General features: G+C 41.1%; 3 protein-coding genes and 1 long non-coding RNA gene across 4 annotated transcripts; 2 read left to right on the forward strand and 2 right to left on the reverse strand.

The window, feature by feature from the left end:
• Positions 1-12,486: 12,486 nt before the first annotated feature.
• Positions 12,487-16,309, forward strand: LOC118719957 (PRAME family member 8). Its single transcript, XM_036439842.2, has 3 exons — positions 12,487-12,804; positions 13,512-14,261; positions 15,458-16,309. Exons 1-3 carry the CDS (start codon positions 12,515-12,517, stop codon positions 15,999-16,001), a joined length of 1,584 nt encoding a protein of 527 aa, XP_036295735.1. The 5' UTR covers positions 12,487-12,514; the 3' UTR covers positions 16,002-16,309.
• A 9,938-nt stretch (positions 16,310-26,247) lies between these two features.
• Positions 26,248-27,155, reverse strand: LOC118719964 (adenosine 5'-monophosphoramidase HINT3-like). The gene has a single exon (XM_036439851.2). It carries the CDS (start codon positions 27,153-27,155, stop codon positions 26,640-26,642), a length of 516 nt encoding a protein of 171 aa, XP_036295744.1. The 3' UTR covers positions 26,248-26,639.
• Positions 27,156-44,423: 17,268 nt separating this feature from the next.
• Positions 44,424-45,716, reverse strand: TENT5D (terminal nucleotidyltransferase 5D). The gene has a single exon (XM_036439837.2). It carries the CDS (start codon positions 45,644-45,646, stop codon positions 44,471-44,473), a length of 1,176 nt encoding a protein of 391 aa, XP_036295730.1. The 5' UTR covers positions 45,647-45,716; the 3' UTR covers positions 44,424-44,470.
• Positions 45,717-59,189: 13,473 nt separating this feature from the next.
• LOC123652437 lies at positions 59,190-70,382 on the forward strand. Its single transcript, XR_006741788.1, has 3 exons — positions 59,190-59,312; positions 67,203-67,205; positions 70,335-70,382. It is a non-coding gene; the product is annotated as an uncharacterized LOC123652437 (long non-coding RNA).
• Positions 70,383-72,089: the final 1,707 nt, after the last annotated feature.

Genomic DNA, 72,089 nt, shown 5'->3' on the forward strand with positions numbered 1-72,089 from the left:
AAGAGTGTAGGGGTTCGGCAGTGCTGAATGCAGGGTTATGACAGCCTCATTAACAGCCCATAGGTCCCATAGTAGTTACTCCCACGCTTTAGGCAGGCAAGAGAGGTGTGTTCCATGGACAACTGCATGGTTTAACAAGTCCCCATTGAAGCAGCTGGTCTAAGTGGACTTGGATTCTTAGGTGTGCTTCCCTTGTAATTGGATATTGGAGGATTTTAACAGGCTGTGCTCTAGGCTTTAACTCAATTATTGCACCGAAGCCTGGTCCTTAGCCAGGACTGGAGGATTCCTTTCTGCCCAGACCAGTGGGAATTCCTTCTCTAATTCAGGTTCTAATGGTGAGGCCTTTGTTTGAGGGGTATAAAGTCTCCACTCTTCCTCTCTCGGCACCGCTAAGGACAGGATCATTGGAGAGGCCTCCTCACCTAGGCTAGGCTTTGATGAGCCATCTGGGACAAAAGTGATTTCTGCCCCCATTTTGGCTAAAAGCTCTCTACCCATTAGGCACTGGCCAGTCTGGAAAGTACAGGAATTAGTGAATTACTTGATGACTGCCTAGTTGGCATCAGCGAGGGCGGCAGAATGGCTGATGGGTCTGGTCCCCAGTAGCTCCAATAATGGTGACCCCCTTTCCTGAGAGAGGTGCTACTTTCTGAGTGACTACTGAGTGCTTAGCTCCAGTATTAACCATAAAGTCCGCAGTCTTTTCATTCTGACCATGGGCTTGTAGCTGGAATGAGACCGGTCTGTCCTAGTTGGAATCAGCCATTGCTAGCCCAGTAAGATCTGCTTCAGGTGGCTCTGATTGATAGCCACTGGATGGAAAAGGGGGCCCAGTCTTTTTACTTTGCCGTTTGGGACATTCATTCTTCCAGTGTCCTGTTTCCTTACAATAGGCACACTGGTCTCATCTCAGGCTCGCTCTTCCTTTGCCCCCTGTCTGTATCCTTGCTGATCTGTCAGGGAGCCTGAGCCTCTAAAAGCCATAGCTAGTATATTGGCCCTTGTTGGTATTCTCATTTCTTCCTCCTTCCTTGCTGTACTGTGTCCATTAATGAAAACTTTGTTAGCTATCTCTAGCAGTTCAGTAGCATTCTTTTCTGCAAACCCTTCCAGTTTCTGTAGTTTTTTTTCCTGATGTCAGGCTAGGTTTGGCATATAAAAACGGCATTTACCATGATTTGATTGTCTGTGTGCTCAGGTCAAAGGGGGTATAGATTGGTATGCCTCCCATAGTATCTCACAGAAAGCTGCTGGACTTTCATCAGGCTTCTGGAAAACCTAGAGATTTTAGCCATTTTGGTGGACTTCTTGGTTCCTACCCTGACCCCATGGAGGAAGGCCAGATGATGTCTTTCTAGCCTGGTACTTCCATCTTCTGAGTTTGGGTTCCAATGGGGTTTCTCATCTGGGAAGGCCTTCCTGGCCCATCTGTCTGTATCTAATATTTCTGCTGGGGGACTGGGTCTGGAGTCACTTCCGAGCCTCTGTTACTGTTCTCCTGTGCTCTTCAGTGTCAAAGAACGTTAAAAGGAGCTGTTGCAGTCCATCTTTGTGGGCTTCTGGGTCTGAAAGATCATTTCTAGGTCTATCATGGCCTGAGGCTTTTCAGAATAAGCTGGGGTGTGATGTTTCCAATTCAACATGTCACTGGTGGTAAAGGGCTGATAATAATAGACTGGCCCTCCCTCCTGCAAGGTCCCATCTCTACCAACTACTTTGGCACCCGAATCTCTTTTAGAGGCATCTTAAGTGCTGGTTGTGACCTGGGCCCTTGATCGGCTTAACACAAGCGCTGCCCAACTGGCTCTGGAGACCCTGGTTGAGGAGAAACGGAAGGGGGCAGTGTTTCTGGACTTCTCAGACCAGCTGGGGAAGCACTTGGTGCTGCCTGTGGCACATATGGAGATGGCAAAACTTGCGGGACTTCCTCAGGGGATCCTGGCAGAACAAGGGGTTGGGTTCCCTTCTGAGAGACCTGTTTCTTTTCTCCTATTACTGAACCCTTACAGAACTGGACCCAAGCCAGCAAGGTGTGAGCAATTTCTAACCAGCTGTCTATGTGAGGGAACGGATCTGGTTTTCCGGGCTCTGTCATGACTGCATTCCAGACTGCCCTGACTAGTCCTACATCTAAAGAGCCTTCCGGGGGCCAGCCGACCCCAAAGGCTGGCCATTCTAATTCACAGAATTTCCTTAGTGTTTTGGGGTTCATTTTAATACCAAAGTCCTCAATAAAACTCTTCAAAATTTTCCAACATGCAATTTAGAACAGTGGGTTTACTTTGTCCCAACCCCAAGATGATCAGTGGTGACAGACAGACAAAGGTGCAGGGAGATTTATTAAAAGCCTGGAGGGTCTCCTTAAAGAAAAGGTCCTTAATCAGCACAGGCAGGGGCAGAAAAGTAAAATCTCTCTACCCTGCGGAGCTGTGAGCCCCACCACAGAAAGTCCCAGCCAGCCAAAAGAGACAAGAAAAGGTGCAAATACCTTTAAATCTACCCCAGAATCCCAAAATTTCAACCTAACACAACAAAAATCTCAGACCAAACCAAAGCCCTTATTGCACAAACATAGACAGACATTTTTATCAACTATCCCTCCATGATGGAGAGCAAACGTCTCTGAGAAACCTAACTCAACAGCGCAGCTTGAGACATTTGCAGACCATAGGGGTCCAGACTTCAGTAACGAAATGTTTTAATCAGATCAGCAAACAGAAAATCAAAGTAGCTTTTGCTTTCACACAGACCAGTTAATCAGCAGATAATTATGTCAAGTCAGACAACCACTTGTACTCACATTATCTCAGTAGACTAGCCCAAACTAGAGCTGAGCAGATAATACTCAACTCCCCAGATGGACATGGGGTACTCCCAGCACCCATGCCACAGAACAGAATTTTCTATCGAAATCTCACGAAGAACCTACTGGAGGAGTTAAGACTGCATCCAGCCCCCGTTCTCCGTGGTAAATTGGCTAATCACACACACAAACAAACAGAAGAGTAAACCCACAATTCCTTAATCTAATCTGAATTCCCTCACCTCTGGAGTCCTGATTCTTGATTTATCTGAGGACGTCCTATGACTTCCGGGCAGGTAATCAAGCTCCCCCTTCCACTCACTTGGACTGGGCCTGACTTACAGGTCCAGAGGTGTCCCTCCATTTTCTCCAGATTCAAGCAGGGTCCTGGGCTAAGATCCAAGGTCCGAGAGTGCCTGGAATTCCCCCCAACCCCCCTCCTCCCACCCTGGTTCAATTCTGCTAAAATCGGTGCCAGGTGCCTTCAGGAGGCCTGTCCCGCACCCCTGGGCCCCAAACATTGTCCACTCACCGGAAGCAAGAGACAAACGCAGTTAGTTTCCTGGTTCAGGGAACCAAATGTTGCAGAAGACCAAAGAAAAACCAAGCACGCTTCCTAGAGAAAGGGAGGGGTCCGTTTATTAACACTAACAGACTCCGGGAATGATTTCCAAGTCACAGTGAAGAGACAGGCAGACCTTCTGGGGTCTTTTTCTTGCAGATATGGTTCTGCCCACTTTTGTGGTTTTACAAGAAGGCCCCAAGGTGTTGGGGGTCCCCAGACCATATCCCATGATCTGTCCTGGGGCCAGCGGTAACAACTCTTGCCCCTACCCAGTTTTTATGGCCTGACTGGGCTTGCAAGACCCACATTCTCCTCATCTGTGCACGTGTAAAGAGAAAAGCTAGCTTAAAACAAAATGCGCACATGGTCCGATTTTGGGTATTACTTACTTGAGCTGGAATCTCTTGATAAAAGCTGCATAAATGAAAAAACCAGAACTGGTTTTGTCCCTAAGAAAAATGGCACATTTGACCCAGGGAAAAAATTCAGGCTAGGTTCTAGCAGGGAGATTGGCATTTTCATAATAGTAGAGTTTTTGAAATGCTAATGAAGCATGTTAGAAAGTTAACCTTAAAACCTTCAAATCAAATTGGCAGAAATTATATAATTGTGATAATTAAATGCCTGAAGTATAAAAATTTATTTTTGAAGAAAATAAAATGTTGTGTTTTCTCTATTAATTAGGAATTCAAAATATGTTACTTCTTGGTCTAATTAAATAAGAAGGATTAATTCTGTGATTCCCAATTGACATTTTTATTTTTTTTTTTATTTTTTTTTTTTTAAATAAGTTTTTATTGTTCATATTATTACAAATGTTCCTTTCCCCCCACCCACCATTGCTCTCCTCCACCAGGTTCCCATCCCACCCTCTGCCCTTTCCCCTCTCCCCATTGTCCTCATCCATAGGTGCACAGTTTATGTTCAGTCTCTTCCCACGCCCCCCTCTCCCCTTTACCCCAAGAATCGTCGGTTCACTCCCCTTCCATACCTCTGATTCTATTATATTCAACAGTTAATATTGTTCATCAGATTTTTTTTAATTTCCTTGGTTTTTAGATTCACTTGTTGATAGTTATGTATTTGTTGTTCATAATTTTTATCTTTGTTTACTTTCTCTTCTGAAAGAACCCCCTTCAGCAATTCATATAATTCTGGTTTGGTGGTGATGAACTCCTTTAGCTTTTTTTTATTAGTGAAGCTCTTTATCTGGCCTTCGATTCTGAGTGATAGCTTTGCTGGGTAGATTATTTTTGGCTGTAGGTTCTTGCTATTCATCACCTTGAATATTTCTTGCCATTCCCTTCTGGCCTGCATGGTTTCTGTTGAGAAGTCAGCTGACAATCGTATAGGTGCTCCTTTGTAGGTTACTACCTTCTTTGCTCTTGCTTCTTTTAATATTCTCTCTTTGTCTTTTGCTCTTGGAATTTTAATAATGATGTGTCTCGGTGTGGTCCTCTTTGGATTCCTTTTGTTTGGAGTTCTGTGCGCTTCCTGGACTTGTAAGTCTAATTCTTTCACCAGGTAGGGGAAGTTTTCTGTCACTATTTCTTTCAGTATGTTTTCCATATCTTGCTCTCTCTCATCTTCTGGGACCCCCATAATTCTGATGTTGGTTCGCTTGAAGTTGTCCCAGAGGTTTCTTACATTATCTTCAATTTTCTGGATTCTCTTGCCTTCTAGCTTCTGTGGAGGAGTGTCTTCTGGCTCTTTATGTTCCAAATCTTTGACTTGATTCTTGCGATCTTCCCTTCTGTTTTTAGGACTCAGTAAAATATTTTTTATTTCAGACAATGTATTCTTTATTTCTTGTTGATCCCTTATCATTTCTTGTTGACTCCTTATTAATTCTAGTTGATCTCTTTTCATATCCTCGTAGCCCTTATCCATCTTTTCTAAGAAATTCTTGAAAAAACTTATAAGCGTAGATTTGAACTCTATATCCAGACGCTTTTTGTCCTCCATTTCTTTCGTTTGTGATCTATTTTGTTGTCGCATTTCGCAGTTACAGATGGGGCGGGGTTTCAGGGTGGAGCCTGCAGCTTTGGCTTCTGTCAGCCCCGCCCTATGCGGGTCCTTCAGTGCTCGCTGCTGCCAGCGCCTCTGAGAGAAAGGTGCCCTCGATTTTCGCCTGCTGCCAAACAGTCTATGCTCTCCCACAATGAGCCCGGTATTGGGGTTCAGTTCAGTTGGAAATGGAGTTGGAGGTGGCGTTCAGAGCAGTCTGGAGCCCCAGTCTCCTTCCCGTCAGGGCAATCCCGCGGCACAGCCGACCGTCCCTTCTCTGCGCGCCGTGTGCGCGCCTCCGGGACCTCCTTTCGCCTCTCCCCGGGGTTCCGCCTTACAGCCCGGCTCCCTATGGCTGAGCCTGAGTCCCCGGGGTCTGGCCCAGAACCGGGGTTCAGAGCAGTTGGGGGCCCAGCACAGTCGGAGTTTCTCTCTCCTTTCCGCTCAGGAACGCCCGCCAGGCACTCGGCCTCCCTCCTCTCCGGCTCCGTCCTCTCCGCGCGCCGCGTCTCCGTACCTTGGGCTTTTCCAGCTCCTCCGCGCCTCCTTCTGGTTTTCTCCTTGCTTCTCGCTGTAGAATTTCCAGTCAGTCAACCTTCCTGTAGTTCTGGGCAATGTCCGTTTTATATTTTAGTTGTATTTTATTGAAATTGTTGTGTGCGGCTGCGGCTAGGTGTTCACCTGGGCGCAGCCATCTTGGATCTCTCCCAATTGACATTTTTAATACTAAAACCAGTTTAAATGTAATTGATATCTTAAGATAATTATAAAAAGTATTATAATCTTTAAATTATTCATATATATTTTATGGGTTTTTTTTTTTTCAAGTTAAAATTTCAAAGCTATTACCAAGGAATAATTTTAGGACATTTCACAGGCCCTGAAATGTTTTCAAGAATTTATTCTGCCGAAACCGGTTTGGCTCAATGGATAGAGCGTCGGTTTGGGGACTGAAAGGTCCCGGGTTCGATTCCTGTCAAGGGCATGTACCTTGGTTGTGGGCATATCCCCAGTACGGGGTGTGCAGGAGGCAGCTGATCGATGACTCTCTCACATTGATGTTTCTAACTATCTCTCTCCCTTCCTCTCTGTACAAAAAAATCAATAAAATATATATTTTAAATAAATAAATAATTTTTTAAAAAAGAATTTATTCTCTCTTCTTAATGGAAATATTTTTGAAATTTAACTGATCTTAAATACTTGAAATTGCATGGAAAGCTTTAGCAAATAAAAATTAATAAGTATATTTCATCTAAAATGTTATGAAGGTTTTGGCCTTTAAGGAGGGCAAAATACTTTTTAAAATCCAACAGCAAAATTTCAAGAGGAAATTTAAAAGACAAGCACCTCTAGCCATCTGCATTTTTAATTAGATTGGAGCTGGGGTGACCTTTGTGCCTTGTGAATCAGTTGTAAACATTCAATAAATTTGCTCTGCTTTGCCTTTTCAATAAAAGATACTTACTTAAATTACTTAATAAATTACATTTTTAATTTATAACCAAGGTTTCATATAATTTCAGCTAAATGAAAAGGCAATGTTTTTATAAACAATTAAACTCTAATAAAGCCACCAGAAAAAGCAAGTGAGATTTCTGTTTGTCTGCAATGTAATTTGATTGTCTATCTTTTTGGTTTGCTCTTTCCTTGTTTACTGTGAGAATAAACATCTTTTCTGTCAAAGAACAGTTTAGACGGCCACCATATTGGACTGTCTGACTTGGCAGCCATCATATTGGCCCCATGGCTTGCCACTCCCCTGGGGGCCACCATCTTGGAACAACAAAGGTCAACTCCTGATTAAGTCCTCTGAACCAGTAGACCTCCCATGATCCCTCTATATATGCAAATAAGTCAAAGGTTGTACTCTTTGAAAATATAATTCTAAATTTAATAGAAAGAAGAAATGTGAAAAATTTGAAATCTCTTCTCTGGGTATTTGCAATGTAAACTGAAGATTGCTAAAGTATTAAATCTGACAGTAAAATAGTAGTCACCCTTACTGTAAAGTGACTTGTAATATGACAGTAAAATAGTAGTCACCCTTACTGTAAAGTGACTTGTAATATAGCTAGCTCAAGCAACAAGCTTATAGGCTGCTTGGTATAAAATAAGACAAAGGTTCTTAAGTGAAACTCTGTAGCCTGAAAATTGTTCTGGAAGGAAATAAGAGAAAAGTTTTCTTCAAATATCTGAAGAACTGTAATTGAGAAGTCCATATATTTGTCTCATAAACTGAGGTAATTTGAGTTTTTTCTCCCTGACAAAGTCTATGTTAAGTTGCTTATATATTTTTTTAAATCAATCTTTATTGTTCATATTGTTACAAAGGTTCCTCATTTCTTCCCCCCTCCACCAGGTTCCCCCCCCCCCCCCCCCCCCCCTCCCCATCCCCCATTGTCCTCATCCATAGGTGCAGTTTATGTTCAGTCTCTTCCTCCCTCCCTTTCCCCATAGTAAATCCCTTTTCAGATAGTAAATCAGTTACTTAGCATTTTCTCATATCAATAATACCACCACATGCCCAATGATACATTTCACACAAAAGACATTTCCAAATAGGTCAACCAGCCTCATCCAGGCCCCACCCAAGGCACTCACAGATCAACACCCCAGCCCTATACTAACTCAACACATCCAGATCTAAGCCTTCATCACTTGATTCAGCAGACCCTCAAGTTCCCACAAAAGTTTCCAGCCATGTCTGAGAGGCACCCGTGGGGCAGGGGCAGGTGAGAAGCGAGCTGTTCCGGGCCTGGCTGTTCCGGGCCTGGCCTCTCTTGCTCTGGTTCGTTCCACAACCAGCTGCTCCGGGTCTGGTCACCGCCGCTCCCGACCTAGTTGCTCTGGACCTGGCTGCTGCTGCTCCGGGCCTGGCCGCACAAGACCCGGCTGCTCCGGGCCTGGCCGCTCCCAGCCTGGCAGCCGCTGCTTCGGGCCTGGCCGCACCAGACCAAGTTGCTTATATTTCTATGCAAAATATTAAAATTGAAAGTTATTAAGACTGCATTGTAAAATTTTAAAAGTGTCCTAATATTTAAGTTTAAAGGGGTGGGGGGCTAGTAGAGTATTATCCTGTAGGTAAATTACATCCAGAAATTTTTACTTTGAAAATGATTTTTCATTTGTAATGCTAATAGCAAGACAACCATTAAAAAAAATCACATGGTATCATAATAAGCCAAAGGTAAATTGGGCAAAAACCGAAAAAGGATACCAACTCACATTTATAGAAAATATTCCTTTATTAATCTTTGGTTGAGAATGTGTTTGTATATTTAAAAAACCAAAAAACTCTTAAGTTTATGAGGATTTCTGCAACAATGGAACCCAGAGAGGAAATGACAGGACTGTTACAGCCACAGAAATAGTAATGGCACCCAAGAAAAGAGGAGGAACAGTCCAGAAATGAAGATGGCGAAGATGCCACCACCATGTCTGATAGGAACCCAGGGCAGAGTTCTCCATGTCACTGCCATTCACAGAGGAGGAAACAGACCCTGGAGAGTGAATGGTCTGAGCTCACACTGTGAATGAGTCTCCCAGCTGAGATTTGAACCCAAGCAGGGTGGACTGTGGACACGCTGGCTCACACTTGTGCAAACTGCCTCTCCCTTCAAGGAAATGCCAGCAGAACCCCAGCTCATTTTTCACAGGGCACGTCTGGATCTAGTGTGTGCTTGGCTCATGTGCCCACATGCGTTTGCTTGGCAGTGATTTCATACTGCAGACAAATTCCATGATGCCTAGTGGAGGCAGCCTGGGCTTGTGCTGGCCCTTTTCAGGGCACCCCCTGACTCCAGGCATCAGCACTCCCTCTGGGACTTCCATTCACTCTTCCCTATTGTCTTCCCCTTGTGACTCAGAGTTCCCCAGAGTCAGAGCCTGGCCCACACACTGGATGCTCATGAATATCCATGGAAAGCGTGGTTGACAGTAGAAAGATGGGGCCCTAATGGAGGCACTGCAGGGTAAGAGTTCCACGTGGCAGCAGTTGGCTGGCCATAATTGGCCTCCCTCAGACCACCAAGAGCCATACATTCACTCCACACACATGGTCTAAGGAGCCATGATTATACCCTGGCCTCATAGAGCATTTTATCCAGCAGGCCATAGTGATGTTAGACAAGAATAGAACACAGATATTTGGGGATAGGCTTACTAAAGGGAGGATTTTAGGGGCTGGTTGTCATGAGGGAGGTCATTGGGGGTGTGGTGAAGTGAAAGGGTGCCATGAGGGCAGGATTGGGGACAATGGAGACAAGGGGCAGTGAGGGAAGGCACTTGCTATCTGGGAAGAGTTCTCTGTGGAAGAACCTCTTCCCTTTGATAAAGATCGCTTGGTGGCAGCTGCCATGATGTTGACAGGGTTACATGTTATTGGCCCACATTTATTTCTGTCCCTGTTTCAAACATCTCAAAGAGCCCACAACTTTGCCTTTAGTGCCCTTCAGGTTTGAAAAAGTATAACTCCCAGATTGGGCCACTCTCCCACTAATCACATTCTTACATTCAATTGTCTCCACCCAGTTCGCTGAGCTAATCCTATCTTCCCCAGAGCAGACACACCCTTTTCCACCTGGGCGGGACAGAAGATGGAATCCTCTCCCTTTGCCCTCTAGGATGGCACTGTCTTCCCTCCAACATGTCCCTTTTAGATCCTAAATCCACCCAGAGAAGAGTCCTTCCATCTCTCTTCTTTCCAAGAAAATCCCCCATCTTTTCCATGGCCCAGGGTCATTCACAGAGTCCCATTAGGATGGCCCAGCGCCACCCTGACCTGCCCTGACCCCTGCTTCTTATGGTCCTTGTGACCTGGCCTTTCTCAGAGAAGCCTTGTGGTCTGAAGGGCCACCCGCATCCTCAATCGCTCACTCCTTGCTCCCTGAGTAGCTAATGATCTGTTATGTCACCTGACAGAATACATGAGTGACAATACATGACACATTTTTTTCCTTCCGTGGGGATGCCACCATTGCCTTTTCGACTGTTTTCACTGTGGGTAATTTGGATTATTTTGAGGTGGCCAACGGCCTCCCAGCAGCCATGTTCTCAGGTTGTGTTCTTTGCTTTCTGAAGTCAGGAACCCATCTCACCCTTCACTGTCTCACACCCAGGATGACAACTGTGGGCCATCAGTCAAGCTCAGTGTGTGTGGAAGTAATCAATGATCCAAGCCACACCCTTCCCCTCTCGAACTTTCTCTTTCCTAATCCCATTTCTGGGTTAACCAAGTAATATGGAGAAAGCCAAAAATCCCATCAAGTTTGGGGATGGGGTGTAGCCCAGGGGTTCTGATTGGACGTTAGCAATTGGGAAGGTGTATAAAAACCTCCGGCATCAGAGGAGAGATTCAGTGTCCTTCAGCTCTGCAGTCAGTGCCCTGGTTCTCCACCAGGTCTGAGACCTGAGCCCCAGCCAACCCGGTCACAGCAGGTAAGGTGCCGACCTCAGCTAAGGAGTCAGCCTCATGGTGGCAGGAAGCCTGAACTCGCACAGATAGTTTTGCATATTCTTCCTCCCATCCTTTATTTTTTTAAATGTATTTAATTGATTTCAGAGAAGGGTGAGGGAGATTGAAACAGCACAATGAGAGACAATAATTGATCAGCTGCCTACTCAAGACCTCTACTGGAGATAGGGATCAAAATGCAGCCAATGTGCCCTTGACCAAAATAAAACCTGGGACCCTTCAGTCCACTGGCTGAACTGGTATAAACTGAGGCAAACCAGCTAGGGCTTTTTCTCTTTCCTTACAGACTAACAATTTGAAAGCCTTGATTTCGCCTCTAAGTGTAGCTATGCCTAAATTCCTACCATTTGCATCTGGGCTATAGTTTGTTTTTTAAGTATCTAAACAAACTGATTCCCTGACCCCCAACACCTCCTGGCCTGCCTCCCCAGTGAAAATATCTTAACTGTTAACTGTAGGGGGTTTTAGTTTTGGACATCTTAAATATTTAGTTGTGTCCTAGATTGATCTGAAACTTTTCTGCCCAATAAGTTGGGGGCCAGCTTTTAGGCTCCTGAGTACCCACTCTGTATTCAGACTGGGATGAAAGATGTGGGTGCTTCTGAGATGCTTGTCCTGGGCCTGCAGGGGAGAGCTGTGGCTCTGTGGCCACGGAATCCAGAATGAGACTTACTAAACCGAGGCTGTCACCATTGCCAGAAAGTGGCTTTAACCCTGAGGTGATTCCTCTGAGGCCCTGAAAGCATGGAAAGCAATGCCTAGGCTTGCCTTCAGCCACGTTGCAGGCGGAACCCCAGGAGGCCCCGAAGTGGACCTCGGTCTGGGTCCCCATGCGGAGAAATGGGGAGATTGGTTGGACAGCATTTGGGATTATTGGCCATTGACTGTATGCCTGGAGTTTCTAATATAAGCAAGAAGTTTTTATGAAAGGGAATGGCCTCATGTAAGCCACCCGTATCACGAGGAAGTCAGTCAACGTAGAAGTGCCAGTTTAAGGTTTAGATCCTGCCCGCCCTGTTCAGGTACAGAACCCAGCGGAAATGGAATGAGTATCGCTGACTGGGCTGGGAAACATGGATGCTTGAAGCATAGACTGCTGCTACCTGAGTACTACCTGGGAGCACAGGGGACCTAGGAAGCCCTTGGTGACGAATTTGAAAGCTTGATCTTCACAGGAGTTGCCCGGATTATTTCAAATTTTCAAGAGTCTGAATAAGGCAAAAACTATGTCCGGACAGTTCCTAAATACACATTTAACGACGCAATGGGGCTGTGAATAAATATTTTAATATGCTTCTTGGAGGTCTGTGTATTATGTGACAGCCAGAAAATAGCATTTAAAAAAAAAAAGGAAAATTCGAGGGTTTTTCTCTCCTCCCCCAGCAAGTTCAGAACTGTTACATGAACATTAATATTCGGTGCTACCAAGGGAAGGTTTATGTTGGGCCTGAAAAAAAAAAAAATAGAACAGAGCGATACAGGGGGACAGGCTTACCGAAATGGAGACTTTGGGGGTACAGGTCATAAGGGAGATTATTGGCCCTGAGTTCATTCCTCTGAGGGATGGGGACACAGACGATGGGTGTGCAAATGATTGGCCTGACAAGGATGTCTTGTTCCCTAGTCATTTCTGCAGGATTCCTTTCTGAGCACCTTGAAGATGAGCATGCAGACCCCGCCCACACTCCTGGAGCTGGCAGGAAAGCGCCTGCTGAGGGACCAGGCCTCTGCCATCACAGCTCTGGAGCACCTGCCCGCAGAGCTCTTCCCGCCTCTGTTCATCCTGGCCTTCCACAGTAGACAGCACCAGGAGTCCCTGAAGGCAATGGCCCAAGCCTGGCCCTACCCTGTCCTCCCTCTGGGGGGCCTGATGCAGCGGCCTCAGGTCAAGGTCTTAAAAGCCGTGTTGGATGGGCTTGACATTCTGCTTGCCCAGGAGATTCGCCCCAGGTAAGGCTGCTCCCGGTGCCTGGTAGGGTCCTGGGCATCCCGGAGAAAAAGGGGGTTAGGGCATCTGGAGGACCTTAGGGGGACCCGAGTTTTCTGAAGGTGCCAGTGAGGCACAGGGAGCCCTGGCACACTGCTGAGCTCACTGGAGAGCGGAGGACTGCTTACTGGGCAGAGGCACCTCCAAAATGTGTCCTGCCTCATCCCAGTGGTAGTTAAAGGTACATAAAGTGCTGAGCAGGAGGGATGGAAGGAGATGATCAAAGCAAAGCAGAGCAAAGAGGAGGGCAAGGGAGATGCTGACCCTGAGAATCAAAGTTAAGGTCAGTGTTTGGATAGAGTCTGGTTGTTGCCTCAACTCAGATCCTTAGTCTCATTCTGACCTGCCCTCCTTCTGTTGATCTTTCTAAAAAATATATTTTTTAATTAATTTCAGATTGGAAATGCTAGATAGACATAGAAACCTCAATGATGAGAGAGAATCATTGATCGGCTGTGTCCTGCGCGCGCACACACACACACACACACACACACACACACACAGAACATTGAGCCTGCAACCCAGGCACATATCCTGACTGGGGATTGAACTGTGATCTCCTGGTTCATAGATAGATGCTCAACCACTGAGACACACTGTTCATGAAGCATCTTAGCCAATGTCATGTTGACCTGAAAGAATCTAGTCTAATGGCCTGCTTTTCCCACAGGAGATGGAAACTGCGGGTGCTGGATTTAAGGAACCTGGGTGCAGACTTCTGGAGAAGGTGGTGTGGATACAGTACCCAGAAGCACTCACCGATGGTGCCAGTGGCTGTGCACAGGTCCAGCCCCAACACGGAGCACCCCTTAGCTCCCATGGAGGTGTTCCTAGACCTTAACTTCAATGAAAAGGACAGATATGCATTTTTCATGTACGTCATCCAATGGGCCCAGCAGAGGGAAGGGCTGGTACACCTGTGCTGCAAGATGCTGAGGATTGCTGAGGTGCCCTTCCAGCTCGTGAGGAAGGTCCTGGATGTGGTGAAGCTGGACTGTATCCAGGAGGTGGAAGTAAACTGCATTTGGAACCTGCCCACCCTGGGGAAGTTTGCTCTTTACCTGGGGCAGATGAGGAACCTGCAGAGACTCTCTCTCTCCCACATCCAAGTGTTGAGTGAGGAGGATGAGGATGAAAACGAGGAGGAGAATATGGAGGAGGAGGAAGAACTGGAGGAAGAGGATCAGGATATGGGAGAGGAAGACGAGTCAGAGGGGGAAGATCAGGAGCAAGAGGAAGAGGAACAGGAGTGGAATGAGGAAGAGGAGTGGCAGAGGGAGGAGCAGGAGGAGCAGGAGGAGCTAGAGGAACAGAGAGCCTTTTCTCAATTCCTCTCTCAGATGCTCAGGGTGCAGCACCTCTGTGAGCTCGACATGGATTCCCCCTCCTTCCTCCGAGGCCGTTTGGACCAGATGCTCAGGTGAGCTCTTTAGCAGTGGACATAGTCTTAGAATGTTAAGGGAGTGGTCTTGTTAGGTGCTTTGAAGAGTAGTATCCAGTGAACACCAAAAGGAAGCATGTTTTGAAATCAACCTGTCAGGATGGGTAACAGAATTGGCTCAATGAGGGACCCAGCAAGCCTGGGTGTGTGTATTCTGCCTTGGGGAGAGATGTCCAAGTGATGAGGCCTTAGGAAGAGGGTTGGGAGGAGGCAAAGCCACATCAGATGGAGCATTTTCAGACATAAGCTCTGTGCCCACCAGCCATGTGAACACACATGAGCCTCTCTCAGATTTTCCATCTGTCAGAGATGGTCCTGGGTACCAGGAAGCTCATTAGTAGAAAGGACAAGCATGGTTCCGAAGCTGAGGGAGTGGGAGTGGAAAGGATTGCAGAGTGACCAGTGGTTTGCAGTGACGGAAGTCACCTCTGCACACTGGCCTCCCCAGTTGATGTAGCTGAATCTTCCTCTGGTTTACTCTCTGCCTTTTCTTTAAATCCTCAAAGGAGGATATTTTGTTTCTGTGAATTTTAGAGAATTAAATGGAAAGAGAGAGAGAGAGAAAGAGAGAGAGAGGGAGAAGGAGAAGGAGAGGAAGAGAGAGAGATGATTTGTTGTCCTCAGCACATGCCCCAAACCCGGGCGGGTCATTGAACCATCAATTGAGATCTGTGCACTTGACCATGAATCAAACCTGAGACCCTTGGGTCCAAAAGGGAAAGTTTTATCCACTGAGTCAAACAGGCTAGGGCCACTTGAGTTCCATATGAATTACAATCTCGTGTGGTCAAGATGTCTGGTGCCTGGAGCTAAGCAGTGGACAGAAGGGAGCCTGAGTTGACAGGATGGTTGGTTTTGTCTCGCAATCATAAGCTGCAGGAATGCCCACTTTGACCTAGACACTGTCAGGCTCTCTGAACAGGTTCCTGGGGTTTCCCTTCTGTCCAAGCACCCTTCAGAGTGCAGTGCTCTGCTTGGCAGCTGAGGAAAGGAAGCTCTGGAGAAGTGAAGAACTTGACCCAGCCTAAAAGGAGACTGGGCTTCTTGGGTGTGGACTTCATCAGATTGTCAGGACAACCCTGGTCTTGGACAAATCGGTCTTATCCCACCATGGAGGCCCCCTCTACCTACCCCCTGCCCTGTCCCCAGGAACTAACCATTCTGTGTCTCCCTAGGTGCCTGCAGACCCCCTTGGAAAAACTTACCATAACACATTGCCAGAGCCTGACCCATTCAGACCTGACACACCTGTTCCAGTGCCCGAACCTCAGGCAGCTGAAGTCCCTGCGTCTGTATTGTGCCAGCCTTGCTGAATTTAGTCCTGAGCCCCTCCGAGCTCTGCTGGAGGCAGTGGCACCCACCCTCCAGGACCTGGGCCTCGATAACTGTGCCATGGTAGACTCCCAAGTCGAGGTCATCCTGCCTGTCCTGAGGCACTGTCACCAGCTCATTTCCCTCACCTTCTCTGAGAACTGCCTCTCCTTGGCCACCGTGGGGAAGCTGCTGCATCACACAGCCGGGCTGCGCAGCTTAGAGCTGGAGCTGTACCCTGTCCCCCTGGAGTGTTACACGACCCAGGACACTGTCAACCAGGAGAGACTTGCCCTGGTCCGGGCTGAGCTGACGGGAATACTGAGGGAGTTAGGACAGCCCAGGACCATCCTGCTTGCCACCAAGCACTGTGGCCACAGGGAATATTATGATGTGACATTTTCCTGACTGGGACCCCGTGCTGTGTCCCTGTAATGACCCTGCTCAGTGGGTGCACCTGAGCTTCTTTCTGGGCCTTTGAAAGCTGAAACCTCGGGCCGGGGTGCATTATACAGGGGCCACCAGAGTGTCAGGTTCATGCTCAGTGTGAATGGGGAAAGGGAGGGACACAGCCAGGCTACAGGATTGCAGGGCAAAGGATGGGGAGTTCATGGGACCTCAAAGGCAAAGTGTCCTACAATCAGAAACATGAATCTCATTTGCTTGGGGAGGGGGCAGAATTGGGGCTTGAGCTTCTTGTGTGAGAGTGAATCTTGGGGGGGGGGGATGATTGTAAAGGAATGATCAGAAATAAAGACAATTTCAAAGGCAACCTTCTGGTCCTCTTACATGTATTCACCTGTCTCTCCAGTTGGCACCTCAGGACCCTGCAGTTACTGATAAAAAATAAAATAAAAAATTTAAAAAAGGTGGGAAGGGCTCAGGATCAGAACGTGAAACTGCTGGGATGTGGTTCAGTTGCAGGGCTCAGCACTATTTTATCCCTCCCTCCAGGTCTTCTCTTCTCTCTGGGCATCTCTGACCTCCTTGTGGCTGCTCAGTGGGTGGATGCAATGGGACATATTAAGTGGTCCACAAATCCCTGAAGTGAAGGGTTCCTGCCTGCTGGCTGTGTCTCTGGACGCAAGTGTTCCTTACAGTCCTCTAGGTGGACTTGTACCATGAGGAGTTCAGAAACTAAGCAGGGTCCCCAGTTCTAGAAGGACTCATCCACACTAAAGAGAAACCGAGGCCCTGGGCCTCCCAGCCCATGCAGATCCTAATCCTGCTTCACCCAAACAGCTATAGCGATCAGCATGGAGGTGGGGAAGTTGAGAGGGATGGGCAGGGGTGGGGTTATAGTGAAAAGATTGGTTATATCCCTAGTGATTATCAGGAAAAATGTCCAGGCCTCGGGATTTATATGCCACCTACTGTCAGCCTGGTGCAGAGGAAGTAATCTGCTTGTGGCCAGGAATATCATCCAAATTCCTTTGAGCAAAATACTGAAAATATTCAGGGGCATAACACTTTTTCTTATTATTTCTACACCACAAAAAATAGAACCCAGGAACAAAGATGGCAGTGTAGGTAAACACACCTAATCTGCTGCTGTGCACAACAATTTCAAAAATAAAACTATAAAATAAAACGTCTATCACCCTGAACCCAAGGGAAAGCTGGCTGAAAGGAAGCCCTACAACTAGACTGAAAGAGAAAGAGGAGAATTCAGGGCACAAGGTCTGATAAACTGAGGTAGGGGGGTGTGGACGCGAAGGGCTGGCGGAGGATCCCAGCTGGCAGAGGGCATTGCTTTCTTCAACTCGAAGAGAGACAAGCTCCAAATCTCTCTGAAATCCAGTTTCTGGGGAGAGGCTAGACTGTCTGCCATCAGGTTGGAAAGTGAGGGTGACTTGCTTGTAGAGCTTTGCACAAGAATATTTGTTTGCCGTGCTGTGGTGCGAGATGTGGGGAGACGAGGAAAGACGCGCAGAGAAGCAGAGATGCGGGGACACGGATCTGAGAGGTGGCTGACGGGCAGCCATCGATGTTGGCCACGCCCCAGCCTACTGATGCCCTGAGATTCCACCTTGAAACTCAGCTCCTCACAACCAATAAACACTCCCAAGCTCCAAGCAGTGGATTTTGCATTTGAATGGCCCTCTCAGTTGCAGTTTAACCTAGCAAAGGAGGAGAGGACTGTTGTTCTTGCTGTAGTTTCTGCAGGGTGGCCACAGACAGTAGCTGGTTGGGGGGGAGGGGTATCAATCGGGAAAAACAGAGATATGTAATACTTTAAATAATAAAAATAAATAAGACATATACACTCACAAAAATAACTTACACACTGGGAAAGCATTTTGGCAAATCATATATATATATATATATATATATATATGTGTATATATATGTATATATATATACACACACACATGTTTAGAATATAGAAAGAATTCCTAATGTCAAGAATAACAATACAGAGCAGTGAGTCCACATCTTGAGAGGCTGTGCAGTAGAGGCACTATGTTTCTTTCAGAAGAAGCTGAGGGAAAGAAACCAAGATGGCGGCATAGGTAAACAACTGGTCTGTCGCCTCGCACAACAATTTTAAAAATTAAAACTAACATAAAAGACATCTATCACCCAAAACCACCGGAAGGCTGGCTGAAAGAGAAAGAAGCACAAGCACTGAAAACATGAGCCTAGGTACGGAGGCACGTGAATCGGGCTGGTGGGGGGCAACTGAGCGAATGGCTTTTTTTCAACCCGAAGGGAAACAAGCTCCCTATCACTTTGAAATCCAGTTTCTGAGGTCACATGGGGGACCCAGACACCTACGGGGAGAAGCTGATCTGTTGGACATCGGGTCTGAAAGTGAGAGTGACTCTCTTGCAGAGGTGTGCTGGATCGCAGAGATGTGGGGACTTGGAAACTTGGAAGGGCAGGGACTGCAGATGGCAGCCATCACTGTTAGCCATGCCCCAACCTAGTGACATCCTGAGACCCTGCCCCACCCTGAAGCCCTGTCCTGAGGCCTTGCCCACACATTCTACAGACCCACCCAGGCACCTCACAGCTGCTTTTGCATATAAATGGCCTGTATAGTGGCAGCTTAAAGATATAAACTGCAGCTCCAGCAACAAAACCTCCAAGTCCCAAGCAAACAGGAGAAAACTGTAGTTCTTGTGGTAACTCCTGCAGGGTGGTCTCAGACAGTAACTGAACTGCACCCCATTGGAAATCCAGAAGCCAGTGTTCAAATTGGTCAATTTCAACCACTCACACCCATAAGCGACATATTCGGGAGACAGACTCAGTGAGCACCAAAGCCCCACTGAAACAAAGTGCATCTCCAGCTCAGCAGTTCTTCCTTTATAGACACAGCAAGTCCTCATAGATAATTAGCCTGGAGATAAATTCCTCCCAGTGTACCAACAGCAATCAAGGCTTAATTACACCAAGACTTTGCACTCAGCCCACAAAGGGGTGTACCAAAAGGGACCATATCAGGTGATTGGGAAAGCTGAACTACTGGCCCCTATAGGTCAGCTACCACACAAAGCCACTCCATCAACATCGGGAGGCAGCCAAAATGAGGAGATACAGAAACATGTCATAAATGGGAGAGATGGAGGAAAGCAAACTCCTGGATGACAAAGTATCACATTTATAAGATTACTCAAGAATCTTCCAAATACCTTGGAGGAACTTGATGAGACCCCCAAGAAGCTTTGTGAGACCTTCAAGGACCTTAATGAGAATATCAAAAAAATGGAAAACGACCAGTCAGAAATTAAGCATACACTGTCTGAAATAAAGAATATACAGAAACTCAACTATAGATCAATGTATCCCAAGAATCAAACCAAAGATCTGGAATATAAGAAAGAAAAAATCACCCAACCAGAGAGGCAGAAAGCAAGAAGAATCCAAAAGTGTGAGGATAGTGTAAGGAGCCTCCGGGATGGCTTAAAGTGTACCAACATCTGGATTTTTGGGGTGCCAGAAGAGAGAGAGCAGGATATTGAAGGCCTATTGAAAGAAATAATGACAGAAAGCTTTCCCTACCTGGTAAAAGAAATAGACTTACAAATTCAGGAAGTGCACAGAACCCCAAATAAGAGGAATCCAAAGAGAACCACACCAAGATACATCATAATTAAAATGCCAAGGGCAAAAGACAAAGAGAGAATCTTACAAGCAGCAAGAGAAAAACACCTAGTTACCTACAAGGGAGTACCCATCCGACTGTCAGCTGATTTCTCAACAGAAGCTATGCAGGCCAGAAGGGAGTGGCAAGAAATATTCAAAATGATGAACAACAAGAATCTACAACCAAGATTACTCTACCCAGCAAAGATATCATTCAGAATTGAAGGTCAGATAAAGAGCTTCACAGACAAGAAAAAGTTAAAGGAGTTCATCAACACCATACCAGGATTACATGAAATGCTGAAGGGTATTCTTTTAGAAGAGGAAGAAGAAGAAAAAAGTAAAGGTAAAAATTATGAACAACAAAAAGACATCAAATACATACCTACCAACAAGTGAATCTAAAATTCAAGTGAATAAAAAATTTGAAGGACAGAATGGACTGGTGAAAATCTTACACCTATGGATAAAGAAGACAGGGGCGGGGGTAAGGGCACAGGGTGGAGTTGGGAATCAGGTGGAGGGGAGCAATGGGGGAGGAGGAGAGAAAAAGGAACACCTGTTAATCTGAACAATAAAGATTTATTTTAAAAAAAGAATAACAATACAAATGATTAAAAACTGGACAGAAGATCTTAATAAGGCATTCATTCAAAAAAGAGATAAAAATATACAGGGCCAATAATGATAAGATTTTTAACCTTAACCAGGGAAATGCTGATTAAACTAATATTAATATATTGGTATTCTCAATATTTTCTTAATATAATCTAACTGTATTCTTGATATATACATGGTATATTTGTCTCAGGATTATTGTTATATTTGAATATTATTATATCTAAAGATACCACTTCACACACTAGCATGGATATAATTTAAAAAATAGTTAATAACATGTTGGTGAGGATATTAATAAACTGGAACCTTCAAACATCACTGGTGGAAATGTATAATACTGCAACTGCTGTGGGAAAATCTAGCAGTTCCTCAAAAGGTTAAGCATAGAGTTGCCATATGATCCAGCAATTCCACTTCTAGGAACATATTCAAGAATATTAAAAATAGGTGTTAACAAAATTTGTACATGAATGTTCATAACAGCATAATTCATTTTAGTACAAAATTGGAAACAACCCAAATGTCAATCAACTTATGATTAGATAAATAAAATGTGGTCATATATAATATGATATGATATAAATAGACAATAAAAAGAGATAAAGTACTGCTGCTTGCCTACAGCATGAAAGCATCTTGAAAACATTGTTAGTGAAAGAAGTCAGAAACAAAATTTCACATTTTATATTATTTCATTTATCCAAGATGTCCAGAATTAGAAACTCTATAGATATAGAAATTTATCTTGTCTGGTAAGGTTTCATTAGGGTGGGTTGGGATGAAATAGTGAGTGACTGCCAATGCTGGATTCCTTTGGAAAATGATGAAAATATTCTAAAATTGATTGTGGTGATAGTTACACAATTGTGTGAATATACTAAAAACATTGAACTGTACACTTTAAATAGGTATATTGTACAGTACATAAATTATATTTCAATGCATTATCTTAAAATGGCTAAAGTAATAATTACGTCTCAATAGAGCTATTACTTTTAAATGGATTAACATGGTCTTCAGAAAAACAATCTTCAGATGTAAACAATAATCCTGAGACAAAATTTACCATGAATGTTCCCTTGAAATTTTAGTCAGCTTTGTTTATGGTAAATAAAATTAACTTTCCATAAACTCTCTACTACAACTTTCTATTTCCACCCAGTTTTTGTCCTATAGTTTGCTTTGTTTCATTCTGGTAAAAATATTTTAATTTAGGACACACTACACTTCTTATACCTTGATCGAAGCACATCTGAGGTAACTTGCATATAAAATTGAACCTCTCTGCCACTGTTGCTTTCAGTAGAGTCTTATTTATTTATACCTATTTTAACTTTTAAAAAATATATTTTTATTGATCTCAGAGAGGAAGGGAGAGGGAGAGAGTTAGAAACATCAATGATGAGAGAGAATTACTGATTAGCTGCCTCCAACATGCCACCTCCTGGGGATCTGCCCACAACCCAGGCATGTGCCCTGTCTAACCAGAATCAAACCATGACCTCCTGGTTCATAGGTCAACGCTCAACCACTGAGACACAGCAACCAGGCCTGATTTTAACTTTTAACTAAAAAATGCCTATTTTGTGGAGAAAACTAGGAGGTTGATAATTGTGAACTGTCACACACTAGCATCTTTTTGTGGCAGACTAACAGAGCTCATGGATACATACAACATAGCTTTATACAGCAACATATAACCTTTATACAACTTCTCAAAGAGGTTACGATAAACACATTCATTAACAGACCCAAATATCTAGCTTCTCTATGGTATATAAAAATAAGAATCAAAGTATATAAACTTACTGTAACTTGTGCTTAGTAATCAATTTTTCAGTATTCTTCATACTTACAAATGATGTGAACATCCAATCACTATATATTAATTAAGTTAACATTAGTAAAGTTTTTAAGTTACCTAAAGATCTGAGAAATTATCTTTGCCAACACTATAAAACTTTTTTTTTAAATGCAACCTTTCAGTTCCTTTTTAAAAAAATATATTTTATTGATTTTGTACAGAGAGGAAGGGAGAGAGATACAGAGCTAGAAACATCGATGAGAGAGAGTCATCTATCAGCCGCCTCTTGCACACCCCCCACTGGGGATATGCCCCCAACCAAGGTACATGCCCTTGATCGGAATTGAACCCGGGTCCCTTTAGTCCCCAAGCTGACACTCTATCCATTGAGCCAAACTGGTTTCGGCAAACACTATAAAACTTAATTATGGTTGAAATAAAGTTTGTCAGAATAATAATTCAACTAGGTTAAACATAAATTTAAATTTTCATACTCTTAAGCATTTAGCAGACTTAATGTTAGCTTATTCAATCAACAAACCTGTATAAATTTAAGAAAAATATAATCCAAGTAGAATAAAAATCTAAACATATATTATACTTAACACTGATTACCAGAGAAGACATAGCTGTTTCTATTAAACCAAAAATATTAAACTAACCTCATTTTCCAAAGATTTACCTAAATTATGTGAATCTTAATTCTAAAAACATTTGTAAGTTTACTTTTTATTTTTTAACACATTGAAAGTATTGGAAGTTCAATGTCCTCATTTTCTGGAAATTTTAGGAATATTACTTTTATATAATATAAGCACTTATTTATCTCTAAGCCAATCAGAATAGATCTTCAAGATTGCTTACAACTCAATTTGGTAATAACATTTGGAGATAGGAAACTATTACAAACACAAAGAGAGATAAAAGCCTTTCCAAATTACAGACAGAAACAATCACACACAGAGAAAAACCATACAGTTTCAATTCCATTTTAGCTCTGAGTCAAGAGTAAACACATCACAAAACTTATCTATCTCATCAAAAGCCATTCTCTTCTCAATGGGTAAGAGTCTGTAATTGATTAGAGCTCAAAATAAATAAATAGCCCTTGCTCATGTGGGTCCTTTGGTTGAGTGTCCTCCCCTGCACCAAAGGATCATGATTTCTATTGCCAGTCTGGGCGTTACCCAGCATGCAAATTCAATCCCAGGTCAAGATGTGTGCAGGATGCAGTTGGATGTTTTTCTCTCTCCTTCTCTTCCTCTCTCTCTAGAAAATCAAGAAAAACACATTTTAAAAATAGATATACAACCCCCCCTTTTTTTTAATTGATGGAGGCTTTTGTAAATTTTATAATACAGTCTTGATAACTTTAAATTTTAATTTTTTTGCACAAAAATATGACTATTTTAGATTCATTGCATGTTCAGGAATTTTACCATGAGGTGAACTACCAATAGAAATTTTATTTTATTATTATTATTATTATTTTTTGCTTTTTTAAAAAAAATATATATTTTATTGATTTTGTACAGAGAGGAAGGGAGAGAGATAGAGAGCCAGAAACATCGATGAGAGAGAGTCATCGATCAGCTGCCTCTTGCACACCCCCCACTGGGGATATGCCCACAACTAAGGTACATGCTCTTGACCGGAATCGAACCCGGGTCCCTTCAGTCCCCAAGCCAATGCTCTATCCATTGAGCCAAACCTGTTTCGGCTATTATTTTTTTAATATATTTTTTATTGATTTTTCACAGAGAGGAATGGAGAGGGATAGAGAGCTAGAAACATCAATGAGAGAGAATCATCGACCAGCTGCCTCCTGCACAATCCATTCAGGAGATGTGCCTGCAACGAATGTACATGCCCTTGACCGGAATTGAACCCGGGACCTTTCAGGCCACAGGCCGACGCTCTATCCACTGAGCCAAACCGGTTTCGGCCCAATAGAAATTTTACTTACTACTTTAGGAACAGCTTTTTGTCCAGTGCAATTAAATTTTCTTGAATATTCACTTATTTATATTAGCATATTTAAATTGATCTGAAAACGTGGTTACTTTTTTACTGTCAAATTTAATACTCTACCAACAATCTTAGTTTACCATGTAAATATTAGTGGAAAGGATTATTTGCATTCTTGAGTAGGCCCTGAGCATTCCTGGTGCTAGGCTGGATTTAGATATAGGGCAGCTGCTGTTGGCCAAGTCTCTGTCTATTACCTGTGTCCTGATCTGAGCTGGGCCAAATTTCTGTCGCTTGTGTCCTGATCTGAGCTGGGCATCATAGGGTAATATCATGTAAGGAAAAATATCCTATAAGTAAATTACATCTAGAAAATTTTTACTTTACAAAATTTTCATTTGTAATACTAACAGCAAGACACCCATGTAAAACACACATGGTGTCTAAATAAGACAAAGGAAAATCATTTGGGCAAAAATAAAAAGGATCCCAAATCAATTATATAGAAAAGTTTCCTTTATTAACTTTTGGTCAAGAATATGTTTGTATATTTTCAGAAAACAACTCCAAGACCATGTGGATGCCTGCAACAGAGAGGAATTGACAGGTCTGCTCCAACCACCAAGACAAGAGGAGAAACAGTCCAAAGATGAAGGACGCTAACGACGCCTAGCCATGCTAGCAGTCAGCAGCTGTGCTTCACTGCAGGTTGCCCAGGTCCAAACCAGAGAGGGTCGGACCTGCATTGCCACCATGTGCCCACCATCCAGATATCATTGCTGACATGTACACATAAGAAACTATTTGACATTGAAACGGGGACACAGAACTGTTGGACAATGAAATTGGGACTCAAACATTTTTTGTTATTATAAGATTATTTCTAGTCTGCAGAGGCAAGATTTTTTAAAGGAAAGAAATGGGGGGGGATAGATACAGAGGTAAAGAAGCATTGAACAGAATGTCAAACTATAGCGGGAAGGCAGGGGAGTTTTAACACATGTGTCAAACACAAGGCCCACGGGCCAAATCCGTCCCGCCAGGCCTTGCAATGTGGCCCGCACCGCGCTGTCATCACTGCACTCCGCTGCGTTTCCATCACAATGACAGTTTATGACTGTTCAGTAAACCATTTGGCCCGCGATTTAGGCTGGATTTTAGATTTTGGCCCCTTCTCTGATTGAGTTCGACACCCCTACTAGGAGATCAACCGAAGGACTTGTAGGCATGTATATAAGCATAACCAATGGATACAAGACACTGCGGGGGGGGGGGGGGGGGGGGGGGGGGGAGAGGGTAGGTGAGGGCATGTACTAGGGGGTAGGGGAGGTTGCGGGGAGGTCAACGGGGGAATAAAAGGAGACATATGTACTACTATTTGTAATATTTCAAACAATAATAGATAGATAGATATAGATAGATAAACAGAAAAGATTAACAAAACAGATCATTTGCCATCTTTCACTCAACAGAAACAAAATCACCATGTAACATTAATCCATTTCCAGAGATCACTGAATGGTCAGACAAATAAAACCAAAATAGCTGGCATAAAAAATCAAGCAAGTATTGAGAAACAACCACATTTTTACTCAGTTATCAGTGGAGAAGAATCTGGAACACAGGACCAAGAACCAGCTTTACCATTTGATATCTCAATCACCAGTCAGGAACAGAGCACAAAAAGGGCTCTGAGATGCCCGGTTACCAGGGTTGGAATAAACAGGGATCCCATCTGAGTCATTGCACCAAACTGTCAAAGACACTATGCACTGGACAATTAAGGACATAATATTATTCGGGCTATTGCAACAGGGAGAACATCTCAAAGAAAAGAAAGAGCAGGCTAAGATTTACAGAGGTGGTTACACAAAGGAGTCATGAAGAGACTGGACAGTGAGCCTTATCTGAAGGATGGAGGCAGTTCTCAAAAAGTACCAGGGCAGAGTGGTCCTTTATGGTTAGTTGTTTGGAACACAAATGGGTGGGAATATTTTTCAACTGACCATACTTTCTGGAAGCACAGAGCTCAGATAAAGTTCAACATTGCCACATGACATATAATATTTTTCATTTTTATTTTTTAATTTTTATTTTTGTGTGTAATACAGTACTCTTTACTTTGAAATATGTACAAAATTATGCAACTGTCAAGAGATAGTTAATATCTTTTCTCTTTCATAATAAAACTCTAACAAAGTACTTTCTATACCCGTTCATTCTTCATAATAATCACTATTATAAATGACAATAATGAGAAATGAAAATACTTGAACTTTTAAAAAATACAGAGCTCTTCTTGATTAACAGAATTTGTTTTAATGAAATTTTATCTATAATATCTTATATCTTAGACAAATAACCATTAAAGAAGTCAATGCAGAGTATTCATATAACTATATTACAGATCTCAGGAAACAGACATTCAAAAAAGACTTAAGGCTACCCAGTAATAGCCTCTTATAAAACCCAACAAACCTTACCATTGTAATTTGATTTAAAAGGGGCCAAAATATCAGTTTCTGTTGAGCCAAGAATACGAAAATCTTCCACTGCTGTCATTATGATGTTCTTAGTTTTTCAAGCAAATAGTCAGCTGTGATGAACCAATAGGAATTCGGTCTATAAATCAATTTTGATATGAAGCCAAACTCAGTGACTGGTGCTATGACATGAAGGTGCAAGTGGGAAATGGAGCAGAATGGTGGCATAAGAAAACCCATTCTCACATTTGTGAAGTCAGTGAAATTATTCTTTTTAAGAATGGTTTTTCCAATAGTAACCATGTTCTCAACAAATCCTATTTGCTCTTTCTTTAGCTCTGTGCAGTTTCCAATATGCTGCTTTGGCGCCACAAGATAATGATGAGATGCTGCTGGTTTAATATCTTTAAAGCAAACTAGATTTTCATCCTCACAGTACAGGAACTCGGTGTCCTCCTCCTCCACGATCCGGCAGAACACGCACTGGCTGTTGGAGCGCGGTGGCTTTGAGGTAGACCCGGTAGGTCTTTGGGCGGTCTTACCGCCGGTCACTCCGCCGGAGCCACTGGGGGAGCCACTGGGCGCATCGGCCATCCCGCCTGCCCGCCCCCCCGCCCCCCCACCCCCCGCCCCGCAGCCCAGCGCCTCGCCTTCTCAGGGACCACGGAACAAACACAGGGCCTCAATCGAGCCCGCCTCCAGCACCGGCTCGGTTTCACCTCCAGGCGTCGCTGCGGGCCTGGCGCTGGGCGGAATTGGGCGCACGTGCCCATCCCGGCGGACGCCAGGGGGAGGGCGGCCCAGTGCGGGGCCTCGCAGTCAGCGCCCCTATTTTTCCTTTTCAAAGTGAGGAGGGAAGGGGAGTTCAATCTCACAATGTATGAGAGAGAGAAGAGAGAGGAGGACAGAGGAGGACAGAGGAGGAGAGAGGAGGAGAGAGGAGAGAGGAGAAAGAGAGAGGAGAGAGGAGGAGAGAGGAGGAGAGAGGGGAGAGAGGAGAGACAGAGAGAGAAGAGAGAGAGAGAGAGAGAGAGAGAGAGAGAGAGAGAGAGAGAGAGAGAGAGAGAGAGAGAGATTTTAAAACGAAACTATTTATATATCCAAAAATGACAGGGAAACAGCCAGAACTCTTTTAATTTTTTTTTCAAAATGTGTAATTAATATTTCTTTCCCCAGCAACTCCCAGAATTACCTCATAATTTGGAGTGAATGTAAATTTAACTGAAGAATGAAACTTGACAACCATTTTTTCACTTTTGCCTTTTTTTCCTTATTTTTCTAGGGAATTGACTAGTAAATCCATATCATTTAACTAAACACATGCATTTCATTATATTTCCCTCAATTAAACCTAACAAACTATGTTCTCTCAAACAACCAATATTTCATACAACCTCAAAGAATGTGATTAGTCCCAAAGAAAAATGAAGTTTTCACTTGATGGAAAAATTGTCAATGACACTTCTCAGCTCTGTGCATATGTTCATGCTATCCTGCCATCAAATATTGTGATAACTGGACACCTTACATTTTCCAAATATCTGTTGGTTATTAAGTTTATTGAAACAAAATATATAAAAATTTAAGCATTTTCACCTGGCAGGAAGAAATCCCATAGCATATGACAGGGGAATGTGGACATATAAGTAATTAAACAGATATAATCATTACTCTGGCTTTATTTTAAAAAGTTTTATTTTCATCTCAAATTTGAAATATCATAAAACAGCTCCTAAATGAGTGGAAAACATTCAGTCATACAGTTGTATGTATTGAATTATGTTGTGTGTTTTTTGGTAACAACAAAAAACAGAAAAGGAGCAGAGTGCTTTCATAAAGAATACCGTTCTATAAACAAAAGCCATATGTAGTCTTTGAGACTTATCAAACTCTGTTTATTAAAATGTCTACCTTGTACAGTGGCTAGGACAATGTATATACTGTTCTGTAGCTAACCTGTCTTTCCCCACTGGTGCCATTGCCCTCTACGAGAGTTACCTTTCCTAGCTAAGGTCGTTTTACAGAGACTTCAGAAGGAAACAAGAGCCCAGAATCTCAGGTCCAGAAATCCTAACCCAGCTGTGATTAAAATTTTCCTGACCTTACCAGATCCTTTACATAGCTCTGAGCTGGTTTAGAATAAAAGACCTGAGGTACAGAAGGTGCATCTTTTTTTTTTTTTTTTTAAAGTGTATTTGTTGACAGAAGCCAAATGGTCATAGAAAATAAGTCTGGCCGAAGCCGGTTTGGCTCAGTGGTAGAGCATCGGTCTGCGGACTGAAAGGTCCCAGGTTCGATTCTGGTCAAGGGCATGCGCCTTGGTTGCGGGCACATCCCCGGTAGGGGGTGTGCAAGAGGCAGCTGGTCAATGTTTCTCTCTCATCAACTTTTCTAGCTCTCTATATCTCTCTTCCTTTCTCTCTGTTAAAAATCAATAAAATATATTAGAAAAAAGAAAATAAGTCTGTACTATGCCTTGAAAATTACTACATTTGGCTCAGAAAATGGTGGTTGAATAGGCAAACTTTTCTTGAACCTTCTCCCAGAGTCAGATTGCAAAGAAAACTAGACTTCTTCAGCTGAAGTCCAGCTGAAGAGGAGGAACATCAAGGAAGGACAGAAAACATCTGGAGACTGGTAGGAAGGGTGAGGTTGCAAGAGGGGCTGACCTATCCATGAATGAGGAGGAATCACTACGGGAGGGTGTTTTACTTAAGATAGAGACCCAGAACCCAGGGTGGGCTCCACAGCTGGGAGCACCAGAGCCAAGACCAGTGACCTACTTAACACCCATCTATGAAAGGTGGCAGGGCTGCTGGCTGCTGTGGAGTCTGGAGCTGGTAGACCAGGAGACAGATAGAAAGCCTCAGATATATATATATATATATATATATATATATATATATATATATATATATACACACACACACACACACACACACACACACACACACATATACACACCATGTTTCCCCGAGACTAAGACATCCTCTGAAAATAAGACCTAGCACATGGAAAGATAAGATATCCCCTGAAAATAAGACCTAGTGCAACTTTGGGAGAAAAAATTAATATAAGACACTGTCTTATTTTCGGGGAAACAGGATATATATATATATATATATATATATATATATATAGTTTGTGTGTGTGTTTTACTCTAGAACACAGATTTCATTTGCAGCTACTCACCAGAGGCTTTTGATGTAGAGACTGTGGTTCAGACTCCAGGTGCCTAAAGAAAGGCTAGGTTGGGAAAAGTGGGGGGTGGGGGATGGGGAAGAGCTAGCCACTCCTAGTAGCCTCAGCACAGCAAAAGAAAAAAAAAAATCCTAGGTGATACAGCCTGCCCCACTATTAGGATCCCTGCCTGCCACACACTGCATCTTGACATTCGCAAAGGAGATAGCGAAAGGGGCCAAGCCTACAAGTTTGAAAAGTTTCAGGGAGCATCTGTCTCTGGGTGGGTTGGGGGTGGGACTATCCAACCCACTATCCTGGGAACCCGTCTGGTGCTTTCCTCACAAGGGAGAGCTGATAAAAACTCCGGGTTTCTGGCTGAACCCGCTGGATTGCATATGGGGATCTCTGCCCAGCTGTGGGCAGAGTAATATTCTGAGCTATTCCGTTGCTGGAATAGTTCTCAGAAAGGGAAACACCGATCACTTTCCCTGAAATCTGAACAATATCTCTCCCTCATGGGAGACCCAGAGGTCTAGACTCCTGATTTCTTTGTCTGGAACACCACCACCCAGCTGACAGTGGAGAGCTAGAACCCATTGCTCTGTCAGGCATCTGCTGACTGAGACTGTTTGCTCCTTTGCTCCTCGCCCTGCTGGACTGCCTTCCCCCTCAGCTCCTTACCCCTCTTGCAGCTCTCTCTTCCTCCTGGCCCAAGAAAGCGCCTGCTGCTGCCAGGCTTCTCTCCACTCCCAGCCAGCCGGACTGCAAGCTCTGGGCTGCAGGATCTGTGCTTTTCTCCCTTCTTCTCTCCCTGTTTATTCCAGGTTGCTCACCTTTAGATGTTTCCGTGTGTGAGGCTCTCGGGCCTTGATCTGTGTAGAGCAGGGATTTCTTTGTTAAATTATAGTTGGTTAACTTGTTGAAATTTCAGGGTGACAGGATAAGGAGCACTGTCACTCCACCATTTCTCTGATGTCCCCACTCCCCGCCCCCTTTAATAATAGTTGGTAATGTCTCTCAGTGTTTGATTCCCATCTCTTGAATTCCTAGAAAATTATAACTTCAAACTAAATATTTTTCTATAACCTATTGCCATTCTCATTTGTATCACTTTTCAGCCACCCTTATTACCAGGAGAGGTGATATTCCTCCATAACATGTATATTAAATACGTGCTACCTTTGTGTATCATTGTATGTGTGAATGTGGGGGAAAGGAGTCTCTAAAACAGAGTTGAAAGAAACGTGGTGCCCATTCAACAGAATATGAATATATATATATATATATATATATATATATATATATATATTCTAAAAGAGATCCATTTTTTTAAATAAATTTTTATTGTTCATATTATTACAAATGTTCCTTCCCCCCCCTTCTCACCCCACCCTCTGCCCTTTCCCCACCCCCCATTGTCCTCATCCATAGGTGCACAGTTTATATTCAGTCTCTTCCCACATCCCCCTCTCCCCTTTTCCCCAAGAATAAACAGTTCACTCCCCTTCCATACCTCTGATTCTATTATATTCAACAGTTAATATTGTTCCTCAGATTTTTTTTTTTTAGTTTCCTTGGTTTTTAGATTCACTTGTTGATAGTTACGTATTTGTTGTTCATAATTTTTATCTTTATTTACTTTCTCTTCTGAAAGAACCCCCTTCAGCAATTCATATAATTCTGGTTTGGTGGTGATGAACTCCTTTAGCTTTTTTTTATTAGTGAAGCTCTTTATCTGACCTTCGAATCTGAGTGATAGCTTTGCTGGATAGATTATCTTTGGCTGTAGGTTCTTGCTATTCATCACCTTAAATATTTCTTGCCATTCCCGTCTGGCCTGCATGGTTTCTGTTGAGAAATCAGCTGACAATCATATAGGTGCTCCTTTATAGGTAACTACCTTCTTTGCTCTTGCTTCTTTTAATATTCTCTCTTTGTCTTTTGCTCTTGGAATCTTAATTATGATTTGTCTTGGTGTGGTCCTCTTTGGATTCCTTTTGTTTGGAGTTCTGCGGACTTCCTGGACTTGTAAGTCTATTTCTTTCACCAGGTGGGGAAAGTTTTCTGTCACTATTTCTTTCAGTATGTTTTCGATATCTTGCTCTCTCCCATCTTCTGGGACCCCCATAATTCTGATGTTGGTTCGCTTGAAGTTGTCCCAGAGGTTTCTTACATTATCTTCAACTTTCTGGATTCTCTGGCCTTCTTGCATCTGCGGAGGAGTGTCTTCTGGCTCTTTATGTTCCAAATCTTTGGCTTGATTCTTGCAATCTTCCATTCTGTTTTTAGGACTCCATAAAATATTTTTTATTTCAGACAATGTATTCTTTATTTCTTGTTGATCCCTTATTATTTCTAGTTGATCCCTTTTCATATCCTCATAGGTCTTGTTTATTTTATCGGCCTTTTCTAGGAGATTCTTGAACAACCTTATAAGTGTGGTTTTGAACTCTATATCCAGTCGCTTTTTGTCCTCCATTTCTTTCGTTTGTGATCTATTGGGTCGGCAACTAAGTACTTGCGGATTTTTTAAAGAAAATCAAAGACAATTTTTTCATGGAACTAAATAACTTTATTCTGTAATGTATTGCCCATTTTGATCAATGACCTTTTACCATCTTTCAGGCAGCATCATAATCCCACGTTCAAAAAACTTCTGGTTTTTATTAGCAAAAAACTGAATCAGGTACGATTTGACATCATCATCATTATTGAAATTTTTACCATTGAAGGAGTTTTGTAAAGATCGAAACAAAAAGTAATCAGATGGTGCAAGGTCAGGACTATATGGTGGATGTGGCAAAACATCCCAACCAAGCTCCATTAATTTTTGCCGAGTGACCAAAGATGTGTGTGGCCTTGCATTGTCATGATGGAATACAACACCTTTTCTATTTGTCAATTCGGGCTGCTTTTCTTCAACTGCATTGTTTAATTTCGTTAGTTGTTCAATGTAGACATCAGAATTGATCGTTCGGTTGGGTGGTAAGAGTTCAAAGTAGACAATTCCTTTGTAATCCCACCAAACTGATAACAAAACCTTCTTTTGATGAATATCAGCTTTTGATGTTGTTTGAGTTGGTTCACCTGGCCTGCTCCACGATCTTTTCCACTTGATATTGTTGTAAACAACCCATTTTTCATCGCCAGTTATCAGTCGTTTTAAAAATGGATCATTTTCATTACGTTTCTTTAGCAAATCGCAGCTGCTAATGCGTTGCGTTAACTGTGATTCTTTCAGTTCGTGAGGAACCCATGTATCGAGTTTTTGAACATAGCCAAGTTGTTTTAAGTGATTTTCAATGCATGTATGTGATACATGAAGCTTCTCTGCAATCTCACGTGTTGTACTGTGACAGTCCGAATTGATTATTGCTTTGATTAGGGCGTCATCAACTTCAACTGGACGACCAGAGCGTTTTTCATCTTTGAGTGAAAAATCACCAGAACGAAATTTGGCAAACCAATTTTGACACTGCCGTTCTTTTAAGGCTTCGTCACCATAAACAGCACATAACTTTTTATGAGCTTGCAATGCGTTTTTCCCTTGTGGAAATAAAAAAGCAAAATATGACGAAAATGTTCCTTTTGATTTTCCATTTTTCAACGAACGCCAAACGAAAACTACAAAACAGATCAAAAAACCTTTTTCACTGATTAACAGCTGAATAGCCAACTACCAAATAACAAAATGTGTTTTACATTTGTACTACGTCTGCAAACCTAAAAATTCAACTGAAGCCATATGTGTGTGAAACCCGCAATTACTTAGCTGCCGACCCAATATTTGGTTTAGGCATTTTCTCAGGCAGCTTTCCTGATGGGGCGGGGTTTCAGAGTGGAGCCTACAGCCTTGGCTTCCGTCAGCCCCGCCCTATGAGACTCCTGAGACTCAGGGTCCTTCAGTACTTGTTGCGAGCGCCTCTGAGAGAAAGGTGCCCTCGATTTTCGCCTGCTGCCAAACTGTCTATGCTCTCCCCCAATGAGTCTGGTATTGGGGTTCAGTTCAGATGGTAGTGGGATTGGAGGTGGCGTTCAGAGCAGTCTGGAGCCCCTGTCTCCTTCCCGTCAGGGCAATCCCGCAGCACAGCCGGCCGTCCGGCCCTTCTCTGCGCGCAGTGTGCGCGCCTCCGGGACCTCCTTTTGCCGCTTCCCCAGAGTCCCGCCTTACAGCCCGGCTCCCTATGGATGAGCCTGGGTCCCCGGGGTCTGGCCTAGAATTGGGGTTCAGAGCAGTTGGAGCTGGGCCCAGCACAGTCGGAGCTTTTCTCTCCTTCCCGCTTGGGACCGCCAGCCAGGCACTCGGCCTCCCTCCTCTCCGGCTCTGTCCTCTCCGCGCGCGCCGCGTGTCTCCGTACCTTGGGCTTTTACAGCTCCTCCGCGCTTCCTTCTGGTTTTCTCCTTGCTTCTCATTGTAGAATTTCCAGTCAGTCGACTTTCCTGTAGTTCTGGGTAATGTCCATTTTATATTTTAGTTGTATTTTGTTGAAATTGTTGTGTGCGGCTGCGGCTAGTTGCCTACCCGAGCAGCCATCTTGGATTCTCCTCTTCTAGTATTCTTTGGGTATCTTGCTCTCTCTCTTCTTCTGGAATCCCCATAATTCTGATGTTGGTTCGCTTGAAATTGTCCCAGAGGTTTCTTACACTATCTTCAACTTTCTGGATTCTCTTATCTTCTCCCTTCTGCAGAGGAGTGTCCTCTGGCTCTTTGTGTTCTAAATGTTTGTCTTGATTCTTGCGATCTTCCAGTCTGTTTTTAGGACTTTGTATAATATTTTTTATTTCAGACAATGTTTTCTTCATTTCTAATTGCTCCTTTTTCATATCCTCATAGGTGTCATTTATTTTATCGGCCTTTTTTAGGATATTGTTGAATATCCTTATAACTGTAGTTTTGAACACAATGTCCAATCTTTTCTTTTCCTCCCTCTCCTTCCTTTGTGTCCTTCTTCTTGTCTGCATTTTAGTTGTTTCCCTGATTTGATGGAATAGCTTTGTGTGCTAGGTGTTCTGGTAGAGCCCAGTAGCACAGCCTTCCCAGTTACCTGCGATGGACAGTCTTGGTGTAGCCCTTTGTGGGCTGTGTGTGCAGTCTTGTTGTTAAGCCTTGCTTATTGTTGGTATCACTGGGAAGCGTTGATCTCCAAGCCAATTGGCTGTGAGGATCAGCAGTGTCTCAGCTAGGAGGGCTTCTGTACTCCGCTTGGATGGGGTGGGGTCTCGGGGTGGCGCAGACAATCTTTGGTTCCCTGTCAGTCTCGCCTTAGAAAAGTCCTGTTCCTGGTGAGTTTCGGAAGATTGGTTGCAGACTTGCGCACCTCTTTGGTAAAGGTGCAGACAAATTTTGGATTCTGGCCAGTCCCTCCTTAAGAGAAAGCCAGCCTCTGGCAGAGCTTCTGTGCTCAGCCACAGATGGGGTGGAGTCTCAGGTTGGTGCAGACAAACTTTGTTTTCCCTTCGGCTCCTCCCCAAGTCCCACAGTAATGGCCTCTGGCTTCACACACCTCCAAGAGATCTCTGCCCGCTGCCTGACAGTCTGACCTCTCCCTGTCTGGGGCCGTCTATCAGAGCAATAGGGTGATTCTGTTTTCCTCTCGGACAAGAAAGCCAGCATCAGGTTAGCTGTTCGCCCTCTCCATGCCTGGAGTAAGCCAGTAGCGAACTCAGCCCGGCCCGCCCTCTCTGCGTGCTGACAGTAAGCCAGCAGCAATCTCGGTCCGGCCCTTCCTCTCCCCGTGCCAGGAGTAAGCCAGCACCTTTTCCCGCACACAGTTCTCCGTACCTTCACAGTTCCTGAGGTTCAGCGTGCTTTCTCTCTCCTTGCCAGATGGCAGAGCCTCCTCTCAGCTAGCCTTCCAGCGCTTCAGGGCAAATGCCTCCCCTGTTTTTCAGTTCTAAATTCAAATTTGTTGTGGTAGGCTGCATTCGGGTGTCTACCCTATGCCGCCATCTTGGTTTCTCTCCACAAATTTATTTTTAAATGTGATAATATCGTTAACATTTTAAGAATAAATAAAGTATACCTTTGAAGAAACATGCAAGTAGGTAATTTTAGGTATTTTTTAAAAAATATATATTTTATTGATTTTTCTTACAGAGAGGAAGGGAGAGAGATAGAGAGCTAGAAACATCGATGAGAGAGAAACATCGAATCCCGGCAACAAATGTACATGCCCTTGACCAGAATCGAACCTGGGACCTTTTAGTCTGCAGACTGATGCTCTACCACTGAGCCAAACTGGTTTCGGCAATTTTAGTTATTCTTACCAGACCTGATTTAGACATGAATAAGAGCACATAGAACAATAATATGTCTCCACTTTATTTTAACATTGGAAATAATATGCAGGGAAGAGAAGCACTTCAATCACTAAATCTAATAAAAATTTGTATAATATGCAGGTAACTTAATGGCATCATTTTCAGAGATCCCAAAGTAAATGAATCTTATTTCTATTAATACTCAATAATGAAATTATGTTACATTGCTTCATAAAATATATGAATATAATGGTGTCTTTTGAAAAATATCACCCGTGATTTAACTGGTACATTGCAAGGAAAACATTATGAGATGAAAACAGGAATATTTTTGGTTTACTTTTTTAATTTACCATGTGTCAATTTTAAAGTTGATTATTCTCTTTTTTAAATATATATTTTATTGACTTCAGAGAAGAAGGGAGAGGGAGAGAGAGATAGAAACATCAATGATGAGAGAGAAGCATTGATGATTAGTTGCCTTCTGCAGCTCTTTACTGGGGATTAAGCCCACAACCCAGGCATGTGCCCTTGATTGAAACTGAACCCAAGACCCTTCAGTCCGCAGGCCAATTCTCTAGCTGCTGAGCCAAATCAGCTAGGACAAGTTATTCTTATTCTAGAGGCCCAGTGCATGAATTCGTGCATGGGTGGGGTCCCTCTGGGCAGCCTGCAGGGATTGGGCCAAAACCTGCAGTCCAATGTCACCTGCAGCTCCTACCTGCTTCTCCTGCTCATCCCAGCCCCACTGTGCCTGCTGTGGGCTCATGCCCAGTCCAATGAGGAGAGGCTCATGTTGCTGCAGCACAGTGCTTGCCAGCCATGAGCCATGCATCTGGTGCCCTCCCAAGGGGAGTGGCCTGTGGGATTGGGCAAGAGGGGACTGAAGGAGGGCTCCAGGACATGTCTGGCCCATCTCGCTCAGTCCTGAGTGCAGGACCCCAGCAGCAAGCTAAGCTACCAGTCGGAGCATCTGCACCCTTGTGGTCAGTGCATGTCATAGAAACTGGTTGACCAGTCAACTATCTGCCCACTGGTGGTCAGTGCATGTCATAGTGAGTTGTTAAACAGCCTTAGCATATCATTAGCATATTATGCTTTGATTGGTTGTTTGGTTGTTCTGCCATTTGGTCTATTTGCATGTTATCCTTTTATTATATAGGATCAATGAATATATATGTTTTCTGTTCAAGTTTAAACTACCAGACATGGCACAATTTATTCTTGCATATTATAGGATTAAAAAACTGTCTTAATTGCATTGGTGGTTCATTTTTTAAATTGTAATAATCTATTCTACTTTAAGCTTTTGTAATCTGATAATTTACATTATGTAGAGAAAATATACCATCTTTAACATAGGGTATTTACTGATATATTTTATGTATTGCACATAAGATACTTAATCCTTTACAGAGTTGCTAGGGGGTTGTTAAAGCTATAAAAACTTCAAGCAAACCATATCTTTTGATGTTTTACTGTCCTGATCACTTTTCCATGGTTCTTTGTTCTTATATTAAACTAGTGGCCCAATGCATGAAATTTGTGCACAGAGGGGGGTCCCCTCAGCCCAGCCTGCACCCTCTCCAATTGAGGACCCCTTAGGGGACATCATTCTCACAATCTGCTGGCTCCTAACCACTCACTTACCTGCTTACCTGATCACCCCTAACTGCTTCTGCTTGCCTGCCTGATCACCCCTAACTGCCCTCCCCTGCATGGCTGGTTGCCCCCAACTGTCCTCCCCTGCTTGCCTGATCTTGCTCCCAACTGCCCTCCCCTGCTAGCCTGATCTCACCTCCAACTGCCCTCCCCTGCAGGCCTTGTTGCCCCCAACTGCCCTCCCCTGCCAGCCTAGTTGCTCCCAACTTCCCTCCCCTGCCAGTCTGATCTCACCCCCAATGGCCCTCCCCTGCCAGCCTGATCTTGCCCCCAACTTACCTCCTCTGCTGGCCAATTTGGTTCTGATTTGTTGGTTTTTATACCAGTCAGCATCAAAAGCTCTGTCTCGTAAGCAGCCATTGGCTCCTCAGAGTTGATCCAGATTTGTTTTTATTTACTTTAATTTTTTTAATAATATATTTTATTGATATTTTTACAGAGAGGAAGGGAGAGGGATAGAGAGTTAGAAACATTGATGGGAGAGAAACATCAATCAGCTTCCTTCTGCACACCTCCAACTGGGGATGTGCATGTAACCAAGGTATATGTCCTTGACTGGAATCGAACCTTTCAGTCCACAGGCTGACACTCTATCCACTGAGAAAAACCAGTTAGGGATTGACCCAGATTTGGTTCTGATTGACACCAGTCAGTGTCAAAAAAAAAGAAAAAAAAAAAAAAGTTCTGCCTCTTAAGCAGCCTTTGGCTCCTCACAGTTGACCCAGTTTGGTTCTGATTCGTCAGTTTCTATGCCAGTCAACATCAAAAGGTCCGCCTCCTAGGCAGCCATTGGTTCCTCACACTTCACCCAGATTTTGATCTAATTGGTCGGTTTCTATGCCAGTCAGCTTCTCTGGGCTATCAATGGCAGCCTGATCTGAAAGGGAGGCCTGATCAGCAGCCCCAGTGGAGGCCTGAAGAGAAATGGAGGCGTGGCTGCTAGCCAGACTGGGAGAGAGAGAGGCAAGTGCTGATCAAAAACTGCCACAAAGGCAATGGATCAGCCCCTACTTCTCTCTTCAGGACTCTCTCTGGCCCTGATTCACAGCCCCCTCAGCCACAGCAACCCAGCACTGACTGCAGGACTGACTTCTGGTTGGTTGAGCCTCAGTCATTACTGGTTGTTATGACCCAGGGTTTTTATATATTAGGATGTTGTATTCTGATCTACTTTTCCATTCCACAGAGTGATCACTTAATATTATTGTTTGCAAATATGATCAGAATACACATATCTAAGTAGAAATGTTATTTGGCTCTGATAAATGTATGGTGCAGTTGATGTGTGTGTGTGTGTGTGTGTGTGTGTGTGTGTGTGTGTGTGTGTGTATTCAGGGATTCAGTACAATGTCATATCATTTTGACTCATTTGATTCACTTGAATAATACTGCCATTTTATTTATTTCCCCACCAATTATGTTCTTACCCAATGTATTGTAGGCACCATTTATTTGAGAAGGAGGAGAAGATAAGTAAATTTTACCAATGTAAAATTAAATGAAGTTTGGTTAGCCCTAACCAGTGTGGCTCAGTAGATAGAGCATCAGCCTGTGGACTTGTGGACTGAAGAGTCCCAACTTTGATTCCGGTCATGGGAATGTACCTTGGTTGTAGGCACATCCCCAGTAGGGGGTGTGCAGGAGGCAGCTGATCAATGTTTCTCTCTCATCGATGTTTCTAACTCTCTATCCCTCTCCCTCTCTGTAAAAAAATTGATAAGAAAACAAAAATGAAGTTTGGTTAATGAATGAATACAAACCATTTATATAATTAGGCTATGCAAATGGGGTTATCTGTTGGTTAATCTTACCTAATAAAAGAGTAATATGCAGATTGACCATCACTCCAACACAGAAGATAGCTCTCTCCATGTGGTCAAAGATGGCTGCCCCCATGTGGACACAAGATTGCCGCCACAAGATGGCCAGCAGGGGAGGGCAATTGGGAGGGACCAGGCCTGCAAGGGAGGACAGTTGCGGGCTATCTAGCCTTTAGGGGAGGGCAGTTAGGAGAGACCAGGCTAGCAGAGGAGGGAAGTTGGGGGTGATTGGGTCTGCAGGGAAGGGCAGTTGGGAGGGACCAGGCCTGCAAGGGAGGGCAGTTGGCAATCAGGCCAGCAGGACAGGACAGTTGGGAGGGGACCAGGCCTGCAAGGGATGGCAGTTGGGGGCAATCAAGCCTGCAGGGGAGGGCAGTTAGGGTGACCAGGTTGGCAGAGGAGGGAAGTTGGGGTTAACCGGGCCTGCAGGAAAGAGCAGTTGAGGGGAGGGACTCAGGCCTGCAGGGGAGATAAGTTAGGGGCAAACAGGCTGGCAGAGGAGAATTTAGGCATCAATTAGGCTGGCAGGGGAATGGTTAGGTGTGATCAGGCTGGCAGGAAGAAGTGGTGAGGAGTAATCAGGAAGGAAGGCAGGCGAGCAGTTGGGAGCCAGCAGTCCTGGATTGTGAGAGGGATGTCTGACTGCCAGTTTAGGCTGAATCCTACTGGGATTGGGCTTAAATGGGCAGTTGGACATCCCTTGAGAGGTCCCAGATTAGAGAGGGTGCAGGCAGGGCCTCTAGTATATTATAATTGGTGAAAGTCAATTATATAAAGCCATATTATATAGAAGGTCAGTCCCTTCAATGTAATGGGGTTCTGTACAAATCTAGGGTATTGCAAACAATGAATTTCATAGTATTTGAAATATTAGTCATTTACTCATTTTCGAGTTGGCACAATGCTGTATGTTTCACAGTGATTTTATTTCAAAATTGTATTTAATAACAGAATGTCTGTAATGCTTTTTCCACACAGTGCACAACAGCATGAGAGAAAACAAATGAAACAGATATAAGAGCTATTGGACAAACTCTAAGAGTACAATTATCTTCCATTTAAAAATAGTTTCTACCAAAAGACCCTGTACTATTCATGTAACATTTTTGTCAACAATAAAATACGTTTTCCAAAATAGTACATACATGTCTCAGAATTATATAATGAACAATGACATGGGTAAAAATCTGGTTTCCCATACAGTCAACATTAAGGCAAAGATATACATTCAATTCAACTCTGGACATTTCAGTCATCTCTTAGATACTCCATTAATACTCTTTATTTACAGACACACAATAAATTCTTAAGAATATTTCAAAAAATTTTCTGTAAGACATTAAAACTGGTGATGTGAACTATAAGGCTAATAATGCAACTAAAACATTTATGAAGTTATAGTTATATTCACAGATTTCCTAAAGTGCTGAATTGTTTAATGTTAACATGTAGATCTGTCTACCTGACTTAGTGTAGGAAATCATATCAGAAATTTTACTGAATGCTGAGCAACTATTTTAGATGTTTCTATTTCATTTCCCACTCAGTGACTATAACTTTTTACTGATATTTTCTTTAATGCTAACCAACTGAATTTGAATTAACTAAAACTTGAAATACATATTTACGATAAAAAACTTTTGGTTTTAATTTGTTTTCTAAGCACTTAATTCAGATTGTCAAACTAAATTTATTTTTATTGAACTGTTTCACATCTAGTGAAATGGTATTGTAGGACTTTTCTCATATCCAATAGTTATATTTTATCTGGTCAGTGACTTGGACAATAAATAATTTAGGTTTACTTTTCCTTGTTCATTATTTAGTAACATGTTCCTGGCTGGAATTATTAGAAGAATTGCCTTAATTCTTTGCTTCACAGGTTGAGACTTTCACTTAACATACAGAAGAATTTTAAATTAAGAACTTTGTATAATGCTTTTTAAACTAGAAGGGAAGTTATAAATAGTAATTTCATTCAATATAAACAGAGACTATGTGAGATGAAATAATTAACCACAGCTGTCAAAGTGAATCTTATTTTCCAATTAAATTTAGTAACAGCATTTGGATATAAAGTAGATGTATTGTTCAGATATATGGTATTTGTTTTAAAACATCAGAATATCTTTACTTAAAGGTTAAGAGTTTGCTATGTCACATCATGTTTCATCATTAGTCATCTGTAAATAGGGAACTTAAAGACAAATTGAAAAAATAGCCATAGGACAATATCATGTAATCAGAATGGATTGAGATCTAAAAAAAATTCAGATAATCCATCAGGTTATTTAAAATGAAATACTTGAAATTTTTCAATAAATGTGATACTGCATTATAACTAATGAAGGCAAATAATCTATTAGTAGTTTTTTTTATTGTAATATTAATGTAATTTAATTTATATTGCAAATATAATGTATTGTAATATTATTTCTATAGAAATTAAAATATTTGTAAGTTTGTATACTTTGACATATAATTTTATGTATTAAATATAAAATAATATGTAGCTCTTGTTGTTTAAAACAGTTCAATTGGTTTGACTAATTGAAATTTAAATGCAACTTATCTGGGTTTTAAAATTTTCCAATAATTATACAAAAGCACATAACAATGCTTAAAAATGATTGACTATTTCTTACTAAAACAAGTTAGCTTATAGTTTATACTAGTTTGAATTCTGAGTGATACAGTAAGCCATGTAAGTAATTTCACATTTAGTTGACTAGAATTTCAGGGTTCTTAAAAAACTGAAAAGTTAATAGATATCTCCAGAATCATGGCCTTTGAATTAAAATGTTGTTGGTGTACCCTAGTTAAGAGAAACCTTGAAAACATCAGAGATCCTAAAATTGGATTATCTACAATGCATACATGAAAGATTTATTCTCTAGAATGGTGAAATCTATGATCACAATTCTATATGAGTCAATAATTCTGATATTTCCAGACTCTCCCTTCACTAGAAACTAAACTTGGAAAAGTGTCATTTTATCTTTTGGTAATATAATCCACAGTAACTTTGTCTCTAGAATTCATTTCTTTCTTGCCTCTGATCACTGTGAGCAGAGAGGTATCATTTTAGCATACAAGAAAAAGGTAGAAGAAATAAATGAGGGAATAAAAACTTGCTTTTCAGAAAAATTAATTACCTGCTTCCTTTTTGTAAACTCTTAGGATTACAATATGTATGTCCCTTTTACAGAGGTACACTTCTTGACTTAGTAAACAGGCACTGAATTTCATATGCTGTCAAGAGATATAAATGAAATATGGTCCTCTACATTTCTAAAGCAGACATATGGCATATACTCCTCCAGTTTTAGGTACATGCACTCTCACAAACTGAACACTTGGGGCAGGAAGATGACTCTTTTTTAGCTAATAAATTATGTCAATAGATTACAGAATTTTCTCTTTAATAAAGCATTTACTAATTCTTTATTTGTCCCAAGCAAAGAGATGAACCCATGTTTTACAGCCTCAGCATTGTGTGACTAATATATGTATATATTTATATATGTATATACATACATTTTAAAATATGACTTTTGAAAAATATATTGATACCCAGTGGTGCCGTGGTACAAAACACTTGAAAAAGATCAGTTATTTGAAAATGCCATATTTGGGATACTTCTTGTATCCAATACAGTAATATAGAGAAGACAGATTAAGCACAGTCTATAAGTGGCAAACTCAGAATATGCCTGCTGTATCATGCTGTGATGGAAAAACTTGGAATGGTTAATGAAAAGTGACATGGAAATTCATAAAAAATCAGAAGTAAAAATATTGAATTTTTCTGATGGCCTTATCTATATTCATTCAGGACAGCTCCCAATATGTCCTAGCAAATAATATTTGTCATTTTCTTCCTTATACAAAGAAAACACTGTTTTACTACCACTGGTAGATTTGTTAGCAGTATATTTGATGTATTGAGTTGATATTTAGATACTGGATAGATATATGCAATTGTTGAGTAAATTAGTGTTATGGAAAAATTCACAGAGGAGGCACTTGACTGGCATTAACTGATCTTTGGTAAAAGCAAAATAAAACAAAAATGCTTATTTAGTTATATTTAAAAATATTTTTACTTGTTAACACTGAATGTCTCCAAATATATTAACATATCCCTCAGTTAATAAAAATGATAAATGTCATAACTAAACACCTCTGCTTATTTTTTTTTTGCTGTTAGCTATTTGAAGTGTCTTGTTAATAGATGATGATAAACTTTCATGTTCAGAGTTGGTCATTATAATTCTTTTCAACTTATTTGGGAGAAAAATGAAGAAATCTATATATCTGGTCACATTATTGGCAGTACAGCCAGATGATATTATTCTGCAAATCTACAAATTAAGTTAACCTAGTTGACAAATTAATAATGCCCAGTATTTTCCAGTATCATATTTTTCAGTGTTCCTTCAAACTATAGTAAGAATTTGTATCTAACCTAATTTAATTGAAAAATAAAATAAATGTTTGCAAAGTCTAGGGTTTTAATATTTTATATGTCTATTGTCTTTGAACTGAGTCATTTGTTAAGTATTGAAACATTCATTGACAGTATCCAACTAGAAAAAAATGAAGCAAACATAGGAATTGACTAAATGTTGGCATTTGTCTTATCTCTGGATTGAAATTATGAGTCTGTTCTTTTATACTTTAATCAGAATGCAGGCATCTTTAATGTATTTCTCACAGCAAATCTGAAAGTCTTAAGTGGTAAGATTTGAAAATCATTTTAAGTGGTCTACAACATTTGAAAGGTATTATAGCTAATAATCTCTGAAAATCGTTTGAAGTGGTCAGTTCACAGATGATATTTTATTTACTATGATATAATAACCAATGAAAAATAGTTGGTAACTCCATACAAACAATAATAATCTTAAATTTTATGGAATTTGTAAACTTGCTTTTAAGAGGTGTTTAATTAAAGCAAGTTTTTGTTGTATTTTTTTTTTTTTAGACCATACCATTTGGCACATTAGGGTACCCTGGTAGGAATGGCCGAAAGAAAATAGGTGGTCGTTTTCCAGATACTGTATAAAAATTAGGATACCTTCTCTCAGGAACAAAGTATGGAGCAGGTTGATAAAAGCAAGTTACATTATTTGTATTGGGTAGAATGTTGTGTTCTCCTAGTACTTTTAAAGCCATATAGGTAATCATATTGATTGTCTGTCTTCTTTCATGACGCATGAGGCAAACGGTGCTTTCATCTACAACTCCACGCAAAATCATAAGGTAGTCATACTTGCTTTTGTCTTCACCCGTGAAATGGTTGCGGAGGTATGATTCAATCTTCCTTTGCTGGTCTACTACATCAGGAAAATCAATGAAAAATCTAGAGCACATGTAACGTTCAAGGGTCTTGATTTCTGCTTCACAAACAGGCTTAAAATCTCGAACCAGCAAGTTGCTGTACTTCAGAAGGCCACCACCTCTAATCTCCTCAGGTTTTCTGGTAGATATAAGCTTACATTGCAAATGCATCATTGCTTCTTGAAAGTTTCCATATAGGCTTTCAGCTACCACAACAGGATATGACTCTTGGGTTAACTTAGCATTTTCGTCCTTGTAGAATTCTAACATGTCATCCAAATGGATTTGAAAAGAATCTACACTAAATTCAAACTGCCGTTTGAGTGAATTCACAAATTTTAGCTCTACATTCTTCCCAGTGTTGTTTGAAAGAGAGATGAGACTCCACTGATCGTGCTTATTGCAAACTTTGACCATCTTCTGCACATATGCCTCCTTCATGATATTTGGGGTTATCTTTTCTTTTTTCACACCTTTTGGTAAAAAATCAAGTAGACAACCTAAAACTACATCCTTAACAATCTGAAATTCTTGATCAGTTGGTAGATCAACACGAAAAATAACATCCAGATCCTTATAGACGATTCCACTGTGGCTTGCAAGTATATAACTTGCAATGGAACCATTTAATCTGGTATCTTTAACAATAATTCCTTGCTTTATCAGTTGATCTTTGACAACATTTATGATATGTTTTAGTTTTACCTCCATTGTGGGGAAATGTCCCCTTCCATGAATTGGAATTACATCATCTAACACTTGATCCAGTATTATAACTTGATCCCAAGTCAGATTACTGAATCCAACTTCAGACATTTTGAAGTCAGTAGGTCAACTAGAAAGCAAGCAAAATATTGAGAAGAAATGTTAGCATTTTAAAAGCAGTGTTATACCCGAAGTGTATGAAAAAGTTAAGAACAGATTTGTCCTCAAAATAAATAACATTAAAACTAGGAAGTAAATGATCAATGTATCTAATTTATAAGGGAAATAAAGCTATTTTGATTATGCCAAGATTGTTAGAACCATTACTGCATGCAAACAGGCACTCTCAGGGATTTGTTAGAATTATAATTATTTTTATGTAAAATGATGGCCTTCCTCATTATTTATTTATGTAAATATTATGATTGTGTTTGTTTTGTGTTATAAATTTTGTTCATAAGATAATCATAATACATCACTGAGGTTAACTGTCATGAATTTAAAGTGAGATCAAAACAGCATATCTGATGGAATAGCATGATGATGACATTATGTTCAAAAGCAATATATGGCATCTTTAAGCCAAAAAGCATTGGAGAATTCATCATATATATTGCACAGAAAATGAAAATTAGAATTAAAAAAAACTTATAAAAAGTGATTATGAAAATAAGTGGGATACACACATTATTACCTACTTGAGGCCCGGTGCATAAAATTTGTGCACAGGGGAGGGTGTGTCCCTTAGCCCAGCCTGCACCCTTTCCAAACTGGGACCCCTTGAGAGAGGTCTGATTGCCCATTTAGGCCCAATCCCACTGCGGGGAGGGGTGAGGGGAGACACACACACACACACACACACGGACTTGAGTTGGGAGGGACCAGTTGTGTGTGTGCAGGAGGCAGCTGATCAATGGATTAACCAACTCACATCCAGGACTGCTGGCTCCCAACCATTCGCTTGCCTGCCTGCCTGATTGCCCCTAACCACTTCTGTCTGCCAGCCTGATCACTCCCTAACCACTCTTCTGCCAGCCAGATTGATGCCTACCTGCTCCCCTGCCGGCCAAATTGCCACTAACTGCCCTCCCCTGCAGGCCAGGTCACCCCCAATTGCCCACCCCTGCAGGCATGATCCCCCCCAACTGCCTCCCCTACAGGCCCGGATCCCCCCCTCCCAACTGTCCTCTCCTGCAGGCTCAGTCACTCACAACTGCCATCCCCTACAGGCCTTGTGCCCCCAATTGCCCTCCTCTGCTGGCCTGGTCACCCCCAACTGTCCTCCTCTGTTGGCCCAGTCACCCCCAACTGCCCTCCCCTGCTTGCCTAATCACCCACAACTGCTCTCCCCTGCAAGTCATCTTGTGGTGGCCATCTTGTGTCCACATGGGGGCAAGATCTTTGACCACATGGGGGCAGTTATCTTGTGTGTTGGAGTGATGGTCAATTTGCATATTACTCTTTTATTAGATAGGATGATAGAATGGAGCTATGAATTTTGGCCCCCACTTTGCTGAGACTAGCTATGAAGAGAAATCTGAGTCCTGCATGGGACTGACTTTGTAACACCTGCTGCTTGGACCTGTGGCATGAGAGTTCTGGTTCCATGCAGAGCTGTGATTTTTTGGACTGCATCCTCCAGGAAGGATCCCACCAGGGAGACAGATTAGTGAGTGCTGGGCTTTGTGACTGCATGGTGGGGAGGTTGACCCAAATTCCCTATGAGTTCAGCCAGGTAACAAAGGAGAGGTAGAACCAGCTGGGCCAGTGTATCTCAGTAGTTGAGTATGACCTATGAATCAGGAGGAGGTCATGGTTTGATTCTCAGTCAGGGCACATGTTTGAGTTGTGGACTCAATTCCTTGTGGGGGTTAAGCAGGAGGCAACTGATCAATAATTCTCTCCCATCACTGATGTTTCTCTCTCTCTCTCTCTTTCTCTCTCTCTCTCTTCCTCTATGAAATCGATAAAAATGTTTTTTTTGTATTTTTTTAAGGAGAGATAAAACGAGCCTCTTCTTTCTGCAGGCTGGGAACACCATCCCCAACAGGAGACTTTTCAGTTTAGCTTTGTGAAGTCCTGGATACCCCTGCTGGTTGCAGTTCTGTGAGAGGTGGGAGAGGGGCTCAGAGAAGACATTCCAAGTGTGAGACCATCAGAGGCTACTATCTGGGACAAGGAGGAAGTGATTAGCTCCACCTTGTGGGCTTGACCTGCAACATTCTTAACTGGAGACTTTTTTAAAGGCTGCCAGAGAGAGACAGAAAGTTACCTACAAAGGATCTCCTATTAGAATTTTAATTGATTTCTCAACAGAAACACACCAGGCCAGAAGGGAATGGAATGAAATATACAAAGTGATGCAAAGCATGGGACTGAATTCAAGAATACTATACCAAGCAAGGCTATCATTCAAAATTAAAGGTGGAATCAGGAGATTCACAGACAAAACAGGGCTAAGAGAGTTTGTCACTACCAAGCCAGCAATGCAAAAATGCTAAAGGGGCTTCTGTAAAAAGAAGAAACAGAAAGGCAAGAAGAAACACAAACATTAAGAATAAAAGTGAGAACAAAGAATTAGTTATCAGTAATAACATTAGCCGAAACCGGTTTGGCTCAATGGATAGAGCATTGGCTTGGGGACTGAAGGGTCCCGGGTTCGATTCTGGTCAAGGGCATGTACCTTGGTTGTGGGCATATCCCCAGTAGGGGGTGTGCAAGAGGCAGCTGATCAATGACTCTCTCTCATCGATGTTTCTAACTATCTCTCTCCCTTCCTCTCTGTACAAAATCAATAAAATATATTTAAAAAATAATAATAACATTAAAGGTAAATGGATTAAATGTACCAATCAAAAGACATAGGGTAGCTGAATGGTTAAGAAAATATGACCCATATATTTTCTGTCTGCAAGAGACCCACCTCAGAACAAAGGATTTACACAGAATGAGAGTGAAGGGATGGGAAAACATTTTTCAGGCAAATGGAAATGAGAAAAAAGCTGGGATTGCAATACTTATATCTGACAAAATAGACCTCAAAGTAAAGGCCATAACAAGAGATAAGGATGGTCACGACATAGTACTAAATGGAGCAATTCAACAAGAAGATATAACTCTGGTAAACATATATGCACCCAATACAGGAGCACCCAAATACATAAAACAATTTCTGGAAGATATTAAGAGAGAGAGAGCAATAGCAATACAGTCATAGTAGGGGACTTTAATATCCCACTGACACCATTGGATAAGTTCTCTAAACAAAAAAATCAGCTAAAAAACAGATTACATATTAGGACACAAAGTCTCTTCAAATTCAAGAGGATAGAAATAATACAAAGCACCTTCTCAGATTACAATGGCATAAAACTAGAAATCAACTACAATAAAAACAATGGGAAAAAATCAAACACTTGGAGGCTAAATAGTATGCTATTAAGCAATGATTGGGTTACTAAAGAGATCAAAGAAGAAATTACAATAAAAGCATCCTGGAAACAAATGACAATGAAAACACAACAATCTAAAATCTATGGGACACAATGAAAGCAGTCTTAAGAGGGAAGTTCATAGCTCTACAGGCCTATCTCAAAAAACAAGAGAATCTGGTAATAAAGTATATAACCTTGCAACTTAAAGAATTATAAAGAAAGCAACAAGAAAAACCCACAGTATCCAGAAGGAAGGAAATAATAAAGATCAGATGAGAAATAAATGACATAGATACCAAACAAACAAAAACAATACAAAAGACCAATGAAACCAAGAGCTGATTCTTTGAAAGGATAAACAATATTGATTAACATCTCAACAGGCTCACAAAGAAACAAAGAGAGAGGACCCAAACAAACAAAATCAGAAATGAAAGAGGTGAAGTAACAACTGACCCTATTGATATACAAAGGATTGTAAAAAATAGTACAAACAACTCTACTAAAAAAAACAATAGGAGCCGAAACCAGTTTGGCTCAGTGGTAGAGCGTCGGTCCCGGGTTCGATTCTGGTCAAGGGCATGTACCTTGGTTGTGGGCACATCCCCGGTAGGAAGTGTGCAAGAGGCAGCTGGTCGATGTTTCTCATGGACGTTTCTAGCTCTCTCTCTCTCTCTCCCTTCCTCTCTGTGAAAAATCAATAAAATATATTTTTTTAAAAAATTAAAAAAACACACACACAAAAAAATAGGAAAACCTCAACAAAATGGACACATTCTTAGCAAAATGCCAGCTTCCAAAACTCAATCAGGAAAAAACAAACAAACAAACAAACAAACCTGAATAGGCCGATAACTCTGGTGAAATTGAAACAGTAATAAAAAACTTCCAGCAAACAAAAGCCCTGGACCAGATGCCTTCACAGGGGAGTTTTACCAAACATTCAAAAAGAACTAAAACCAATTCTCTCAGACAATCCAAAAATTCAAGCGGTAGGCACATTTCCAAGCTCTTTCTATGAAGCCAGCATTACCCTAATCCCAAAACCAGATAAAGACATCACAAAGAAACATAATTACAGGACAATATTCCTGATGAACATAGATGCTAAAATCGTAACAAAATTCTAGCAAACTGGAACCAGCATTACATTAGAAAAATACACGTTGACCAAGTGGGATTTATTCCAGGGATGCAAGGATGATACAATATCCACAAATCGATAAATGTGATACATCACATAAACAAATTGAGAGACAAAAATCACATAATCATATAAATTGATACAGAAAAGGCATTGTCCAACACCCTTTTCAGAGAAAAACGCTCAGCAAAGTGGGAATAGAAGGATCATACCTCAACATAATAAAAGTCTTATATGATAAACCTACAGCCAAAATCATACTCAATGGGTGAAAACTAAAACCATTTCCCTTAAGAAAAGGAACAAGACAGGGAAATTCACTTTCACACTCCTGTTTGACATAGTACTAGAAGTGCTAGCCATACCAATCAGACAAGAAGAAGAAATAAAAGGCATCCACATTGGAAAAGAAGAATTAAAATTGTCATTATTATGACAGATGATATGATACTGTACATAGAAAATTCTAAAGACTCTATAAAAATTATTAGACTTAATAAATGATTTTGGCAATGTAGCAGGATAAAAAATTAACACCAAAAAATTTATGGCATTTTTATACACCAATAGTGAACTTACAGAAAGATAATTTTTAAAAAATATATTTTATTGATTTTTGTACAGCGAGGAAGGGAAAAAAATAGAGAGTTAGAAACATCAATGAGAGAGAATCATCGATCAGCTGCCTCTTGCACACCCCCTACTGGGGATATGCCCACAACCAAGATACATGCCCTTGACTGGAATCGAACCCGGGGCCCTTCAGTCCCCAAGCCAACGCTATATCCATTGAGCCAAACCGGTCCCGGCAAAAGATAAATTTAAAAAAAAATCTCATTTACCATTGCACAAAAAAAATTTAAGACACCTAGGAATAAATTTAACTAAGGAGGTAAAAAAACCTCTACTCCGAAAACTACAGGACATTGAAAAAAAGAGATAGAGGAAGACATAAACAGTTGTAAGAACATACCGTGTTCATGGATTGGTAGAATCAACATAATTAAAAGGTCCATACTACCCAAAGCAATCTTTAGATTCAATGCACTCCCCATTAAAATACTAATGGCATATATCACAGATCTAGGAAGAACCCTTAAAAATTCATTTTGAATAAAAAATATCTACCAAATAGTTGCAGTGAAACTGAGAAAGAAGAACAAAGTAGGAGGAATCTCAATACCAGATATCAAGAAGTATTACAAAGCCACTGTTCTCAAAACTGTCTTGTTACTGGAACAAGAACAGACATATAGACTCGTGAAATATTAGAATAGAGAACCCAGAAATTGACACAAACCACTATGCTCAATTAATATTTGACAAAGGAGGCAAGAACATACAATGGAGTCAAGACAGTCTCTTCAGTAAACAGTGCTAGAAAATTTGGTCAGACACATGCAAAAAAAAAAAAAATGAAAGTAGACCACCAACTTACACCATACACAAAATAAACTCAAAATCAATAAATGATTTAAATGTAAGACGGGAAACCATAAGAATATTAGAGGAATCCACAGGCAGCAAGATCTCAGATATATGTCAAAGCAATATCTTCACTGACCCAGCTCCTAGGGCAATGGAAACTAAAGGAAAAAATAAACATTTTATTTTAAAATAAAAAGCTTCTGCACAAAATAAAAAGCTTCTGCACATCAAAATAAACCATCAACAAAACAAGGAAACCCATTGTATGGGAGAATATATTTGCCAATGATATCTCCACCAAGGGCCTAATCTCCAACATACAAGGAACTCATGCAACTTAACCAAAGGAAGACAAACAACCCAATCAAAAATGGGCAAAGGACCTAAATAGATAATTTTTTTGAAAGAAGACATAAGGAAGGCCAAGAGACATATGAAAATATGCTCAAAGTCACTAATTATCGGAGAGATGCATATCAAAACAACAATGTGGTACCATCTCACACCTATCAGAATGGCTATCATCAACAAATCAACAAATGACAAATGCTCGGGAGGATTCGGAGAAAAAGGAACCCTTGTGCACTGCTGGTGGGAATGCAAACTGGTGCAGCCACTATGGAGAACAGTATAGAGTTTCCTCTAAAAACTAAAAATGGAACTTCCATTTGACCCAGTGATCCCACTTCTAGAAATATATCCCAAGAAACCAGAAACACCAATCAGAAAGGATATATGCACCCCTCTGTGCATAGCAGAACAATTTACAATAGCTAAGATTTGGAATCAGCTTAAGTGCCCATCAAAAGATGAGTGGATTAAAAAAAAAACAACAACTTTGGCACATCTACGCAATGGAGTACTATGCCACAGTAAAAAAAGAAGGAACTCCTACCGTTTGCAGCAGCATGGATGGAGCTGGGGAGCATTATGCTAAGTGAAATAAGTCAGTCAGAGAAAGATAAATATCACATGATCTCACTCATTTGTGGATTATAATGAACAACATAAACCGATGAACAAAAACAGATCTAGAGACAGAGAAGCATTGATCAGATGCTCAAACCTCAGAGGGAAGGTAGGAGAGATGGGGGTAGTAAGGAGGAGAGATCAACCAAAGGACTTTTATGCATGCATATAAGCATAAGCAATGGATGCAGATCACAGGGGGTGAGGGTGAGGGCAGGACTGGGGGGATGAGGGGACCATGGGGGGATAAAGACACATTTGTAATACCTTAAGGAATAAAAAATAGTGGAAATTATAAAAGAAAAGCTGTGGTACATGTACACAATGGAATACTAATTGGCTGTAAAAAAGAAGGATCTCTTACCTTATGAGTCAGCATGGAGTGAACTCGAGAGTATTAAGTAAAATAAGCCAGTTAGAGAAAGACAAACATCACATGATTTTAGTATATGTGGAATCTCATAAACACAATAAACTGACTAAATAGATTCAGAGACATGGAAGCATGTAACAGACTCAGAAATCTCAGAGGGAAGTGGAAGCAGGAAGAAATTAATCAATAACTTCATATATGCATAACCTATGGACACAACAATAGTGTGGTGAAAGCCTGGGGAGGGGAGCGGGAGCGGGAGCAGGGTGTAGGTGATCAATAGGAGAAAAAAATGACATCTGTAATACGTTTAAAAAATAAAGTTTAATTTAAAAAATAAAATATGTACACATATATTAAAAATAATAAAAAGAAGTAATTATTATGGAATACCCCCAAACAAAAACAACAGTCAGAAACACAAAGGAAATGAACCAATGGAGGCAGAGAGCTACCAGAAAATAAAGGCTAAAATAGCTTTAAGAACTCCTCATACATCAATAATTACCCTAAATGTAAATGGACTGAACTCATTAGTAAGGAGGCACAAAGCCCAGCTGGCATGGCTCAGTGGTTGAGCATCTACCAATGAATCAGGAAGTCAGGTTCAATTCCTGGTTAGGGCACATAGGCGGGTTGTGGGCTTGACTCCCAGTGTGGGGCATGCAGGAGACAGTTGATCAGTGATTCTCTCTAATTACTGATGCTTCTATCTTTCTCTCCCTCTCCTCTTTTTCTGAAATCACTAAAAATATATTTTAAAAAAAGAGGCACAGAGTAGCAGAGTCTACGAAAATAAAAAACTCAACCATATGTTGCCTTCAAGAAACACATCTAAGCTGCAAAACAAGGTAGATTCAAAGTGAAAGGGTGGAAAATGATTCTCTAAGCAAATAACATCTAGAGAAAGCAGGTGTAGCCATACTTATATCTGACAAAATAGATTTCAAGAAAACAAAAGTAACAAGAGACAAAGAGGAACATTTTATAATGATAAATGGTACACTACATCAAGAAAACATAAAACTTCTTAACATATATATCTTCAATCAGGGAGCACTGAAACATATTAAAGTATGTTTTTAAATTGATTTTTAGAGAGAGAGGAAGGGGAAGGAATAGAGAAACATCAATGAGAGAAAAACATGATTGATCAGCTGCCTCCTGCATGCCTCCCACTGAGGATTGAGCCTGTATCTTGGGAATGTGCCCTGACAGCGAATCAAACCAGTGACCTCTTGGTTTATGGGTCTAAGCCCAACCACTGAGTTACAATGGCTTGGCAAAATATATAAAACAACTCCTTACAGAACGAAAAGGAGAAACAAAACAAAACATAATCATAGTTGGTAACCTTAATACTCCATTGACAGCTCTGGATAAATAATCCAAACATAAAACCAATTTAAAAAAAACAGCCTTAAATGGCATACTAGACCAAATGGACATAATTGAAATTGACAGAACCTTTCATTTCAGAACATCAGGTTATACATTCTTCTGCAGTGCACATGGAACATACTCAAGGATAGATGATATGTTAGGTTACAAAACTAGCATCAACAAATTCAAGAAGATTGAAAATATACCAAGCATATTCTCTCACCACAATTTCTTGAAGTTACTATTCATCTGCAAAAAGGGAGTAAAGAGACCCACAAATATGTGGATATTAAACAACACGCCACACTAAAAAAATGACTGGACCAAAGAAGAAATGGAAGGTGAGATCAATGGACATACCAGTATAGAGACCAATGAGAATGACCATACAATATATCAAAACTTCTGGGATGCAGTGAAAGCAGTAATAAAGGGATGCTTATGTCATTACAAGCCTATCTCAAGAAATAAAATTCCAAGTACACAACTTAACATTGCATCCTAAAGTACTAGAAAAATAAGAACAAAAGTAAGCTAAAGTCAGCAGAAGGAAGGAAACGATGAATTAGAGCAGAATTAAATGAAATAGAAAATAAAAAGACTATATAAAAATTAATACAACAAAGAGCTGGTTCTTTGAAAAGATTAATAAAATTGGCAAACCCTTGACTAGACTCACTGAGGAAAAAAGAGAAAAGTCCCGTATAAACAAAATCAGAAATGAAAAAGAAATTACCACAGAGATCACATATATACAAAGGATCATACTAGAATTCTTTGAAAGACTATATGCCACCAGTCAGCATTCCCACCAGTAGTGAATGAGTGTTCCTTTTCTCCACATCCTCGCCAGCACTTGTCATTGTTGATGACTGCCATTCTGACAGGTGTGAAGTGGTACCTCATTTTGATTTTGATTTGCATCTCTTATTTATTTATTTTTTTAAATCAATCTTTATTGTTCATATTATTACAAAGGTTCCTCATTTCTTCCCCCCTCCACCAGGTTCCCACCCCACCCTCCGCCCCCTCCCCATCCCCCATTGTCCTCATCCATAGGTGCACAGTTTATGTTCAGTCTCTTCCTCCCTCCCTTTCCCCGATAGTAAATCCCTTTTCAGATAGTAAATCAGTTACTTAGCATTTTCTCATATCAATAATACCTCCACATGCCCAATGATTTGCATCTCTTAAATGATTAGTGATTCTGAGCATTTTTTCAGATGCCTCTTGCCCTTTTGTATGTCCACTTTCAAAAAGTGTCTATTTAGGTCCTTTGCCCATTTTTAATTGGATTGTTTATCTTCCTTTTGTTAAGTTATATGAGTTCCCTATAAATTTTGGAGATTAAACCCATATTGGATATAACATTGGCAAATATGTTCTCTCATGCAGTGGGTTCTCTTATTGTTTTGTTGATGCTTTCTTTTGCTGTGCAGAAGCTTTTTATTTTGATGTAGTCCCATTTGTTTATTTTCTCCTTAGTTTCCATTGTCCTGGGAATATATAACCTTTCTAGATTAAGTCATGAAGAATTGGAAAATAAATTGAAATATCCATCAAAAACCTCCCAACAAATAAAATTCCAGGGCCAGATGGCTTCACCAGTGAATATTATCAAATTTTCAAAGAAGATTTTTAAAACATATCTTTCTCAAAGTCTTCCAAAAAACTGAAGAAGAGAAAATACTTCCTAACACATTTTATGAGGCCAATATAACCCTGATACCAAAACCTGGCAAGAATTAACACAAAAAAGAAAGCTACAGGCCATTATCTCTGAGAAATATAGATTCAAAAATCCTAAACAAAATACTAGCAAATTGAATACATAAAAAAATACAACATGATCAGGTGAGATTCATTCCAGAGGCATAAAAATGGTTCCATATGTAAATTAATGAATTAATATTTCATATTACCAAAAGAAGGGAAAAGATCATATGTTATTATCAATAGATGCTGAAAACCCATTTGATAAGATATACATTTAAATTAAAACAAAATAAAATGGATATAGAAGTAAATAAACATATAATAAATAAATAATAAATACCATATATAACAAACCCTCAGTCAATATCATACTCAATGTTTAAAAACTGAAAGCTCTTTCTTTAAGATCAGGAAGAAGACAAGAATATCCATTCTCACCACTCTTTTACCCAACCTAGTCAGAGCGATATGCCAGAGAAATACTAAATAAAAGGCAGCCAAGTTGGTAATGAAGAAGTAAAAGTCTCAGTTTATGACATGTTTCTATTTATAGAAAAGCCTAAGAGCTCCACTAAAAAAATATTAGAAACAATAAACAAATACAGTGAAGTTGCAGGATATAAATTTAATGTACAAAAACCCATTTGCCATCATGTATACTAACAACAAAACTTCAGAAAAAGAAATGATGAAAATAATTCCTTTTGTAAATGCAAACAAAAGAATAGAATACTTAGAAATAAACTTAACAAAAGATGTGAAACACCTATATATTGCAAAGCATTATTAAAAGGGATTGAAAAAGACACAACAAAATGGAAAAAATGTTCCATGTTCATGGATTGAAAGAATCAGGATTATATTAAGAATCATTAATATAATGTTCATGGATTGAAAGAATATATAATGTTCTTAATATAATCAGGATTATATAAAGAACATTCTTTTTTTTTTTAATATATTTTTATTGATTTTGTACAGAGAGGAAGGGAGAGAGATAGAGAGTTAGAAACATCAATGAGAGAGAGTCATCGATCAGCTGCCTCTTGCACACCCCCTACTGGGGATGTGCCCGCAACCAAGGTACATGCCCTTGACCAGAATCGAACCCGGGACCCTTCAGTCCCCAAGCTGACGCTCTATCCATTGAGCCAAACCAGTCTTGGCAAGAACATTCTTTCAATGCATGAACATTATATTCAGGATTATAACATTATAATAATCAGGATTATATTAAGAACATTATATAATTGCCTAAGCCAGTTTGGCTCAGTGGATAAAGTGTCGGTCTGCAGACTGAGGGGTCACAGGTTCGATTCCGGTCAAGGGCATGTGCATTGGTTGCGGGCACATCCCCGGTGGGGGGTGTGCAGGAGGCATCTGGTCAATATTTCTCTCTCATTGATGTTTCTGGTTCTCTATTCCTCTCCCTTCCTCTCTGTAAAAAATCAATAAAATATACTTAAAAAAAGAACATTATATAATGTTCATGGATTGAAAGAATCAGAATTATATTAAATTTTAATATGGTCATATTACCCAAAGCAATATATAGATTTAATATAATCCCTATAAAAATCCCAACGTAGTTTTTAAAAGAAATAGAATGAGAAATCATCTGATTTATATGGAACCACAACAAACCCCAAATAGCCAAAGCAATCCTGAGAAAAAAGAACAAAGCTTGAGGTATCATGCTATCTGACTTCAAATTATACTACAGGGCTACAATGATCGAAACAGCATGGTATTGGCAGAGTAACAGACACACAGATCAATGGAAGAGAAGAGCCTAGCTCGGACATAATTTTCGACAAAAAAGCAGAAACACACAATGGAATAAACATAAGTCTCTTCAGTAAGTGGTGTTGGAAAAACTGGAAAGCCACATGCAAGTGAATGAAACTGGATTAAAGTTTGTGCCAAAATTAATTCAAAATGGACCAAAAACCTAACCAGAAACAATGTTATATAGAAGAAAACATAGGTATCAAATGTATACACCTTGGTCATAGAAAATATTTTTGAATTTGACTCCAAAGGCAAGAGAAGTAAAGGCAAATGGGACTATATCAAACTTAGACTGGTACAGCCCTATAGACAACAATCTGAGAGACCACAAAAAAACAAGAATAGCCTGGCTGGTGTTGCTCAGTGGTTGAGCATTGACCCATGAACACATATACCTACATATAGAAAAACAGACAAAAATATTTTTATCACAATGTATTTTTCTAGTCCAAAGAATTATAAATGCTATTTACCTATTGGAAAGAGGTACTGGATATATTTTTATTTATTTATTTTTTAAATATATATTTTATTGATTTTTCACAGAGAGGAAGGGAAAGGGATTGAGAGCTAGAAATGTCGATGAGAAACATCGACCAGCTGCATCCTGCACACTCCCCACTGGGGATGTGCCCACAACCAAGGTACATGCCCTTGACCGGAATCGAACCTGGGACCTTTCAGTCTGCAGGCCGATGCTCTATCCACTGAGCCAGACCGGTTTCGGCGGATATATTTTTAAATATATTTTATTGATTTTTTTACAGAGAAGAAGGGAGAGGGATAGAGAGCCAGAAACATCGATGAGAGAGAAACATCAATTAGCTGCCTCCTGTCCACCTTCCACTGGGGATGTGCCCACAACCAAGGTATATGCCCTTGACCAGAATCAAACCTGTGACCCTTCAGTCTGCAGGCTGATGCTCTATCCATTGAGCCAGATCAGTTAGAGCGGTACTGGATATTTTATTTGGTATACTGCATTTCTTTCCAATAGAATGTTAATGTCTACGAGATGTGGTTTAAGCACATAAAAAATTATTCCTTTGAAAATACAGATAATCACTTTGTAGAGGGCCAAATGGGAAGACACCTGGACATTCTGTAGATTGTTGCTGACTGGGCCCGGGATATTGGCAGAATCATGTCAGCTGCACTCCCGCCCTGGGAGTGTGGAGATGTTCTTAGTCCCTAACTAATGTGTTTGTTCAGGAGGAAGGAGTGGGTGGAACCTGGACTCTCCCAGGCTCCTTCTTTTCCTGTGAAACCTCTTGTTGGATTGGAGTATAAATAGATGTGCTGCATGGTTCAGGAGGTTGTCAGTCTGTCTCTCCAGCAGAGGAGGTCAGCAGCTTCTCCCTATTTCCATGTCTTCTCTCTTTATTTCTAATATTTCTCAATCCCTGGGCACCTCCACTTAGAACCGGTTCATTCATCTCTCTTTCCATGCAGGACATGGAAAAGGGAGATCCCTGCAGCTTCAGGCCCCCGCATTCTGGTGCCCAACGTGGGGCTGTGGGCCGAAAGAGGCAACAAGAGGTAAGGCAAGGGATCGCTCCCTACAATTGCGAGCCACAGATTAAAGGAACTGTAAGGTAGAGGGAGTGTATTGTTATGAAAGTGAATTAGCTGGGAGTAAAACATGGGTAATCCTTATAAATGCTTTAAACTACGCTCATGGCTCAAAGAGATTTTGTTAAGAGTAGTCAGATTCTTTATTTCTTTTTTTTTTTTTTTAAGTATATTTTATTGATTTTGTACAGAGAGGAAGGGAGATAGAGAGTTAGAAACATCGATGAGAGAGAGTCATCGATCAGCTGCCTCTTGCACACCCCCTACTGGGGATATGCCCGCAACCAAGGTACATGCCCTTGACCGGAATCGAACCCGGGACCCTTCAGTCCCCAAGCCGACGCTCTATCCATTGAGCCAAACCGGTCCCGGCTGATTCTTTATTTCTTTCTTAACGTTTGTTGATGAAACCTGGGAAAAGGTTAGTAGTGAAATATGGTAGTAATCATACTTGGGTAAAATCTACTGTTTAAATTTTAACCCTACTATTCTGACTTCGACCTTCACTTACTTGCTTTGTTCATCACGCAATGGGCTTAGGGAGGATGAGTTCAAGTTCTGAGCAAGGTTACACGCAGAACTTTCTTTTTCATTAAAGAGCCAGCCCTATGTACACTTAGTGGTTATCTCGATGCTGGCCTCGAAAACAATGCTGTTCTGTCCAATTAAAAAAAAATGCACCTGGCATGGTATTGAGACTGTGGGTATATCTGGTCTCTGGCCTGCAAGGTCAGACAGCTAAGTTTATCTTCATCATTCTTCAAACGGGCTAAAGCAAACTAGAAAGCAACATTTTATCTAGGAAGAACAGCAGAAAATTCCAAACAAGTTTGTTGTAGAATGGGGGTTTTCTTTCTCAGAACCTTTAAAAATAACTACCTGCCCCTAAAGCCTCGCAGTCGTTTGGAGTCCGCCTGCGTGTGGTACTCTTACAGCTGACCTGGCCAGTTCAATAAATCCTTGTTTGCTTTTTTAAAATAAATTATCAGCCTCCGGTGGTCTTATTTTGAACCCAGGTTTCGACCCCACAACATTTGGAGGCCCCAGCGAGATACCCGGAAGAGAGAAGAGAGGGACCCCCCAGGGGCAGGAGGCTCTCCCTCACAAGAGGAGAGAGGGACCTCCCGAAAGGGCAGGAGGTTGTCCTCCACAGGAGGCTCTCCCTTTCGCGAGAGGAGAGAGGGACCCCCCCAGAAGGGGCAGGAGGCTCTCCCTCCTTTCGGGGACCTTAGCCGGCGAAGCCGCAAGGATTTATTGAAATCAGGGAGACCAGTCTCATAAGGTAAGGTGCTCAGGTTATGGTTGAGATCTCAAAAGGGTAAGAGTCCTTGGAGGGCTGGAGGCAGCTTAACCTTCAGGCTCTGGCTGGAGGACACGACGGTGTCCTCGGCCTGGGAGGACACTATGGTGTCCTTGGCCCCAGGTGTCCGGAAGGGTTGTCTTGTGTTTTGTCATGTTTGTGTCAGGCCTATTTGTTTTGTGTTTTGTGTTTTGTGTTTTGGTTTCCGTCAAAATGGGTCAAGGTCTGTCGGTGTCTCCGTGTTCCCCTCTACAGTTTTTTGTTTTTGTTTTTTTAATTTCCAGGACTTCAAGAAACAGGTGAATGACTACGGCTCTGATGTTAATGCTTTTGATTTAACCACTCTTTTTCCCAGGTCAACGCCGGTCTGTAGGATAACTTTCCCCTCACAGTTCCTAGAGTATTGATCTTGTTTCCTTTGTCCAACATGAGTGCCATTTCTGTTTTGCTGAAACACTGTAATAGTACTTGTTTACTGAAAGGGTTTAAGTACAGACGTTTGTTTGATGTTTTATTTGTTTGCTTGGGTATAATTATTTATTCATATAAGTGTGAAAATCTATAAAAAAGAGAAAGAAACCTTTAATTTGTTTAAAGCTGAGTGCTCTGACGGCTAGCAAAACGCCCCGAGTGGCCACTGGGATTCCTTTTTCCCAGGGGTGCTTTGCTTTCTGTCAGAGGGGAATTGGCCCACCTAACAGGATTTATATGTTTATTAATTTGAAGGTATGAAATTGTAACAATTGTGGTACAAAAAGTTATAAGCAGAGACCAAATCTAAAGTTAACTATTTACAAGAAGGAAGCTTGATCTGGCAAAGTCGCCAAGTCTGCCCAGCAAGCTAAAAAAACTAAATGAATCTTATTTCTGCCACCACCCAGTCTTGATCAGTGGTAGAGGATCGTCTCAGAATTGTTTGTTTCAATTGATCAATTTAAGTTTGATGTGATTAATGATTACAGTACATTGTAAAATCTTTAAAAGAAAAGGAAAATATTTTGAGGGCAGCTTGGTCCTTATATGTGTATGTCAACTCTTAAGTTATAGATTTTAAAAAATATATATTTTATTGATTTTGTACAGAGAGGAAGAGAGAGAGTTAGAAACATCGATGAGAGAGAGTCATCGATCAGCCGCCTCTTGCACACCCCCTACTGGGGATATGCCTGCAACCAAGGTACATGCCCTTGACCGGAATCGAACCCGGGTCCCTTCAGTCCCCAAGCCGACGCTCTATCCATTGAGCCAAACCGGTCTCGGCTTAAGTTATAGTTTTAAAATCAGTAATATTAATAGAAACACACGTAGAGGAGCTTTTCAAAAAGTTCAGGGAGTCTGATTGCAGTGTAGAGGTCGCTGGTTCCCAATTGGCGGACTGCCAGATGAAAACGCCCTGGCGGGAGCACTTCTTTCACCACCTGGGACCCTCGTGTTCCCTGCCTCCGCCCACCTCCAGGGGCTGTTTAGAGTAGCTGCAGGTGGTGGTTTCGGTGAGGAGAGAAATTCCTTTGTGACCTCCTGCACCCCAATGAGACCCCAACCCCCTGGGTGACTGCTTGGACACTTTTCACCGTGTTCTGCTAGGGGGCTTAAAGGCACAGTTAGAAATTCTCCCATTCCCCTTTTCAGGCTTATCAGAATCTGAGATCCTTATCTGTAGGGAAAATGTGGCATTTTAAATTTCAAGCGGCTAGAGCCTGGGAACAGGGTGCTGAGCCTGCTCTCTCCTCCCTCTGCCTTTTCTAAATATTTTAAAATAATAAGATTTGAGGCATGGTTACACATTTTTGAAAAACATAGAAAAAAGGTTTAAAGACCAATGTAAAATAGTAAAAATTTTTATGGAGGTTATACATGTGATGAGGAGAATCAGGGAGAGAAGGAAACAGCAGAAGTAGAGGTCTAGAGAGGGAGAGAGGGAAAGAACAAGACAGAGACGGTCTGAAAGAAAGGGAGACTTAGACTCCAACGGTTTTTTAACTTAGAAAAAGAAGACTGACAGGACCGAAGCTCCTTTCAATTAAGCCCCCACGGGTAACCTTACAAGTAGAGGGCAAACCTATTAGTTTCCTGGTGGATACTGAGGCAGCCTATTCAGTCTTGACAGAACTGATGCACCTCTAAGAAGATATCAGTCCAGGGAGCCACCAGACAAACTGCCTGTTTTCCTTGGACATCAAGAAGGACTGCAGACCTAGGAAGGAACACGTACTGGGGGAATGCAGCCGCTGAACAGGACCAAAGTGGAACAATGGGCCTTTGAGGAGCTAAAGAAGGCTCTCGTCTCAGCACCTGCCCTAGCCTTGCCAAATGTCACAAAGCTCTTCCACCTCTACGTGAGTGAGGTAAGGGGCATTGCCAAAAGAGGTTCTCACTTAGACTCTAGGTCCCTGGAAGAGACCTGTTGTCTATCTGTCTAAGAGGCTAGACCCCGTGGCAGCAGGGTGGCCAGTGTGCCTCTGGGCAGTGGCCACCAGTGCATTGCTGGTGAAGGAGGCAGATAAGCAGACTCTGGGCCAGGAGCTAGCCCTGACAACACCCCATGCCGTTGAGGCCCTCCTTTGAGGTGCTCCAGAGAGATGGATATCAAACACCAGAATCACCCAGTGACAAACTCTTCTCCTAGACCAGCCCTGAGTCAGGTTCCATAAGACAATGGCCATCAACCCTGCCAGCATGCTTCCAGATGATCCAGAGGAATCCATTCATAACTATTGATACATATACGTAACAGACGCAGTACTGACAGATGTCCTGCCATCATCACCAGACGAGGTACTGTACACTGATGGGAGCATATTCAGGATGGGATCTGATATAAGGGGCAGCAGTAGTCACCCTGGACCACACCATTTGGGCACAGTTCCTGAACTTTTGGCCTTAATCCAGGCCCTTGGATGGGGACACAGTGCCATCCCCTGGGAAAGGTGGTTACCAACTCCAGCCAGAAAGGACATTATTTTAGCCTTATTTGAGGCCATCTGACTCCCAAAGGCAGTTGCAATAGTGCACTGCAAAAGACATCAGGAAGGGGAGACAATTGAAGCCAGAGGAAACAGAGACGCAGACCAAACTGCTAAGGAAGATGCCCCAAAACCAATGGGGCCTTTACAAGTCTTAGTAACCCTGCCGGACCCCCACCTCTACCAAACTAGAGGAGGAATTGGCTGAACAGAAGCAAGCCATTAAAGGACCAGATGGTTGGTGGACCCTACCAGATGACAGACTGTTGGTCTCAGAGGCTCTAGGTCAGACGTTAGTTGCCCAGTTACATCAGGTTACCCACTTCTCAATTTCTGTAAGGCAGATACTACCAAGCTTAGATAAGATAATTAAAAGCCTGATTGCTAGAGATACTGTCTATATACAAATAAATGCTGAGGTAGGAGGGTCTCCCTGGGAATTCGGGCCCCAGAAAAATTCCCCAGGGGAGCATTGGGAGGTAGATTTCGCAGAGATTAAGCCACCAGCATTGAGGTACAAGTACATGCTAGTTTTTATAGACACCTTCTCAGGTTAGGTTGAAGCATAGGACAGAAACTGCCTCTATAGTAGTCAAGAAATTACTCCAAGAAATTAAATTCAGATTCAGGCTGCTAGTAGTCATAGGATCAGATAACAGCCCAGCCTTTGTAGCAAGGTATGTCAAAGTATAGCTCAAGCCTTAGGACAGGCATGAGCAGAACTCTAAAAAGTTTAATTAAATTTGTCCTAGAAAACGGTAAAAACTGGACCAACCTCCTGCCCTTCGCCCTGTTATGGGCCAGATGTACCCCCTACTGGGATAGGTTTCCCCCCTTTTGAGACCTTTCTCCATCCTTCCCAGGGTCAGGGAGAAACTGAAAGCTGGAATTCATAACCATTCCCTTGCTCAAGTCCTTACAGGCTCTGCAGTTTATCCAGAGAGCCACCCATAAGCTTGTTCCAGATGCACTGCCAGTGCCCACCGTGGACCCTGTATACCCCTTCCAGCCCAGAGACTCTGTGTGGGTAAAGACATTCACTGCCCAAGGACTCACCCCAACCTGAAAGGGACGCTACACTCTTACCCTGAGCACGCCCACGGCTGTTGAAGTAGCGGGCACCCAGACCTGGCTACACCACTCCCAGCTCCTGCACAGAAAATGGCCTGGATCCTGGCAACCAGCGGCCTCACCAGTGAGATCCCTAGCCTGGGCTCCACACAGGCCAGGAGGAGACTTAATGCCTGCAAGAGGGGAATTGGACTTCAGTGAGGACAGTACTGATGGGAACTGTGTTACTAGGGGTTTTGGTAACTGTAAGAACTTTTTATTTTTCTTCTAGCAAGTGAGAAAGTCCAAGGCTAAGTAAAGCTAAATGTACGAGCAAAAATTAGATCAACAAATAGATCAGGAATTAAATAACCTAGATAAATCTATAGAAAAATTAGAAAAATCAGTCAGGTCCCTAGCAGAAGTAGTTTTGCAGAACAAAAGAGGCTTAGATCTGTTGTTCCTAAAGCAAGGGGGACTTTGCCTAGCTCTAGGAGAAACCTGCTGTTTCTACACCAATCATTCCGGGGTCATAAGGGAAAGCCTAAGTCAATTGAGAAAGAGGCTAGCTGACAGAGAGGAAGCTCGGAAGACTGCAGGAAACTGGTATGAGAACTAGTACTCGTGGTCCCTTTGGCTCACTACCCTACTAACTGCCATAGTAGGCCTACTATTACTATTACTATTACTATTACTATTACTATTACTGTTACTGTTACTATTACTTATAGACTTAATCTTTGGGCCATACCTCATAAAATGCTTGGTTAATTTTGTACAGGATAGATACAGGCAGTGAAACTAATGGTCTTGCATACTCAATATTCTCCACTAGTAGATACTAGTAATGAATCTAAGGTTTAGATTCATTCCCAAAAGACCAGTAGGGAATGAAATATGGTAGCAATCATACTTGGGTAAAACTACTGTTTGAATTTTAACCCTACTATTCTGACTTCGACCTTCACTTACTTGCTTTGTTCATTGCACAATGGGCTCAGGGAGGATGAGTTCAAGTTCTGGGCAAGGTTACAGGCAGAACTTTCTTTTTCATTAAAGAGCCAGCCCTATGTACACTTAGTGGTTATCTCGATGCTGGCCTCGAAAACAATGCTGTTCTGTCCAATTAAAAAAAATGTACCTGGCATGGTATTGAGACTGTGGGTATATCTGGTCTCTGGCCTGCAAGGTCAGACAGCTAAGTTTATCTTCATCATTCTTCAAATGGGCTAAAGCAAACTAGAAAGCAACGTTTTATCTAGGAAGAACAGCAGAAAATTCCAAACAAGTTTGTTGTAGAATGGGGGTTTTCCTTCTCAGAACCTTTAAAAATAACTACCTGCCCCTAAAGCCTCGCAGTCGTGTAGGGACTGCCCCGGCCAGTCAATAAATTCTTGTTTGCTTTTTAAAATAAATTATCAGCCTCCAGTGATCTTATTTTGAACCCAGGGTTCGACCCCACTACAGTCCAGAGAGAATTCCTATTCCTACTTTATTTTTTGATTCAGCACAGGAGAGGTTGAGAATGTTTAAGTGGGGTGCAGCCACAACCTTACAGCCTGGAGTGGAAGGGTGTGAATCTTTAAGAATACCATCTGCACCTCCTCCGCCTCCACGTGTAAACTACTTGTAACCAAGTAAAAAAGATTAAAGGAATTTCTTAGCAACTGCCAATAATTCTTTATCTTAAAATCTTTTTCTTTCCTTAAAAACAAAAATAAAATAAAAAAATTGAAAAAGTAATAAAATACAAAAACAATGGATAAACGACGCCATTCCCTAAAAAAGCCACTTTAAGAGGCCTCATATTCACCATCTTTTTTTCCAGCTAATGACTTAAAGCTTTTACGAATTCATAAATGCATTGGGGATTTCTGTGCACATGTAAGGGGAAAAGCTAGTTTAAAACGAGTGCGCATAGGTTTTGAGCTGGACTCAACTCTTTGCTGGGTACAGAATAAAAACCCGAGTGGTGGAGATGAATACAGGCTAGTTTCCCAAGGCATTTAAAGCAGCACTTGAGATTCCTGCCCAAAGGCAAGTAAACACCAGAAAGGAGATAGCAAGTTTACTGTGAATGGCTGAGAGTTTATCTCTTGACTTCCTCAGCAGAAAAATTGTGACCATTTTGAAAATCAAAGGCTGGGCCAGGGCTACTGGCTGGAAATTTAAAAGAATTTGGAAGTTACTAAATCAAATGATAAAAACTTAAATATAAATTTATTGAATTGTTATAATACTGAAATGTTGATCTAAGTATGCTTTGCATGAAGTCTAGAGAATTGAAGTTAGTCTATTAATTAAATATGCCTTATATTTTATTTGAAATGCATCTTTAAAAATGTAAAAGTATTATTGATTTGAGAAATGCTAAGTATTTGATTTTGCTACCTGAAAAAAATTTTTTAAAGTTCTGAAAGTTTAGTGTCTTTTTTTTTTTTTTTCCATGATCCCTGAAACAAATCAGTTTCACTAAAAGAAAGATGTTGACAGGAAGCCAGAAAGGCTGGTCAGCAACCTTAATTGTGCTAACCACTCTCCCAGTAAGTTAAGGAAGGTGGTGATTTGCATTGAATGGCTACAAACTTCCTCCAAACTCCTGTGACAAAATTTTTTTTTTTTTTGAAGTTGGCCATTAATTATATAAATAAAAAAGTAAAGTTTAAATTTGCCTCATCAAAAAATCTAGAGGACAGAAATGAAGCACTTAATTATGTCTTGTATTTTTCTTTTCTTTTTTTAAAATATATTTTTATTGATTTTGTACAGAGAGGAAGGGAGAGAGATAGAAAGTTAGAAACACCGATGAGAGAGAGTCATCGATCAGCTGCCTCTTGTACACCCCCCACTGGGGATATGCCCGCAACCAAGGTACATGCCCTTGACCGGAATCGAACCCAGGAGACCTTTCAGTCCCCAAGCCGACGCTCTATCCACTGAGCCAAACCGGTTTCGGCTGTCTTGTATTTTTCTTAGAAATGTAAAGTGTTATTAATCTAGGACATGCAAAATATATTTGACTGGCCAGCTTTAAAAGTTCAAAATGCAAATTAAATGGAGAGAAATTATATAGTTAAAAAGTATTTTCTCTTATATAATTAGGAATTCAAAATATGTTACTTGTTTGGTCTGATTTAAAAGAAAGAGGATTATTTCATTGATCCAAGTTAAATGTAATTTATATTCTCTAAGATAATTTAGGTATATAATCTTTAAATCATATATATATATATATATATATATATATATATATATATATATAGTATATTATATATTTGATCTTTCCAAGAGTATTTCAAGGTTTTTTAAGAATAACTTTTGCATGTTTCATGGGCCCCGAAATGTTCAAAAGTCTGTTCTCTCTTAAAAAAATATTTTTAATTAAACAGATTAATACTTGAAATCACAAGGAAAGTTTTATCAAATAAAAATTATATATTATATATTAAATGTTATGAAAGTTTTTGCCTATAAGAAAAGCAAAAACAATATATTTCTTAAATATAACCAAAATTTTCAACAGCAGTAGAAATTCAAAAAAGACAAAAAGGCCTCATGCAGCCTGCATTTTTGAATTGACTGTAGGTGGGACACTATTTATGCTTTTGGATCAGACCAATAAAGTATCAAACCTATAAGTTTTACTGAATAAGTTTCTTTGCCTTTTTTTTAAATTAAAAATATCTACTTAAATTACTTTATAAATTATCTTTTACGATATAATCAATGTCATATAAATTAAGTTACATGAGAAGCCAATGTTTTATAAGTAATTGAATCCTAACTTTATGTAGCTACCTGCATTTTTTAATTACGCTAGAGGCAGAGCAACATTTGTGGCTTGTGAATTCAGAAGTAAATTTGCTTTATTTTTAAAATGAATATACCTACTTTAATTACTTAAATAAATTAGATTATCAAATTATAATCAAGGTTTTCAGCTAAATAAAAAGCCAATAATTTTATAAACAATTCTAATAAAGACCAGAATCAGCTAGTAATTGCTTTATCAAATAAAAATTAATATGTTACTTATATACATATATTTCAAATTTTATGAAGGTTTTGGCCTCTTTATAAGGGCAAAACGAAGTAACTAAATATTTCTTCCAGTTTGAAATTGAATTATCATGGATTAAAGCAAAGAATATCCTTATATGATATTATTCTACAATATCATTATAATTTTGGTATTTCATAACAGCATATACCAAACTTACAAACTAATTTTTTGAATGTTTGGCAGCCATTTAAAAAGTACATGAAGGGATTTAGTCCCTTCCACTGTGTGAAAGGCCCCTTGAGAAGGCACTTAAGCATTCTATATTGGCCCTTCTTGCTCTTTTTGCCAAGTGGGACCCTCTTATCACAATCCAATTGCCCACAGCTGTTGCCTGAGTTTTCAGTTAATGCTGAGGTTGAAGCCTCGTGGTGGATGGTACCATGGATCTGTCTCTTGCCCAAGGGCATGAGCTGAGCCCTCCCTGGAGAAGAAATCCGGGTTCCCCAAAATATGTGATCAATGCCAGGGCCCCGCCAGCAGGCGAAGGGATCCCAAGGCAGGTGGTGGGCATGGAGGCCATAGGGGCATAGGCTACCAAGGAGACAGAACTGAACCTCACATCACCCTGTTTGGCCCCGGAGGATGGCTGGTTAGCCAATGACGGGTAAGATTCCTCACGGGAGGGACAACCTAAGACAGGTACAGCTGCAGGGGGCCATCAGGAGAGAACTTGGGGGTCAACAGAGGTGGGGCACAGATCCTCACCCCCCCCCCCCCAACGTTGCAGGGGCTTGAACATTCACCCCTTCTGAGGAAGGTCTCCTGCCCCATGGCTGCTTTGCACTTCCCATGCCCAGCTCAGATTGGACCCAGGCAACAAACAGAGACTTGTCCAGCTCAGATTGAGACCCAGGCAACAGAGAAGTGGCTGATGGCAGCTGCCCTATATCTAAGTCTAGCCTAAATACAAGAATACTTAGAGCTTTCTCAAGGATGCATATAATCCTTTTCATTAACATTTGCAGGGTAAACTAAGATTGTTGTTAAAGTATTAAATTTGACAGTAAAATAGTCAAGTTTTCAGATTAATTTAAATTGGCTAACTGAAATAAATATAAGTGTTAACTAAAATTTCTATTGGTAGTTCATTTCATGATAAAATTACTTAACATGCAATTAACCCTAAAGCAGTCATATTTTTTTTGCAAAAAAGGGTAAAATTATCAAAACTGTGTTATAAAAATTTCCCAAAAGCATCCTAATAATTAAATAAAAAAGGGGGGATAGTGGAAAAATATTATGTAAGGAAATATATTCAGAAAATTTTTTCTTTAAAAAACTGACAGCAGAAAAAACACACATGATGTCAGAATAAGGCAAAGGAAAATCGTTTGGGCAAAAAATAAAAAGGATCCCAAGTCTAATTTATAGGAAAGGTTTCTTTATTAACCTTTGGTTGAGAATATGCTTATATTTCCAGAAAAACTCCAAGGCTGTATGGATTCCTGCAACAACGGATCCCAGAGAGGACCTGATAGGGCTGTTCCAGCCATAGAATAAGTAGGAGCTCACAAGAACAGAGGAGAAATAGTCCAGAAATAAAGATAGTGAAGATGCCTTGCCATGATAGCAGTCAGCACCTGTGCATTGCTGCAGGTTCCCCAGGACCAAAGGCAAGGAAGGACTGAGAGTTGCCCTTTGACAGCAAAGCAGAAGGAGAAGAAAACTGAAAGCTACACAAGGGACTGTGGTGCCAACATAGAATAATTTGAAGAAGTTAAAGACTGAAGTGGAAGCTACTTCTTCAACCATGTATCTGCTCATGCTAGCATGAGTAACTTCCATGCTTCTGCAAAGTCTTGCACAGCCAAGACCAGGGACTATGAGTAAATATACACCACCAGCAAAAGAGATTTTCTTTCATTTGGTAGCTAAAAATGTTAATATGTCCATAGTTCTGATTTATCATATTGTTGTTTTGCATTGACATTGTTTTGTTTTGTTATAATAGCCAGAATTTTTGCTCTTGACATTCAAGTTTTGAAAATGATAACATGTATATAGTTTAGTTTTGCATTGGCATTATTTGCAATTGTTTTAATCTAGAGTTTTATTCTTTTTTTATTTTAAAAAAATATATTTTATTGATTTTTTACAGAGAGGAAGAGAGAGAGATAGAGAGCTAGAAACGTCGATGAGAGAGAAACATCGACCAGCTGCCTCTTGCACACCCCCTACCGGGGATATGCCGGCAACCAAGGTATATGCCCTTGACCGGAATCGAACCAGGGGCCCTTCAGTCCGCAGACCGATGCTCTACCACTGAGCCAAACCGGTTTCGGCTAGAGTTTTATTCTTAATGTTTAAATTTTAAAAAAAGGAAGGGTGAGACGTAGAAGGCCAAATGGGAAGACACCTGGACATTCTTTAGATTGTTGTGGACTGGCCCGGGATATTGGCAGAATCATGTCAGTTGCACTCCCACCCTGGGAGTGCAGAGATGTTCTTAGTCCCTGACTAATGTGTTTGTTCAGGAGGAAGGAGTGGGTGGAACCTGGGCTCTCCCAGGCTCCTTGTTTTCCTGTGAAACCCCTTGTTGGATTGAAGTGTAAATAGATGTGCTGCGTGGCTCAGGAGGTTGTCAGTCTGTCTCTCCAGCAGAAGAGATCAGCGGCCCTCCCAGCTTCCAGCTTGAAATCTATTTCTATGTCTTCTCTCTTTATTTCTAACATTTCTCAATCCCTGGGCACCTCCACTTAGAACCGGTTCATTCATCTCTCTTTCCATGTGGGACATGGAAAAGGGAGATCCCTGCAGCTTCAGGCCCCCGCATCACTTAAAAAAAAAAATTAGTATTTTTACATCAAGAAAAAAACATGATAACCAAATTACATTTCTTTGATGTTTTCATGCTATGTTCAATAAGACACTATATAATATCTTTTTTAAAACAAATATTTATTGTTCAGATTAATACAAAGGTTCCTCTCCTCCCCACCCCCCAATTGCTCCCCTTCACCAGGTTCCCACCCCACCATCAGCCCCTTCCCCACCCCCATTGTACTCATCCATAGGTGCACAGTTTTTGATCAGTCTCTTCCCACACCCCCACTCCCCTTTTCCCTGAGAATCGTCAGTCCACTCCCCTTCCATACCTCTGATTCTATTATATTCACCAGTTGATATTGTTCATCAGATTTTTTAATTCCCTTGGTTTTTAGATTCACTTGTTGATAGTTACGTATTTGTTGTTCATAATTTTTATCTTTATCTTCTTCCTCTTCCTAAAGAACCCCCTTCAGCAATTCATATAATTCTGTTTTGGCGGTGATGAACTTTAGCTTTTTTTTTTTAATTTGTGAAGCTCTTTATCTGGCCTTCAATTCTGAGTGATAGCTTTGCTGGGTAGAGTATTTTTGGCTGTAGGT

The sequence above is a fragment of the Pipistrellus kuhlii genome, unplaced genomic scaffold, assembly GCF_014108245.1.
Source record: "Pipistrellus kuhlii isolate mPipKuh1 unplaced genomic scaffold, mPipKuh1.p scaffold_m20_p_16, whole genome shotgun sequence".
NCBI lineage: Eukaryota > Metazoa > Chordata > Mammalia > Chiroptera > Vespertilionidae > Pipistrellus > Pipistrellus kuhlii.

Excerpts from the sequence above, each read along its gene's own strand:
- LOC118719964 (XM_036439851.2), bottom strand. The coding sequence starts at position 27,155 with ATGGCCGATGCGCCCAGTGGCTCCCCCAGTGGCTCCGGCGGAGTGACC.
- TENT5D (XM_036439837.2), bottom strand. The coding sequence starts at position 45,646 with ATGTCTGAAGTTGGATTCAGTAATCTGACTTGGGATCAAGTTATAATA.
- LOC118719957 (XM_036439842.2), top strand. The coding sequence starts at position 12,515 with ATGAGCATGCAGACCCCGCCCACACTCCTGGAGCTGGCAGGAAAGCGC. Across the intron at positions 12,805-13,511 it reads GCCCAGGAGATTCGCCCCAG|GAGATGGAAACTGCGGGTGC; the intron begins GTAAGGCTGCTC and ends CTTTTCCCACAG. Across the intron at positions 14,262-15,457 it reads CGTTTGGACCAGATGCTCAG|GTGCCTGCAGACCCCCTTGG; the intron begins GTGAGCTCTTTA and ends GTGTCTCCCTAG.